General features: G+C 55.1%; 2 protein-coding genes and 1 long non-coding RNA gene across 6 annotated transcripts; 1 reads left to right on the top strand and 2 right to left on the bottom strand.

Annotated features, from left to right (window-relative positions):
* Positions 1 to 5,282: 5,282 nt before the first annotated feature.
* Positions 5,283 to 35,642, bottom strand: SLC43A1 (solute carrier family 43 member 1). Its single transcript, XM_025266021.3, is given in 16 exon segments — positions 5,283 to 5,857; positions 5,859 to 5,960; positions 7,520 to 7,643; positions 10,206 to 10,279; positions 10,516 to 10,657; positions 11,689 to 11,806; positions 12,108 to 12,143; positions 12,234 to 12,380; positions 14,738 to 14,913; positions 16,274 to 16,407; positions 18,438 to 18,530; positions 21,803 to 21,879; positions 22,011 to 22,066; positions 22,178 to 22,355; positions 33,995 to 34,161; positions 35,364 to 35,642. Coding segments are annotated over 15 exon segments (1,656 nt in total). The 5' UTR covers positions 34,149 to 34,161; positions 35,364 to 35,642; the 3' UTR covers positions 5,283 to 5,812.
* Positions 35,643 to 35,689: 47 nt separating this feature from the next.
* Positions 35,690 to 51,284, top strand: LOC112579539. Of its 2 annotated transcripts, XR_003103852.3 has the most exons (4): positions 35,690 to 35,954; positions 47,367 to 47,598; positions 47,771 to 48,216; positions 48,415 to 51,284. It is a non-coding gene; the product is annotated as an uncharacterized LOC112579539 (long non-coding RNA). The 2 variants fall into 2 exon arrangements; XR_003103851.3 differs by lacking the exon at positions 47,367 to 47,598 and having other exon boundaries at positions 35,698 to 35,954.
* Positions 49,881 to 52,836, bottom strand: TIMM10 (translocase of inner mitochondrial membrane 10). Of its 3 annotated transcripts, XM_044929098.2 has the most exons (4): positions 52,700 to 52,836; positions 52,100 to 52,216; positions 50,333 to 50,554; positions 49,881 to 50,138 (listed from the first exon to the last, which is right to left on the bottom strand). In XM_044929098.2, the coding sequence occupies exons 2-3, from the start codon at positions 52,168 to 52,170 to the stop codon at positions 50,353 to 50,355; spliced, it is 273 nt and encodes a 90-aa protein (XP_044785033.1). In that variant the 5' UTR covers positions 52,171 to 52,216; positions 52,700 to 52,836; the 3' UTR covers positions 49,881 to 50,138; positions 50,333 to 50,352. The 3 variants fall into 3 exon arrangements, with proteins under 3 accessions (XP_044785033.1, XP_006080789.1, XP_006080790.1); XM_006080727.4 differs by lacking the exon at positions 49,881 to 50,138 and having other exon boundaries at positions 50,146 to 50,554; XM_006080728.4 differs by lacking the exons at positions 49,881 to 50,138; positions 52,700 to 52,836 and adding an exon at positions 52,341 to 52,693 and having other exon boundaries at positions 50,146 to 50,554.
* Positions 52,837 to 53,693: the final 857 nt, after the last annotated feature.

Raw genomic sequence — 53,693 nt, 5'->3', positions numbered from 1 at the left:
AGTTACCATCTGAGGCCTGAAGCAGGCAGACTTTGGATAAGGGTGTGAGGCTGGGGTGCAGTGGAGAGTGCTGAATCTGGGGTCTCACGGGGGCGCCTGTCATGCTGGCTTTGAGGAGGCTGATGAGTGGGCTTAGGGGGCCAGCCTGCAAGAGCTCTGAAGGAGGAGAGACCCCTGGGGCCTGGGCAGGGAGGGGGAGGAGGGAGGATGCTGGTAAATCAGAAGCAGGCTGTCCAGGTCACAGAATTATCGTCGTGAAATATTCATGGGCTTTTGGTCCAGATGCTATTTCAGAACGGTGAAAGCGAGGGGGGTGTGTGAGCCTCTGGAGAAAGCCGACAGCAAGGCCACTTTCCCCCACCCCCGCCCCCACCCGCCCAGACAGACCCACGGACGCCCATCACGTGCACACCCACGCTCACACGCTCGCTCACACACACTTGCACCAAAGCAGAGCGAGAGAGAGCACGTGCAGGCACGCCAACACCCACGGGCCCCACAAACAGGCAGATGCACCCCAAATACTGATGGGCATGCACAGCCACTCCCGTGAGTCCCCGCACAGAGACCACCCCGAGATCTCACATGCCCAGACACCAGCCTCCAGACAACACAGATGGATAAGCCTGGGCCGCACACCCTGAGACCGGAGGGCCTTGCAAGGCCATCCGGTCCACCCCCCAGGGATGCTCCGAGGAGGGCAGTGGAGGCCCACTCAGAGAGGGGAGGGGATTTGTGCAACACTTCCCGGCCCCGAGTGGAACCTCCTGGACCCCCCTCACCGAGTGCCCACCCCCAGCCCGTGTTCTCTGCTTTCTGTGTTCTCTGGCTGCCCGACACCCGTGGCTGTGAGCTCCTCCGTTTCTTCCTTGAATCTCCCATCAGCTCACCCACCCGGTCCCCCCGCGTCCCCCGCCCAGCTCTTCCTTCCCATTCCCCCCCACAGCCCCAGCTCCCTGCCTGATGCGTCTCCTCATTACCTCATGCCTAGAATGTGGAAGAAAATAGCAGTAACCTCCTCTCCCGATTTCCTGCATTCGATCTCTGCCTGCCTCCCACTCCGCGGGCCCATGTTGGCCAGATCCATCAGACCAGAACTCGCATTATGTCATTGTGTTACTCAGGCACGTACCACGGGCTCCCTGTTCCCCTGCAAGTTAAAGATAAAACGTCTTAGCAAAGCCTCGGAGGCCCTACAGCGTCCGGTCCTCGCTTTCTATCTTTTTCTCTCCTGCCCTCCCCCCGACACCTTCACTCCAGCTGGAAAGATTGCACCATGTGGGCCCTCCATTACCATGAATGTGAACACCACAAATCCACTTTGCACCTCTCCTAAAGTTCCTCAGTCTTCCCCAGACATGGGACCCTCGCTCCCTGCCTCAGATAACAGAGTCCAGAGCCCCTCCTCAAGGCCAAAGCTCCATCTTGCTGACCTTAGCCGTGGGGTTCTGTTCTCCTCCTTCAAAGCTGCTGGGAGAGGCTCAGGCTAGGGCTGGCTCCCAGGAGGGGGCTGCCCCTTACCGGCCACTGTGGGTATCACAGTCAGGCGCAGGGATCCTAACCTGAGCGTGAGCATCTCTCCGCCTGGGGAGAGGCAGAGAAGGACACCAGATGACAAGGTCCATAAGCCCTTAAACCTCTAAGGTTCTTACACTCAGAGTGGGGGGAGGGTTGTCAGCCCTGCTTTTTGAGCTGCTGACTCCTGATGTTAGCTCCCAAATCCATGAGAGAACCCCTCTCCTATGAAAGGCAAAGACTTGCGGGGTGAGGGTGGGAAGGGGCTCCCAGGACCCTGTGGAAGTGACATTTGCCCATCAGGCTCTGAGAGGCCACCAGGTGGGGACAGTCCAGGTGGTAGGCCCAAGGTCCAGCCGGGGTCAGGTTTCTAGATGAATTTTTAATGTTTCCAGCCAGACTTATCAGATGTTCCCCTTTCATCTCTGCACGGTCCCCTCTCCTGTCCCCACGGCCCCCGGGGGTGGGGCAGGCAGGGCAGGCCTGGGGCACCTCCCAGCAGCCTCCTGAGAAAGGCTCTGGGAGACATAGAGGTGTGAATTACCGAGTTATTTTCCCACTTGCAGTGTGACCTTGAGCAAGTCACTTAACCTCTCTGAGCATCCCTCGTTTGGTTTTGCATTTACAACCTGGGGGCCACAGAGCCTGCCTAAAGGGAGTTGTCGTGGGGAGTAAGTGCAAGGCCCTTGAAGGTCACCTATCTGTTTGCTGTTATCTTTCTCCGAGCCCTGCCCGCCTCCTCTGGTTTTTCTTTCAATCCCAGGGGTGCTTTTGCCTCTTTCTTGGGGAGGTGGGGACTCAGGCTCTGCCGTTCCCCCTAAGACCCAAACGGCCCATCCCAGGAGCCTTTGGCCTTCCTAGAAACTTCAGATGAGGTGGGAAAGGGAAGGGAGATAGTGAGGCAAGGCTGGTGGCCAGATTGAGGACGGCTCCCCGCTGCAGCAGAGGGCCGGGCACAGAGAGAGGAAGGCTAAGAAAGGCCCAGCTCAGAGAGGGAGCAGCAGGCACAGACTCGCAGCTTCCTCCTTCCTCCTCCCTCCCTGCTTCCTTCCGTCCTTCCTGGCATCTTCTTGTCCCCTGGAAGCCCAGGTGACTACACCGAGCAGAGGGGAGGGCAGGATCCTGCGAGAGAGGTTGGGAGTGGCCGTGGAGGGAGGCTTATCCAGGCTTCCCAGTCCCTGCCCGGTGTTTCTGAAGTGAAGGTCTTTCCTATCTGATTCGGGTGGGAAACAGCTAAGACGCAGGTTCCCAAGCCCCTCAGACCCACTGGACCAGTTTCTCCCTGAGCCCTGGAATCTGCATTTTAACACGTGGGGTTGGGTTAGGAAGGTCTCTGAAGGCGGAGAAACAGCTCCTCGGAGGTGCGGTGGTCCCGAGGGAGGAGGGCAGACAGGAGAAAGCAAAGAGAGAAAAGTTAGATCCTGGCGGAAGCCACGGACAGAACTCTTGCGTGGACAGGGGTGATGCCGCAGATGGGGGTGGAGAAGGATGCAGGAGACAGACGGGGCGGGGCCGCGGTGAGGGTCGCGAGGTAAGCCGCTGCCTGCCCCCTTCGCAGGGAATCTGAGACCCTGACCTGAGATTGAGAGAGCCTCGTTCTTCTGGGGCGCAGGGTCGAGGGGCGGCCTCCTCTGCAGAGACCCGCGGGCCCCCGCGGCGGTCCCCATCACTGCCCTGGCCGGAGCCCCCAGCCCGCCCCTCGGGTCCCTCGCCCACCGACCCCCGCCCTATGCCCTGCCCAGCCCCCACCCTAGCTCATCTGCGTGATGTTCCAATTGGCACATTTTCCCCCAGAAGTCTCGCCCCGCGTCCCGCCGCCCCCTCGCCCCTCGGAGCGGGGGTGGGGACCCCCATTAACCCTTGCGTCCCGGCGGCCTGGACGCCGCCCGCTCTGGGGGTCCCGGGGATGAGGGGCGCGCCCCCGGGGGGACGGCGGGGTCTGCGGGGAGGGGTTCTCGGGGGGGGGGAGAAAGGGCAGGCGCTTGCCCGCCCCCTCTTTCTGGGAAGAAGTGGGGAGGGGCGCTTCTCCCGGGAGACTCGGGGCGTCGAAATCCCGCGTTCCTCAGCCCCCGGCCCCCGCAGCCTCCTCCTCCCCGCCACGTACCCTCTCCCCCCCTCCCAGCCATCTGTTCCACTCGGCGGCGCCGCGACAAACAGGCTTCAGCTCACGGCCGCCCCCGCCAGCCCCCTCCCCAGGGGACGCGGGGCGAGAAGACACCCCACCCCAAGGAGGCCGAGATCCCCGCCTGCGTCCCCCACCCGGTCCCACGCCCTCTGGGCAGGGGCGGGGGCGCGGTCGAGGCCCCCTTTTTCAGCCTCGAGGGTCGGTGGCGCCGTGGTCGGGGGGCACGGGGCTATCTTAGGGGAGGGGTCTGGAGATGCGACCCAGGAGAGGCAGACGAGCCGGCAGGGGCTGTCGAGGGAGGGTGTGGGGTCTCCCCTGGCTCCCTCAACCCCGTCCCAGCCGCAGCCACGGAGCGCCTCCTGCGGAGCGCAGAGTCCGGGGCGCACAGCCGGGCTCCCTCCGCCCGCCCCTCTCCAGACGGAAGGTCAAGGTCCCCGGGCACAGAGTGGAGCGAGACCCAGGCAAGGCCGATGGGAGCCCGTCCAACCCGTTGGCGGATGCGGTCCAAATCTGGTTTCCTACTTTGCGAAAAGGACACCGTGGGAAGCCAGGAGCCTGGGCTGCGAGCAGCCAGGGCTGAGCCGTGTGGCTTAACCGCGTCTCCAGACCCAGCTGGACATCCATCAGATGGGGGAGTCAGGCTACCGAATCCGCTTCTAAAGAGAACTGCAGACAAAGGGAGGCCTCCTCTGCAATACTGTCCTCCACGGCCATTATTTCAGGGTTCTCCTAGGTTTTTTGAGAGTAGGGTGGTACATAAGGCCTTTGTGGTTCCTCTCTGCCCTGAGAGGGCAGCAGAGAGCTGGACTGACAATCTCAGAACCTCCTTTCTGCTGATTGCATCGGCAGACCTGAGCTTCACACTCAGCAGCCACAACGCCCAGCCCCACCACCTGCCAGCTCTGTGCCTTGGGTCTTGTGCCTTAACGTGTCTGAGCCTTTCTCTCTCTACAAAACGACCCGGAGACACCGACCTCTACGGTGAGGACACAGTGAGGGGCCTGTGTAGCTGGGACAGGCAGAGCATGGACACACAGGCCCCTCCCTGCCGCGTCCCTCCCCTCTGTGAGTTTCAGGTTTATGTCCCAGGACAGAAAGAGAGGCAGGAGTGGGATAAATGAGGTATAGCTTCCTGGAGGGCCCCTTGCCCTCAAAGATGGTGTCTTCCCTTGATGCAGGTAACTTTTAAAGTCTCCCTTTATTCCTGAAAGTAAATATAAATATAGCACAAGATGAAGCTCGAAATTTGCATGAAGTTTTAAGATAAAACACAACACCCGCCCCCCAAAAAATGTTACTTTAAACAGACCTCCAGAGACACATGACAAGAAAGTTCAAGAGGCACGCCTTAGCATTTTTTCCAAAGCCTTGATTGTCAGTAGGGAGAAAGGCCAACCTCCCTGCCAGATGTACCCCAAACCCTGAGAAGTGGGGAGGTGGGTGGGAGCAGACGGCAGGACCTCCACCTGCTCCACCTGGGTGCGGCAAATAACAACGAGCTGAGGCAGGCAGCTGGGGGTGGACGGGCTGGCACCTTAAGTGTCCTAGTTAATGCCCAGCTAAGCCCAGGTGAGGAAGGGGGATGGAGGTATGGGAAGACACCCCCCCCAACCCCAGACACAGGCAGGCACACCGCAGCCAGTCTCTCACTTCCCTTTTTATTTCCTCTGAGATCTGCAGGGAGCAGCGTCAGGGAGAGAACCCACCCTTCAGCCCCCAGGAGGGGCTTCCCTCCCACGCCGAGGCCTCAGGACACGACCAGCACACCTCGGCCCCTTTCCCCGGAGGAGAAGGGAGTTCCACACGCCATCGCATGTACCCTGGGCCCTGCACAGCTGAGGGGTCACCTGTTCGCTGACCCCACAGGCCCCCAGAAGGCACCAGCGGGCAGGCCCCTCAGACGAGGCCCAGAGGAAGTGCAGGGCCGCACCGCCCTCCAACCCCAGGCTCGAGAAGATGCGATCCTGGCACAGGGGCGTCTTTGGTCAATGGAAAATGGCTTTGGGAATTTCTTTTTTTTTTTCTTTCTTTTTCACACGTCCCCACAAAAATAGAACTTCTCCCGTTATTTATAAATCCGTGGTCCCCGGCGCTGTGCGGAGGTCACAGGGAAAGACAGTGCCTCTGTGCAGGCCGTGGCCGCCTGTGGTCCAGGCCCGGGACTCGGGGGGCCTAGGCCGCCACCTTGGGGCTGCTGTGCATCTTCAGGGGCCCCCCCCCAGCAGGCGACATCTGCCCTCTGAAGCCGGGCACGGCAGCAGAAGAGGTAGGATGGTAGCAGGAACCCCAGGAGTGAGAAGAGCAGGAGGCCCAGATTCACCTGTAGGGCGGGGAGAGAGAAAGAGAAAAAAAAAAGAGGCAATCTGTCCACCTTCCTCACCCTCGGGGGCCGCTCAGCCTCCCTCATGGAGGAGAAGGCAGCCATCTGCACCCCGGGCCCTCTTCAGTACAGTGCAGTGCAGTTCAGTTCAGTCACTCAGTCGTGTCCGACTCTTTGCGACACCATGGACCGCAGCACGCCAGGCCTCCCTGTCCATCACCAACTCCCGGAGTTCACTCAAACTCATGTCCATCGAGTCGGTGATGCCATCCAGCCATCTCATCCTCTGTCATCCCCTTCTCCTCCTGCCCTCAGTCTTTCCCAGCATCAGGGTCTTTTCCAGTGAGTCAGCTCTTCACATCAGGTGGCCAAAGTATTGGAGTTTCAGCTTCAGCATCAGTCCTTCCAATGAATACTCAGGACTGATCTCCTTTAGGGGGTACTGGTTCTGGGCCGGAAGATACACAGAGCGAGCCCTTGCTGTGGGCAGCCGCTCTCTGCCAGCATCTCACGGGATGCCCATAAAGCTCCAGAGCTGGGTCTGAACCCCACCTGACACCAGGGCCCAAATGACCTGGTGTGGGTTGGGAGCCTGGGCCTCTGAGGACGTGGGCAGTGGGGTCCTGTGGCAGGGTGGTGGCGGGTGAGTGTGGGTGCCGTGTGCAGCGGGGGCAGGAGCCCGGGAGGCCCCGCTCAGACCCTGCACACAGCCCACCCCATTCCTCACGGGGTGGCTCACGGGCCAGTCACTTCGAGTCTACATCCCCCATCCTCTGGGCCATGGTGGCCATGTTCAGTGTAAATACACTAAGGACTGAGGCTGAAGCTGAAGCTCCAGTATTCTGGCCACCTGATGCGAACAACTGACTCGCTGGAAAAGACCCTGATGCTGGGAAAGACTGAGGGGAGGAGGAGAAGGGGACGACAGAGGATGAGATGGTTGGATGGCACCACCAACTCGACGGACATGAGTATGGGTAAACTCCGGGAGTTGGTGATGGACAGGGAGGCCTGGCGTGCTGCGGTCCATGGGGTCGCAAAGAGTCGGACACGACTGAGCGACTGAACTGCACTGATGTACTTATCAGCGCCTGGTGAGCACTTGGGACACAGTGACTGTCGTGCTCTGGCGGGAGGGTTGAGGGGAGTGCGTGGATCCCCGGGGCAGATGTCAGCTTTAGGGAGGTGGGATCAGTTCAAAGCGAGGAAAAGCCTTTCCAACAAGACCAACAGCTGGTGCCCCAGCATGGGGGGTGTTTGAGCTCAGAGGGTTTGGAGGAGCCCTTTCTAGGACAGAAGGTCCCTGCCTTGGATCAGGACTGGGCCAATCCCCAGGTCACCTGGGAGCTTATTACAGCGTCCTGGGCCCAGGCTGGGGCGTCTATAAGGAGGTCTGACCGACCGCCAGTTGGGAACCCCCAGATGAGAGACCTCCACGGTGCCTCCTGGCTGAGACGAGAATGAAAGATTCCGCCACCTGCGAGAGCCCCCCACCCCCAGCTCCTCAGCTGCACCCAGGCAGGGGGGTCCCATGGCCCCCACGCCCCCCCGCCGCTCACCCAGAAGGGCTCTCCTTTCAGGGGCCCCACCATGGCCATGAAGAGCGGGTGCTGCAGCAGGGCAAACACGGCACTGAGGAGGGACTGCAGGCCCGTCAGCGTCCCAAAGTGTTTGGACGGGTACCTGCCGAAGAGAAGGGGGCCCCGCGTGAGGGGCGTGCGCCCCTCTCCAGCCCAGCTTGTGCCCTCCAGCCCTGGATATCACGCTCTGTCCACTAGGCGAGGCAGAGGTTAAAAGTTCCGGCTCAGGATGGGCCTGACAGTCCAGTGCTAAAGACTGCGCTCCCAGGGCTGGAGGCGAGGGTTCCATCCCAAGTGGCATGGCAGAAACTTTTAAAAAGTCTCAGGCTCTCTGCATATGCCCTGGCCTCGAGGGTATATGCTATGACTTCAAGGCTACAGAACCAATTTCTGACACCTACTAGCTGTGTGATGGGCTTCCGTCGAAGCTCAGTTGGTAAAGACTCTGCCTACAGTGCAGGAGACCAGGGTTTGATCCGGTCGGGAAGATCCCCCGGAGAAGGAAATGGCAACCCGCTCCAGTATTCCTGCCTGGGAAAGCCCATGGACAGAGGAGCCTGGCAGACTGCAGCCCACGAGGTCACAAGAGTCAGACACGACTGAGCGACTAAACCACCACCACCAGCTGTGTGACAACAGCAAGTAACTCAGCCTCTCTGAACTTCACTTCCTTCCCTAAAAACAGGGAGAGTGCTAACCTCACCGGGCTGTTTTTATTCTTCTGACACATCACTTATTGAGCTCCTACCACGCGCCAGGCACTGTCTAGGTGCGTGGAGAGAGAGCAAAGAACCAGAGCTGGAGGTGGCATTCTGGGTGGCTGGGCAGTGGTCACACATCAGGCGAGATGAACACATAGTGTGGACTTGCCTGGTGGTCCAGCAGTTCGGGTTCCCAGCTCCCACTTCAGGGGGACACAGGTTCGGTCCCTGGTCAGGGAATTAAGATCGCGCGTGGTACGGCCGAAAACCAAGAAAGCACCGCATGTCAGAAGGTGGCAGTGCTGAGGAACAGAGGTGAGCAGAGCAGGGGGCGCTTCCAGGGAGGTGGGCAAGGCTCAGAAGAGGCCTCTGGGGAAAGCCCCGAGCAAGGCGCCACAGCTGGCTGGTGGATGTCTGGGGGAAGAACCAGCCAGGAAGAGGGGTGCTGGGAAGGGGCGCACGAGGTTTCTGCAGCAGCGGGAGACGGGGGTGAGCGCAGCGGGGAGGGAAGGGAGAGGTCCCCGGGGGCCAGACCCTGCGGGGCCTCTTCATTTATGTTAATATATTTATCTATTTGGCTACAGCGGGTCTCGGTCGCGGTTCGCGGGATCTTGGCTGCGTGCCTCACTGTGGCACACGGCCCCTCCAGTCGTGACGGGGGCTGAGCTGCTCCACAGCTTCTGGGATCTCAGTTCCCTGCCCCGGGATCGAATGCACATCCCCTGCACTGCAAGGCAGATTCTTAACCACTGGACACCCAGGGACGTCCCCCGGCAGGACGTTTTGAGCCATAACAGAGCCTTTGGCTTTTTCTCTACATGAGACAAGAGAGGCAGCTGTGGAGAGATGGGAAGAGACGCATGGCCTAACGGGACAGCTCCTGCGTTAGAAATACCTACTGGGGGAGGCAAGGGCGGACTGGGGGAGGCTGCTGGGAGGCAGCGGCAGCCACGATCCAGGACGGGCATGCCATTGCCAAGGGATGCCAAGATGGGCCACGCTTGGCGTCTGCGGAGCGTGGAGCATGACCTGGGCTGTGAGCAATGAGCATGTGGAATCCAGGGTGACCCCCGGCCCAGGTGCAGCCGCCCCGAGGTCTGGATAAGGGAGGGGGGTCAGCATCTCACCCTGCACCCACTGCGGAGTAAGCGCTCCACAGCCGTTACAGTGTTGTCAGCCCTCTTTCCCCATCACACGTACAGCAGAGACACTCGGCATGGAAACCAGAAGCCACAGAGGAAGGGGAACGGGGTGCCAGGGGAGGGGGGGTCGCCCCACATGAAGCAAGGACGTTATGAGGCAAAGAGACTGCAGTCTGGAGATTCCAGCAGGGCTGACGGGGGCAGACGGGCCACTCCGGGAAGGGGAGCTGGCGTTGTGGAGGGAGATGCAGGGTCAAACCAAGGATGTCAGCTGCCCCTAAGGGAGGACGCTCTGACGGCGGAGTCGTCCCAAGAGGGCTGCCTTTGAGGCAGGGAGCTCCCCATCACTAGGGAGCTGGGACAGGGCAGTGAGCTGGGCCACCTCCAGATCCTCACCCACCCTGCAGCTGCTGCTGCATCACTCAGTTGTGTCTGACTCTTTGTAACCCTGTGAACCACAGTAGTCCCCAGGCTCCTCTGTCCATGGGATTCTCCAGGCTCGACTACTGGAGGGGGTTGCCATGCCCTCCTCCAGGGGATCTTCCCCATCCAGGGATTGAACCCAGGTCTCCCGCATTGCAGATGGATTCTTTACCAACTGAGAAACCAAGGAAGCCCAAGAATACTGGAGGGGGGTGCCATGCCCGCTTCTGGAGGATCTTCCCCACCCAGGGATGGAACCCGCGTCTCTGACATCTCCAGCATTGGCAGGCAGGATCTTTACCACGGAGCGCCACAGACGCCAGCATTCCAGGGAGGGAGGCTGGGGAGGGGTGCACCAAGGGGAGCCCTTGGGATGGCCATCCGCCCCCGCTGACTCACCAAGCGGCGTAGAGGCCTCCGCAGGCCGAGTGGAAGAAGCCCCGCACCAAGGTGTGCAGGACGAAGGTCATAAACTGAAACGGAAAGGAGAGAGGGCAGAGGTGAAGGGCGGTGGGGGCGGAGCGGGGGTGCGGAGAGGCGGGGAAGGGGACAGAGCCCACGGGGCGGTCTCCTCGCCCATCCGACCTCCCGGAGACACCTCCTGGAGAACCAGGCAAGCAGACCCAGAGGATGGGGACCCCGCCGCCGGAGGCTGGTGCTGGGGAGACCACCGTGAGGCAGGGAGCGTGGGGCACGTGGAAGTTGGTACCTGGAGGTGTAGGTTGTTGATGAGGCAGGTGATGCCGAAACCCACGAGCAGCAGGTTGGTCAGGGTGAAGGCGTTGATGGCGTTGGTGAGCTTCTGGATCTCGCGGTAAGGTGGTCTGACGGACTTGGTGGCCGCCCCGTCCCTGCGCAGGACAGGCCGTCACTGGCCCCAACTTTCTCAGCGGCCCGCCCTCCGATTTCAGGGCACCAGGAAAGGGAGAAAGTCTCTCTTCCAGCCACGTGCTTCTCAAAGCATGGCTCCTCCAGCACCATCTGGTGTGCGTGCGTGCGTGCCTGCGTGCTCAGTCCTGTCTGACTCTCTGGGACCCCTTGGACTGTACCCCGCCAGGCTCCTCTGCCCATGGGATTCTCCAGGCAAGAATACTGGAGTGGGTTGCCATGCCCTCCTCCAGGGGATCTTTCCCACCAGGGATCGAACCCAGGTCTCCGGCTTTGCAGGTGGACTCTTTACCATTTGAGCCACAAATTCTATGGGATGATAATGAGAAATATGCCACCTTGAAGAAGGCCCTCACCACCCATGCTGGCACCCCGCTCTTGCACTTCCAGCCTCCAGAACTATAAGAAATAAATTTCCACCGACCCCAAGCTACTTTGTCTGCTATTTTGTTACACCAGTCTGAACAGACTCAAAAAGACTCTGAGCCAAAACCACCCAGCTAAGTCATTCCCAGACTCTTGTCTCTCAGAAACGATGAGATAATAAATATTGTTTAAAGATGCAAAGTTTGAGAGTACTTTGTTACACAGCAGTGGATATCTAATACACCGGATCTATCTCTTCCTAACCTTAAGAAGGCTCCAGAGTGTGCTCATCATGACAAAGGTTCTGGAACCTCCTACTAAAAGCTGCGCGATCTTGGGTAAGTTCCTGAACCTTTCTGCATCTTGGCTGCTCTGTGAAGCGAGCGTAATAATATGTGTACCTAGCTCAGGGAGCCAGCGCAAGATTAAATAGGACAGTGCAGGTGCCTGGTGCACAGGCAGCGTTTACTGCCAGCTATGCTCATTTCAAGGCAGCCACATCCCCTCCTGGTCTCAGTTTCCTCATCTGTAAAATGCACGGGCCTCTCCTCTCCCAGGGTCCTCGGGAGAATGGAATAAGACACTGGGTGTGAAAGCACAGAGCCGTCCCCACCCCAGGGCAGGTCACCTGGGAGTGGGGGCGTCCACACAGTCCTTGATGCGCCAGTCCATGACGTAGCCGATGAGAGGGCAGGTGAGAAGGCACAACAGCTGCAAGGCCCCAAAGACAGAGGAGTAGAACTCCACTGGGCGGGCGGGAGGGGAGCGGGGTCAGGGGCTGGCAGGGGGGGAGCCGGCAGCCCAGCCTCACAGAGGGCGGATGCCAAGATCTCCCCCTCTGACCCCCAGATTCTCAGATCCCCCACACAGCCAGGCAGCCCAGTGGGTACTGTCACCCACCTCCAGCAGAGGCAGGGGAATGCCAAGATCTCCCCCTCTGACCCCCAGATTCTCAGATCCCCCACACAGCCAGGCCACATGACCCAAGGATGGGTCACCCAGCGACAGGGAGGGTAAGGGTCCAGGCCCAAGCTTTTGTCCTCCTACCTGTCTCTGTGGCCCTCTGCTTCAGGTCGTCCGTCTCTGTTGGGGGGGGGCAGAAGCCAGGGTGAGGGGAGCTCGGCCAGCGTGCCCCCCACACCTCCAGCCCCTGGGGGCTCAACAGCACCTCACCATGCTCCTGGCCGCCCGTCACCACGTACTCCAGCATCTTGTTCATGGCGGCCATGTAGAAGATGATGCGCAGCTGGGTCATGCCCATGGTGAGGAGGCTCCACAGGAAAATGGGGGAGCAGAGGCTCCTGCGCAGGGGCACAGACTCTGGGGGGATAGCGGGGGGCGCCCCTGAGCCCCGGGGCTCCAGTGTGCCGCATCCCAGGGGGTGCCGTTCTGGTGGGCACTGCCGCATTGACCTCGGAGAGGGGTTGCTTCAGCCTCTCTGGCCTCCGAGTCGCCCAGCTCTGTAACTATCTCACTAGGAGACTTTTTTTTTTCCTGTCCACGCTGTGTGGCTTGTGGGATCTCAGCTCTCTGACCATGGTTTGAGCCCAAGACCTAACCACTGGACCACTAGGGAATTCCCTCACCAGAACATTCTCAGGTGACCTCCAGGTGTGTATCCTAGGCTTGCTGCTGCTGCTGCTAAGTCGCTTCAGTCATGTCCGACTCTGTGCGACCCCATAGACGGCAGCCCACTAGGCTCCCCTGTCCCTGGGATTCTCCAGGCAAGAACACTGGAGTGGGTAGCCATTTCCTTCTCCAATGCATGAAAGTGAAAAGTGAAAGTGAAGTCGCTCAGTCGTGTCCGACTCTTAGCGATCCCATGGACTGCAGCCCACCAGGCTCCTTCGTCCATGGGGTTTTCCAGGCAAGAGTACTGGAGTGGGGTGCCATTGCCTTCTCCACCTAACCACTGGACCACCAGGGAATTCCCTCACCAGAACATTCTCAGGTGACCTCCAGGTGTGTACCCTAGCCTTGCTGCTGCTGCTGCTAAGTCGCTTCAGTCATGTCCGACTCTGTGCGACCCCATAGACGGCAGCCAACCAGGCTCCCCCATCCCTGGGATTCTCCAGGCAAGAACACTGGAGTGGGTTGCCATTTCCTTCTCCAATGCATGAAAGTGAAAAGTGAAAGTGAAGTCACTCAGTCGTGTCTGACTCTTTGCGACCCCACGGACCACAGCCTACCAGGCTCCTCCATCCATGGGATTTTCCAGGCAAGAGTACTGGAGTGGGGTGCCATTGCCTTCTCCGCCTGGTAATAACTCTGGCTACTATTTACTAGGCACTTGCCGTGTGCTACACACCTGACATGCATCATCCCATGTTATGAAACTGTGCTGTGCTTAGTCGCTCAGTCGTGTCCAACTCTTTGCAACCCCACAGACTATATCCCACCAGGCTCCTGTCCGTGGGATTCTCCAGGCAAGAATACTGGAGTAGGTTGCCTTGCCCTCCTCCAGGGGATCTTTCCAACCCAGAGAGTGAACCCAGGTCTCCCGCATTGCAGGTGAATTCTTTACTGTCTGAGCCACCAGGGAAGCCCAAGAATATTGGAGTGGGTAGCCTATCCCTTTTCCAGGGGATCATCTAGACCCAGGGATGGAACCCAGGTCTCCCGCACTACAGGCAGCTTCTGTACTACAGCCCAGTGTGCCACACATCCGACAGATGGGGAACTGCAGCTCAGAACAGCCAGTGACCTGCCCAAGGTTCCAGGGCTGGGAGCTGCAGGTCAGATGGACTCAGCTCAAGCCCGTAACAGCTCTGCCTGGGGGACCCATCGTGGGGACCACCTCAGAACCTCACAGCATGCCTCAGTTTACAGAGAGCTCATGTTCCTCCCTTCATTCAATCCTCCCAACTAACTTCCCTGTGAGGTGGGTGTTCTCAGTTCAGTTCAGTCGCTCAGTCGTGTCCGACTTTGCGACCCCGTGGACTACAGCTCGCCAGGCCTTCCTATCCATCACTAACTCCCGTAGTTTACTCAAACTCATGTCCATTGAGTCGGTGATGCCATCCAACCATCTCATGCTCTGCCGTCCCCTTCTCCTCCCGCCTTCAATCATTCCCAGCATCAGGATGTTCTTAGTGCTAGCTTAAGGGACAGGGAAGTGGGGTTAAGCGACCCACCCAAGTCACGTGGCCCGGAACCGAGGAGTGGGACTCAAACCCCCATCTCGGGACTCCCATCCGTCTTCCCCGCACCTCCCGGCTGACGCCCCGCCAAGCGGCCGGGCGGGAGGCAGGCGCAGCTCCCCGACGCGGCCAGCAGGGGCGCCAACCAACCGGGGCGCGCGGACCCAACCTGGTGGAAGGTTCCCCGGGGGACTTCTGACCCAAGAGGCTTGGAGGTTGCAGGGAGCCCAGCGGAAAGAAACCCGCTCTCCCACAGGCCTGGAAGGGACCTGCCCGATTCCGGAAGCGGCCCGGCCGAGGACCCATGAACCCGAGCATCCTAGAGTTCTCTGAGCTTCGACTTTGCCCCCGTTCTAGAAACGGGAGGCGGGCCCACCTGTCCGGCGAGGGAGGCGGAGCGGGGGGCGGAGGGGGGGCGGGGGAAACGGGTGTTGTGAGAACTCAGGACGGAAAATGAGCACCCAGGCAAGGGGGCTCACTCCCCGTGAGGCCCCGGCCTCTCCACCCGCCGAGGCCAGCCCGGGACCGGAGACTCACTCTCAGCAGAGCTCTCTGCGCTGCCGCGCACGTCCTGGGATGAGATAAAGAGGACCCCCTCCTCCAGGCTGGGGGCCTTCTGGCTCAGCCGCTGGCCCACCGTGCTGACGTAGGAGTAGAATCGGTCCCCGGTCACCCTGTGGTCCAGGGCCAGCTCTCTGAGCTTGGTCTTCTCCCTGCCGGGAGCCGGGCAGCAGCTCGTGGGAAGCAGCCCCACGGAGCCCTACCTCCGCATCCTGCCTCTGGCGGCTGCTGTCCTGGGGGTGCAAGTCCCCTGCACCCAGCACTGACGTGCTCTGCAGCGCGGGGCTTCTGTTTGCGCGGCTCAGCACCCGCTAAGTGAAGGGTGGATGAAGCCGCTTTCCACTTAGGCTGTTGCCTTGGAGGCCGCCCTAAGGACCCAGATTCTGGCGAGGGACCGGGCAGAGGGAAGGATAGATTAGGAGTCTGGGATTCACATATACACACTGCTCTACCTCAACATAAAACAGAGAACCAGCAGAGACCCACTGCCTAGTACAGGAAAACAGACCCAACATTTTATAACAACCTAGCAGGGAAGAGCATCAGAAAAAGAATAGATGTGTATCTGAATTACCCTGCTGTACACCTGAAACCAACACAACATTGTAAATCAACTATACTTCAATAAACACATTTTTTTAAAAGAAGAACTCAGGCTCTGAAGTTCTTTCTTCCTTTTGGCTGCACCATGCAGCTTGTGGGATCTTGGTTCTATGACCAAGGATTGAACTCAGGCCCTTGGAAATGAAGGCATGGAATCCAGGGGAGTCCCAGGTTCTGGAGTCCTGATCCCAACCTTAGAGTCACCGTGCGGCCCCCACCCCCGCCCCGCTCCAATGGTGTGACTCCAGGAAAGTGCTGTGTGCCCCTGAGCCTGTTAGGAATGGAGTTAATATCAGAACCCACGTCCTGAGTCTGAGAATGACCACTGGGCGCAGGGCGTGGCACACAGAGGGCGCTCGATCAGTATCAGCTATTTGACTGGCGCCCGAGGTGCTTGGCTGCGGAGCATCACCCAGTGCCCTGGGGAACTGACAGGGGCAGTGTGTGTGTGTGTGTGAACTGACAGGGCGAGGTGTGTGTGTGTGTGTGTGTGTGTGTGTGAACAGATGGGGTGGGGTGTGTGTGTGTGTATAAGTTGACCTTCAGGTTGCCCCACAAGGGGTGGGACATCATTCCTTTGCAGACCCCTTTTCTGGGTCCCCGTGGCATGTGGCACTGTGGCAAGCATCCCTGCCACTCTGACCCCATCCTCCAGCCTGGACAGAAGGATAGCACTCCCCACGTCCGGCTGCCAGCATCATGCCCCAGCCATGCAGAACACCTGCAGGGGGTCAGATTGGCCCAAGGTTCAGGTGAGAAAGCAGAGCTCGGAAAGCTCAGGTAGTCCGCAGAGCTCGGTTTCCCTGACTCCCGAGCTGCTTCTAGCATCACGGCACCACACCCGGCTTCCAGGTCTGCAAGTGGGGTCTCCTCCCATCTCCCCCTCCCCCTACCGCCACAGTTGCTCACTTGTAGTTGACTTCCTCGGGGGAGGGAAAGGCTTCCCTGGGCCAGTTGAAGGCGCAGTTCAGAAAGATGAGGCAGGCCAGGCCCGACCAGGCGAACATAATGGCCATGAAGGACACACCGGCATTGTAGATCAGCTGTGGGGGGAGCAGGGAGGCCCGTGGCAGAAGCTGCCGGGCCCCAGGCCCACCCCCTCCAGCCAGAGCCATAACCCAGGCCCCAGAGGCCTCCAGGAAGGTCTTTTCGAGCCCACCCCATGTGCCCAACTCTCAGATGAAAACACCAAGGGCAGACGCTAAGACCGGATCTAGAAGTCCCACCGCCCTCTCCCTTTTTCATCCCTATCCCTCCCAAGAGTGACGTGATTCCCAGCAGATGCCGAAGAGGCTGGCCACAAGCTCAACGTGTCTTTGGAATCTCAATTTTTATCTTAAGAAGATACACCAGTGTTGCCTTTGACTCCACACACGTGCTCGTTTTCACACACGTTTCATTTTCATGGACAAGAGAATAGGGTGGAAGCTCCCAGTCATGTTTGTCCTGCCCCTTCCTGCCGCCCTCCCTGGGGGAAAGACAAAACCTCCACCGGAGAAGTCTTAGCTCAGCTCTCACAGGTGTGGCGACCCGGGAGGCAGGATGCTGTGCAGCCTCAGGGCCAGCAGGCTCTGTCCTGACCAATTCTGTGCCCATGGGTCAGCCCCGCGGGTGAGGCAGCTGGGTGGGCGGAGCTGTCCTGCCTGCCACCCTCTGCCCGGGAGGACCACTGTCTGAACTGGTCCCAGGTCCCTGCTCTGAGCTCCGGCTCTGCCAGGGAAAACCGCTCCTCCTGGGCTCCAGCTTCAGGGCTCTTTTCTTCCCGGGAGCAGGACAGAGCTTCAAAGGGCCACACCCCAAGGGTCTGGCTCCTCAAATCGCTCTGCCTTAGTGGAGGGAAGGGAGACCTCCCCCCTTCCAGGCCTGGTCCTGCCTGAACAACTGTCAGCCACCCCATCAGTGCGGACTGCACCACCACTGAGACGGAGGCTGAGCAAAAAGTGAAGGTGCTCAGTGGTGTCAGACTCTTTGCGACCCCATGGACTGCAGCACACCAGGCCTCCCTGTCCATCACCAACTCCCAGAGTTTACTCAAACTCAAGTCCATTGAGTCGGTGATGCCATCCAACCATGGTATCTTGCCTGTTCACGTGATGCCAGTCCCTGTGTACCAGCTACTGCCCTGTCCTATGGTGCTTTTCCAGCTACTCCACTATAAGATTAAAAGTGGTGTTCTTTCTTTTTTGTGTTTGCTTGTTTTTTAATGTGTTATTTATGTGAGAAGTATCATAGACCTATTACACACCTGTTACACTACTATACAAATAGTGTCAGTCCTATTTCACATACAGCCAATTGTATTAGTTGGGTATGGAGGCTAACTTTTTTGGCCTTGCAAACAAACAGGACTTACACACATGCTCTTGAAATGGAACTCACTCCTTTGCAGGGGACTTACTATAATAAATTAACTCCCCAGAGCAGACTCTAAAGAGCATGCTTTGGCCCAGCTGAGAAGGTCATTTGACATCAGAGGCAGGAAGGAGGCCCCAGGTTTGCCCAGAGTGAGAACGCAGGCCTTCTGGCTCTAGGTGGACCTGTCTTGCAGCTGGCCTCGCCTGGACTAGCTTGGCGACCTCAGGACCCAAATCGCCCAGCCTCTCCAGGACAGGAAAAGGAGATGTGACATGAAAAGTGGGGTGACGTCCAAGAGCCCAGGGCCTGGAAGGCATGTAAAGGGGTTGTTTTTGATTCCGCAGGTGAGAGAGCAGGTGGGTGAGCTAGTTCTCCATCTAAGATCATTCTGGAAATCATGCAGATGATCGCTCAGAGAAGGAAAACACTGGAGGCAAGGAGACTGGCTGAGAAAGCACTGGCCTGGGAGGCAGCATGAAGGCCTGGACTCAGATGACGGGAAAGAAAAGGATAACAGAGACCCGCTGGTCTGCAGCAGCACCGGGCTCTTCCTACAACGCCCCGGGGCTTGTCCCTGTGGAGGCGTGAGCTGACCTCCGCCTGGCAGGAGATGGGTCACCAGACGTACCAGCCACCAAGCACCCAGTTCTTGTCTCAAGGCAGAAAGAAGACCAAGCAACCTCACGGACCTCCACCCACTCCCTGAGCAGCCTCATACCTTGATTCCTGGGTACGTGATGGCAGAAGAGGCGTAGGAGCCGATCATGAGGGCCATGAACGTGGAGCGCAGGCTCCCAAACATGTTGGGCAGCTGAGAGAGGAGATGGGTGCTCGTGAGCAGGGGAGACCCTGATACCCGCCCAGGGCTCCCCTTGCCCTGCTTGGAAAAGCTTGGAAGCCTCTAATCCCAGCAGTCCTCAAAGCGAGCTCCAGGAACATGTGCCCCAGAGTCACAACAGAAAAGTTCTAAGGCAAAATCAATGAGGGAAACTGCTGTCACCCCCTCCCACACACAGCATGTGTGCTAAGCCACTCAGTCGCGTCTGACTGTTTGCGATCCTATGGACTGCAGCCCAGCAGGCTCCTCTGTTCTTGGGACTCTCCAAGCAAGAATACTGAAGCGAGTTACCATGCCCTCCTCCAGGGAATCTTCCCGACTCAGGGATCAAACCCGTGTCGCCTGTGTCTCCTGCATTGACAGGCAGGTTCTTTACCACTGAGCCACCTGGGAAGCCCTCCTCTGCCACCACCCCCCCCCACACACACACAGAAGTGCCTGCAAAGAGAAATTCTGTTTAACCCCAGGGTTTTCCAAGTTAGGTACTTATGGAGTCCCTTAATCATGACTTGCCTCTTAATAAGCCATGGTTAGGTATTTAAGAAATACCAATCTAGAGCAACTCCTTTGATAGCTGAGCACTGGGACTCAGAAAGGGAAAGAAATGTACTTAAGTTCACAGAGCTCATTAGTGACTTTCTCCCCAGTTCTGGCCATACAAGCTCTATCCCAGACCCCAAGGTTGTGACTACCAGGATGGTGCCTTTTAACCTTCTCAGTAGCCCCAAAGGCCACAGTCCATGGTTTCAACTGAGCCAGGACAGGTAACAGGAGGGCTTGGGAGTGGAGGATGGGAGTAAGGGAGGGGATAGGGCCAGGGCCAGGGCCAGGCCTGTGTCCAGAAGAGGAAGCTCTGACACGCCAAGCAAGCCCAGAATTCCCACCGGTAGAGAACTGGTCATGCTTTTTCTAGTAAGCAGCCTGAGGTGACCTCTAAAAATGGTGCGCTATTCTCTTGACCCAGAAAACCCCACAAAATCATGCAAATCAGGAAGTTCAGATCTGCAATTCACTTTAAGAACACTCATGAAACTGCTCAGGCCATTAAGGGTATGCACATCTGAAAAACCCCCAAGTATCTGAAGGATGTCACTTTAAAGAAGCAATGTGTGCCATTCTGTCGTTACAGTGGTGGAGTTGGTAGATGTCCATGGGACAAACGGTGGGGCTGGACTCGGGGTCGGTGGCCCCACAAGAGTGCTGAATTTTTACTGCACGTGCTCAAAAATACAGAGAGTAATGCTGAACTGCAGGGCTTAGGTGTAGATTTTCTGGTCACTGAGCACATTCAGGTGAACAAAGCCCCAAGGATGTAGCAAAGGACTTACAGAGCTCATGGTGGGATCAACCCATACACGAGCTCTCCTTGCCACACTGAGAAGATCCTTACTGAAAAAGAACAGATGGTTCCTAAAACGAAAGAGGAGGCTGCACAGAAGGAAAAAAATTTCCGAGGAGAAACTGAAGAAAAAAAAGGCCAAAAGCTTATGGCCTGGGGAATAAATGCCACAAAAAATAAATGCAAATAATAGTTAAAAAAAAAAAAGGAGAACGACTGGTCTTCTGTTTACTGGCCTGAGCCAGAGTCCGAGCACCTGGAAGGAGGGGAAAGCAGAGTCGGGTATCCCCCACCCCGACCCCTACTCCTCACTGCCAGTCCACAGAAACCCCCGGCTGGAACAGTCTTAGATGCCACACAGGGCTAAAACCCTCTCCGCAGAGGGGAAAACGTGAGGCTCAGAACGTATCTGAAACAGCTCTGGAGAGGAAGGGAAATAAACACAGAGACATCCACAATCTCCATCAACCTCCACACGGCTGGGAAACAGAGGCGGGGCCGGGATGACCCTACTCGGGCAGGGGTTTCCCCGGCAGCCTGGCTCTGCAAGGCACGCTTGCCAAGGACGCTAGAGAAAGCGCCAGGGCCGGGCGAGTGGCCCGCGCCGCGGCGCTCCGCAGTCGTGCCCTCCCACCCGCCTCCCACCAGAGTCCGAGCTCCATCTCCGCCCAACACGGCCTGGGCCGGCCTAGCTAAGCCGACGCTGCACTGGACTTCCGGCCGGGATCCGCGCCGGCGAGCCAGCTCCGAGGCCGGGGTTGTAACCCGGCCCTGCCATTGGCTGGAGATTACTAAAGGCGGGGCGGGGGCGTGACCGGACCCGGCCCTGCCATTGGCTGGAAAATTACTAACAGCGGAGCGGAGCGGGGGCGGGGCCGAAGTCGGGCCCTACCATTGGCTGGAGATTACTAACGGCGGGACGGGGGCGTGGCGTCCCCTGGGCCCCCGGGAAGGGTTCGAGGTCAGGCCCCAAGGGCAGGGGAGAGGAGGGTTTCGGGGCCCTGAGCCAAGCTGCATGGAGCGGAAGAGGGGCTGCGTAGTGCGGCGGGGAGGAGGGGACCCGCTTCCTCAGGGAGTTGTGAAATGTCCTGGGCTGGAATTAAAGGCAGCTGCTGGGTGCGGTGAAATTCAGCCAGAACACCCAGTCTGGCGGTCAGGCGCTCTCCTCTAAGATAAACAGCCCGGGGCAGCCCAGTCTGCAGCCCCTCCCAGCACCACGGAGGCTACCCATAAGCCTCCATCCCTTCTGCTCACTCATTCACACACACACACACACACACACACACACACACACACACACTCAGAGTGACACACGCCAAGCACCGCGTACGAGGCCGAGCCAGGCAAAAAGGCCCTCTTTGAAAGTCAAGCACCGTCAAGCCTCGGCAGTTTTGTGTGGTTCAGTCTAACACACCGACAACCACATTAACCTGCCACGGACCGCACGGTAGTACACCATGTGGCAAACACACACCCGTGGTCTCAAGCTGCGGGCCACTCTTACTTCCGCATCACCCAGGTTTATTCTTTCCAGCATTCAGGACAGCACACATTAGTTTACTTGTTTTTAGGGTTGTCTGTTCCCCCAACCCCTGAACGTAAAGTTCCAGAAAGCGGAAGTTATCAATTCTGTCTGTGCCATGGCCCCAGTGCCTAGGATGGAGTTCGACAGATGTATGGGCTTGGGAAACACACACACACATACACACACACCCAGAATCCACACTGACAGCCTCATCTACACACACAGCCTCACACCCACCCTTCTCTGATACACACACACACACACACACACACACACACACGTCTTTGATCTGCATCCCTCTCCACCCTCACCCTCGCTCACCCTTACCGCCCACCCCACTCCTGGGTACCTTGCTGCCAAGTCAGGGCCTGTCATACTCACTGTGAGTGAAGAGAAGGTTAGGCAGATGCCACTGAAACTATTCATGGACAGTGCCAGGAATATCAGCGGAGACAGAACTGGGAAGGGGAGAGAGATGGATGAGGGCCTCTGGGGAGCTGGGGGAGGCTAAAAGCAGGAGCTGGGGCACCATCCACCTTCATCCCACCCATTTTCTTCCTGTGGGGGCACAAGATGTCAGACATCTCACCTTTGGTGTTCCAAGAGGCCAGGGCCATGAGGGAGCAGGATGCAGCGAAGCAGGCACTATGGAGAAGCAGGGAAAGGGGAGCGGTTGCCTCCCTCCCCCTGCAGCACCATCCCACCCTCCAGCCCCTCGCAGCCCCTTCCAGCTCCCCCACAGCCCAACCGCCTTACCTGCCCATCAGCCGCATGGGCCGGGGGCCAAAGCGGTCCATGAGGAACCCCAGCGGCAGGGTGGTGGCGCTGAGCAAGAAGGAGCCAATGGTGAAGCCCAGGTTGAGCATCTCTTCCTGCTGGTTGCAGCTGGGCCATCCATGCGGCTCATCCTGGGTGGTGTTGGTGGTGTTCTCAGCTGAGGAGGGGGGAGGAGAGGCAGCATGTGACCGCGGGAACCATCCCAGGAGCACGTGCTGGGATCAGGGGTCCGGCCCCCCAGTGCCCGGGCCTCTGCTTGCCTGCTGACCAGGGGACTTTGGAATCATACCTACTCTGATGGGGAAGGGGCTCCATAAATGGTAGCAACAGGTATTGGGCTTCCCTGGTGGCTCAGTGGTAAAGAATCTGCCTGCCAATGAAGGAGACCTGGGTTTGATCTCTAGGTCAGGAAGATCCCCTGGAGTAGGGACAGGCTACTCGCTTCAATATTCTTGCCTGGAGAATTCAATGGACAGAGGAGCCTGGTGGGCTATAGTCCATGCAGTCGCAAAGAGTCAGACACGACCGAGTAGGCATGCATGCAGTATATGACCCAGGGTGGGTCACACATCCAACCTGAGGCCTCAACTAGCTTGAACAGGATAACACACATCGAAGTATTTACTGCACTGAAATATTCACTCAGTGTCCAAGGTTAAGGGGTGGTAGATCCGCAACAGGAAGCACCCGTGAGTCTGGGACAGCTTCAGTGAGTGACGTTCGAATGATATAACAAGAATTCCCTTAAAACTTAGAGGTTCCTTTCCCCATAAATGCATTCTGATAAAGTAATAGCTCGTATTTTTAGATTAATTAATTTGGCTGCGCTGCGTTCCCTGACCTCGGATTGAACCTGGCCCCCCTGCAGTAGGAGCATAGAGTCTTAGCCACTGGACCTCCGGGGAAGTCCCCCAAGAGCTAATATTTGTTGAGCATTTAACCATGTTCTAGGCATATTCTCAACAGTCACTGTATTAACTCATGACAGTCCCAGCAGTTAGCTAATTAAGTTATCTCCACTCTCCAGATAAGGAAACCAAGATACAGAATTTGGAGCATGGCACTGCCCTACAGGACTCCTCCAGAAGTCATCCCCCAGGTAAGATACCACCTGGGAGCTGTGACAGGTTAGAGAGAAAGGCTGACGGTGGGGGAAGGAGGAGGTTTTCACTTCATTCAAGGCTCAGTGAACTGTGAGGCTGGGACTCCCCTCCATCCTATTTTCACCGAGGCATCGTGGCCAAGGGCAAAGTCAGGGTGCTCCTGGAGGACAGACAGACCAGGGTCTGAATTCCCACCCCCCCCCACTGGCTGTGCAACCTTGGGCAAGTGACTTCCTCTCTTTGAGGCTTGGGCCCCTTGCCTGAAACAGGGAGTGGAGAATGGCTAACCCAGGCTCCTTAGGATATTCAGCTGGAGAAGGGGTGCAAAGAGCTCTGTACTCGGCCTGGCCCCAAGAAGATGCTCCCGGAACAGCTGATGAAGGGGTCAATGGTGGTCCACAATCTGGGAGCCTCTTCTCCATGTGCTGGAGACCCCACAGTGAATAAGACAGCTCTCAGCTCTCACGGGGTTTGTACTAGATAATAATCAAGTGGACACTGACAGACAGAAAGTTCCCAACAAACGGACCTCAGGTTGCAAACGTGCGTTCCGTAAATGTCAGGCGTGAGTGACCTGGCAGCTTGCCCTCTGTCTCCTACTGCTGACGACCCTTCAGCTCCACCGTCTCCCACCTTTTCTCCCTCCTCCAGTCAGTAGCTTTTCTTGCCCGTTCACTCGATGCCAGCCCCTGTGTGCCAGCTGTTGTTCTGTAGCACTGCACTTTTCAAGCGCGGTGCTGTGCTAAGTCACTTCCAGCCGTGTTCAGCTCTTTGCAACCCTATGGACTGTAGCCCGCCAGGATTTTCCAGACAAGACTACTGGAGTGGGTTGCCATGCCCTCCTCCAGGGGATCTTCCCGACCCAGAGATCGAACCCACGTCTCTCATGCCTCCTGCCTTGGCAGGCGGGTTCTTTACCACTGACGCCACCTGTACTGTAAACACTCAAAACATTTTCTATTTTGTGTTTGTTTTTAATGTATTATTTGTGTGAAAAGTATTACAAACCTATCACACACAGTACTACATAGCCGACTGTGTTGGCTGGGTACCTAGGCTAAGTTTTTGGACCTACTAACAAATAGACTTAAGAACATGCTCTTAGAACAGAACTCGGTGGTATGTGGGGGGTTCTTGTAAAGAGTAACAGGTGCTGTGCATGCTAAGTTGCTTCAGTTGTGTCTGACTCTGTGTGACCCCACAGGCAGTAGCCCCCCAGGCTCCTCTGTTCATGGGCTTCTCCCGGCAAGAATACTGGAGTAGGTTGCCATTCCCTTCCCCAGGGGATGCTCCTGGCCCTGGGGCTGAGCCCGCCTCTCTGTGCCTCCTTCACTGGCAGGCAGCTCTTCACCACCAGCACCAGCTGGGAAGCCCCTCTGGGGTTCAGGCTAGCCCCCCAATTTAGTGATCCTCATTGCCACTGTTTACTTCTCCACTGGGTTGCTCTGCACCTGTCCGTTCCACCTCCACACACTTCGGTGACGTCTACTACACAAAAGCACCATGATCTGACAGTAGGTAACAGAGGAAGAAACGCAGTGATGATTCAGACCAGAGGCTGCGAACAGGGGACCAGCAAGGAGCCCTGCAGGTGTTTTGCTTGGCTTGCAAAGTTTAACTGGGGGCCGTTTATTTATTCATCTAGCTGCACCACCGGATCTTAGTGGCGACCTGTGGGACCGAGCTCTCTGACCAGTCACTGAGCCTGACGCCCCTGCATTGGAGGTGTGGCGGCGTCTTAACCACTGGACGGGTGCCAGCTTAAAATCAGGAGTTATCATCTAAAAATCCCAAAGTCTGGCTTTTCTTTACCGTGTCAGAGATCTGGCCACTGCTGGAGGTGAGTGGCGGCCACTCCTTTTCGTCAGGGTCTGCCCTCTCTAAGTCACCTCCCTATTAGCTCTCCACCAGTCATCATCCTGTAGCTGCCCCGATAGGCCTAGTTATTATTATGGTTTTCATTGAAGTATACTTGACACATAATACATCAGTTTCACGTGTACAACACAGTAATTTGACATTTATATATACTGCAAAATGATCATGCCAATGTCTAGTTACCATCCGCCACCATACAAAGTTAATGTACTATTAGTAGCTGTATTCGCCTGCTGGATATTAACGCCCAACTGTTATTAACTGCCAGGGCCTCTGAGTCTGCAGCCACTGAATTAGACATGGGCCCTGCTCCTGAGTCTTTCACAATCGAATGATACTTTCTCTCACTAGCTCTCAGCTAATCAACATTGTGCCAGGCTTTTCCACATAGTATATCATTTAATCTTCATAACCCTAAGAAGTGAGTTCAGTGACCCCCACAGATGGTGAAGCTCTGAGAAACAAAGCAAGCCACACAGCTTCTTACAGGCAGGCCGAGTTCCAGCTCAAGACCTTCTCCAAAGTCACCACTTCCTGGTTGCTCCACCGGGCTGCTCTCTCCCGAACGGAGCAACTTAGTAAGTTTCTGAACCCAACGCTAGCGCTGGGCAGGACGTGCGTTCTTCCATGGGCGGAGAATTCTGGCCCAGAGGACAGCAAATAACTGAACGTCCATTAATGTATTCACTTCTCTGGTTTCAGTCGGTCTGCCTCTTGTGAGTTTGACTCACAGGAGCTAGTTGCTGGATGGATAAAGCCAGACCTTTTTTTTTATAATGTATTTTTTATGGCAGTATAATTGAGTTAGTTTCTGCTGTATAACAAAGTGAATCAGCTATACATATACATATATCCACTCTTTATTTTTAGAGTCTTTTCCCATATAGGTCATTACAGAGTATTGAGTTGAGTTCCCTGTGCTGTACCATAGCTATCTATTTTATTTATAGTATTGTGTATAAATTGATTCCAATCTCCCAATTTACCCCCTGCCAACCCTTTCTCCCTGGTAATGGTGAGTTTGTTTTCTACAGCTATGACTCTATTTCTGTTTTGTAAATGAGTTTGTTTATACCACTGTTTTAGATTAAGCCAGACTTCTGAAGCAAGAGGGGAGCCAGCCCAGGATGCAAAGACCTCTTAGACCTCTGTCTGTGTCAGTTACAACAGGAGAGGTCTTTGAAATCTAATTTCTCCCATTTTATAGACAAGCAAAGCATGAGGTGTGATGAGAGAAACGTATGCAGGAAGTTAATGACCGAGTTGGGCTCTGAAGTCAGAGACAACAGTGTTTCCCAGGCATGGTATGCATGGCATCTGCACACTCAAGTTGGGTTTAGAGGTACAGTTGACCCTTGAGCCACAGGGGGTTGGGGCATTAACCCGTCCTCCTCGCGTTAGAAAATCTGCCTGTAATTGAGTCAGCCCGACCTACTCGGGGTCCCTCCGTATCTGCGTTTCTGCAGCTGCAGATTCAACCCACCAGGAAGTGTGCAACCTTGTACGATTTACTACTGAAAACAATCCTGAGCGGTTCAAACCTGTGCTGTTCAAGGGTTAACTGTACAGGTTTCACAGTTGTTAGTTATTCGAAAGTATATCAAACACAATCATGTACATACGTACACATATGGAAATACACATCCCTTCATGGGTCACAGCCTCGCCCTGGGAAAGGGGCTTGTGTAACTCAGTGAAGCTATGAGCCATGCCATGCAGGGCTACCCAAGACAGACGGGCAACCTGATGCCAAGAGTCGACTCATCAGAAAAGACCCTGATGCTGGGAAAGACTGAGGGCGGGAGGAGAAGAGGGCAACAGAGGATGACATGGTTGGATGGCATCACTGATTCAATGGACATGAGTTTGAACAAGCTCTAGGAGATAGTGAAGGACACAGGACCCTGGCAGTCTACCAGGTCACAAAGAGTCAGACACGACTTGGTAACTGAACAACAGCAAAGAGATATATATGTATGACATGCATCTGTGAGTAACATCAAACCCAAGGTTCCAAGAATATCACACTTTAAACTGAGGCTTTTTTAGGGGGCTTCCCTGGTGGTCCAGTGGTGCCAACTCTGCTTTTCCAATGCAGGGAGTGTGGGTTCAATCCCTGGTTGCAGAACTAGGATCCCACATGCAGCGTGGCCAAAAACAAATAAATAAAATGAGGCTTTTTAGTATTACGTATAGCTGATTCACTTCGCTATACATCGGAAACTAACACAACCTCGTTAAGCAATTATATATACTCCAACAAAAAATAATTTAACAAAGGAAAAGAAAATGAGGCTTTTAAAACTTTTTTGTTTGTTTGTTTTCATGAGGCTTTTTAAGTGGACTGATTTAAAAGGGAATAGGAAGTAAATAATAGTACCTATGGCACACAGAATTGTAAAATCATGCAGGTGAACTGCAGATGAGAGGTCTGGGAAACACTGGACAGCAGGATGATTGTTTCTGGCTCCACTAGCTGAGCGGCCGGAACTCTGAGGCTCTGTTATCCCATCTGTGAAATGGGTTCAGTGGCTGCAACTGTAGAGGAGGGCTGTAGGGACTGCTGCACACACAGTACTCACAGAAAGATCCCATTTTCTTTGTCTCCCGGGTCTGTGAGCCCTTCCTCACCATCACCCCCTCCCCCCAGCCCCAAGATTCCCCACCCTGCAGCTGACAGCCACAGTCCCAAACACCCACAGGTCTGGGCTCTGGCTGGCCGTCTTGTCTGTAACAGGACTCCCACAGGAGGACTCTTGAGCTAAAGGCCATGGGAAAAGGTTCTGGGGTCCGATCTGAGGCTGAACACTCACTCTGCTCCGTATTTATTCGCTGTGTGACCTGGGGCAAATTACTTACCATCTCTGAGCTTCAGCTTTCTCCTCTTTGTTTTTAATATTTATTTTGTGCTTGTGTGCTCAGTCATGTCCAACTGTTTGCGACCCTGTGGACTATATATAGCCCTCCAGGCTCCATTTTATCTGGCTGTGCCAGGTCTTAGCTGTGGCATAAAAGATATTTAGCGGCAGCATTAATTGAAGTATTTGAGATCTAGTTCCCCAACCAGGGGTCAAACCCAGACTCCCTGCATTGGAAGCACGGAGTCTTAGCCACTGGACCACCAGGGAAGTTCCGGCTTGCTCTGCTACAAACGCAGAGCTGTTGTGAGGGTCTCACAACATCGTGCGATCTCTAAAGACCTCACTAGCAGTCAGTGCTCGGTGAGCGCTGGCCGCTGTTTCACTGTTGTGGCATTTATGCGGCATATGCAGTTGTGTATCGTCAACTGAATCGCCTCTGCCTCCCTTCTGAGTAACAGAGTCCTCTTTAGCTGCGATGCCCCTATGGGTGGGTGAGCCATCCACCAAAGCTGAGAAGAAAGAAAGGGGTGGTCAGGAAACCCCAAAGCCAATGCTAATAAGCGCCTCGATAATGAACTCAATGTCTGTTAAATGGCATCACTGGTCCTGAAGCAAGAGGGATAAGGGTTGTCCACTCCATGGCACAGACTTAGACATAGAGATCCAGAGACACTAAGGAACTTGCCTAAGGTCACACAGCAAATGCTGGGAGAGCTGGGCGCAGAACAAAATAAGAATGCACACCTGGAGTCTGAAATTTGTTTGCTGGCTCTCATTTCACTTTCCCAACAGCCTCATGAGGTAGGGATTGTCAGTCCTACTTTATATACAGGGTAATGGAGATATTAGTGGGCTTCCCGGGAGGCTCAGTGGTAAAGAATCTGCCTGCCAAGGCAGGAGATGTGGATTTGATCCCTGGGTTGGGAAGATCCCCTGGAGAAGGAAAGGGCAACCCACTCCAGGATTCTTGCCTGGGAAATCCCATGGACAGACGAGCCTGGTGGGCTACGGTCCATAGGGTCGCAAAAGAGTGGGACATGACATAGCGATTCAAAAACAACAACAACATTAAGAAAGGTGAGTAACTGGCTGCAGTCAGCCAAGCGGCATAGAGCAGATCGGGAAGCCACACTGTCTGCCTCCTCCCACACACAGTGGGGACGCAGAGTCCCGGCCTGAGTCTGTGTTCTTGGGACCCTGTCGAGGGAAGCTTCAAGAAGCAGAAAGCAGGTACACTGGGCAGAGCAGCAGGTACAGCAGCCCCCAGGAGCCAGACGTCTGGAGGCTGAAGTCCTCTGAATGAAAGAGAGCCCTGTTGTTCCCGCTTATCAGAGTGTTCATAAAGTTCTAAAACAAGGAGGGTTCACTCTGGTCACCGCTAGTGATCCCAAGGAACCAGGCTCCAACACACACTCACGTCTGGGCAACCCTAAACACCAGATGGCTACCTGACACCGTCCACAAAAAGTAAGTCCAAATGGATTAAAAATCTAAATGCGACAGCTAAAACTGTAAAACTCCTAGAAGAAAACACAGATGTGGATCTTGGTGATCCTAGATGAGGCGATGGTTTCTTACACATGACACCAAAGCACAAATGTCAAAACAAAAGATAGTTTGGACTTGACCAGTATTAAAACCTTTCATGCTCCAGACCAAATTTAAGGTTACCAAAGGGGAATGTGGGAGCGGGGAGAGGGATAAATTAAGAGTATGGGATTAGCAGCTACAAACTATTATCTACAAAACAGATAAATAACAAGGACCTACTGTATAGCACAGGGAACTATATATTCAATATCCTGTAATAAACCATCACGGAAAATAAAATGAAAAATAATTATATATATGTGTGTTTGTGTATCAACAGATAAAACTGCATCACTTTGCTGTACACCAGAAAGGAACAAAACACTATAAATCAGCTCTACTTCAGTTAAACAAAAAAAAGTTCTGTGCTCGGAAGAACACTATAAAGAATGTGAAAAGAGGGCTTCTCTGGTGAGTCAGGGGTAAAGAATCTGCCTGCCAATGCAGAAGACACGCGTTTGATCCCCGGGGGTGGAAGATTCCACCTGCGAGGAGCAGCTAAGCCCGTGTGCGCGGTGCCTATGGAGACTGTGCTCCAAAGCCCAGGAGCTGCAACTCCTGAGCCCACACACCCCAGAGCCTGTGCTCTGCAACGTCCCTGAAGTGACAAGCTCCTATATCTGGTAAGGGACTTGTACCTATAATACAAGGAACTCTTATAACTCAGGGATAAAATATAACCCACTTCAAAAATGGGGAACGGATCTAAATAGATGTCTCCAAGAAAAGATACATTAGTCGCCTAGAATACATGAGAAAGATGCTCAACCGTCACTAGCCGCCACCGCTGCCGCTGCTGCTGCTAAATCACTTCAGTCGAGTCCGACTCTGTGCGACCCCATAGACGGCAGCCCACCAGGCTCCCCCGTCCCTGGGATTTTCCAGGCAAGAGTACTGGAGTAGGGTGCCATTGCCTTCTCCGTAGCCGCTAGGGAAATGCAAATCAAAACCACAGAAAGAGAGCAATGTCCACAATAAAACAGATGAGAAATATCAAACATTGTCTAGGATATTGAGACGTTGGAACACACGTGCACTCCTGATAGGAATGGAAAATGGCAAACAGCTGGCAGTTCCCCCAATGTTAGAGTTACTCTATGGCCCAGCAGTTCCATATGGAAGGAAAGCACATGTTCACCCAGGACTTCAGCATGAGTGTTCACAGGAGCATCACCATAATAACCCCCAAATGGAAACAACCCAATGTCTAGCAACTGTTGAAGGGAGAAATAAAATGTGGTGGCAAAGGACTTGGAAAGGAACCACGTCTTGATACCCTTGCCAACACGAAAAAACCTTGAAAACATCATGCTAACAGGAACTAAAAAGCCTGTTGATGAAAGTGAAAGAGGAGAGTGAAAAAGTTGGCTTAAAGCTCAACATTCAGAAAACGAAGATCATGGCATCTGGTCCCATCACTTCATGGGAAATAGATGGGGAAACAGTGGAAACGGTGTCAGACTTTATTTTTGGGGAGCTCCAAAATCAGTGCAGATGGTGATTGCAGCCATGAAATTAAAAGACGCTTACTCCTTGGAAGGAAAGTTATGACCAACCTAGATAGCATATTCAAAAGCAGAGATATTACTTTGCCAACAAAGGTTCGTCTAGTCAAGGCTATGGTTTTTCCAGTGGTCAGGTATGGATGTAAGAGTTGGACTATAAAGAAAGCTGAGCACCCAAGAATTGATGCTTTTGAACTGTGGTGTTGGAGAAGACTCTTGAGAGTCCCTTGGACTGCAAGGAGATCCAACCAGTCCATTCTAAAGTAGATCAGTCCCGGGTGTTCATTGGTAGGAATGATGCTAAAGCTGAAACTCCAGTACTTTGGCCACCTCATGCGAAGAGTTGACTTATTGGAAAAGACTCTGATTCTGGGAGGGATTGGGGGCAGGAGGAGAAGGGGACGACAGAGGATGAGATGGCTGGATGGCATCACCAACTCGATGGACGTGAGTTTGCGTGAACTCCGGGAGTTGGTGATGGGCAGGGAGGCCTGGCGTGCTGTGATTCATGGGGTCGCAAAGAATCGGGCACGACTGAGCGACTGAACTGAACTGAACTGAACCCTAACGCAAGATCACCTGTTATAAGATGCAATTTACATGAAACATTCAGAATAAGCAAGTCTGTGTCTGTCATAGCATATCTGTAACAGAAAGTAGACGAGGGGTTGCCTTGTGCTGGGGGGGTGAAAGAAGAGGCAGTGGGGAGTGGGTACTGCTGTTGGATCCAGGGTGAATTTAGGGGGCAAAGAAAATGTTCTAAAAGTGGTTGTGGTGATGGTGGAACAACTCTGAATAAATTAAAAACCATTAACTTGTATCCTTTTTTTTTTCCTGGCCATGCTGGGTCCTCGTGGCTGCACGCAGTCTTCCTCTGGATGTGGTGAACAGCGGTTACTCTAGTGGCTGTGCGGGGCTTCTCTCTGCAGTGGCTTCTCTTTGGGGAGCAGAGGCTCTAGAGGCTCTAGGCCCACCTGCCCCACGGTATGCGGGATCTTCCTGGACCAAGGATGGAACCTGTGTCCTCTGCATTGGCAGAAGGATTCTTAACCACTGGACCACCCGGGAAGCCCCAGCTTGTGTACTTTCAATGGGTGAATTGTAAGCTATGAGACTTCTATCTTAATCAACCTCTATCCATATTTTTGAAAAGCTGGACGATGGGCAGCAAGAGGGAAGGAGTTTTACAGGTGACGGAAATACTCTAAATATTGAATGTGGTGATGGTTCCTAATGTGTGTAAATTTGTCCAACCTCATCAGAATGTGTGATGTAAATTAATCTTCAATAAAGTTGATAAAAACACGTGCAGAGGGCTGGAAGAAGCCACTGGACAGGCAGAGACAGGCATCAAGGCCAGGAGGCAGCAAAGGGCAGGTCTCCCCAGTGTCCAGGGCAAACAGCTCAGCGCAGACCTGGACTCCTGGCCTCCCCTGGCACAGGGATGCCCCGGGCCTCTGCCTGGCTCTCCCAGCCACCCTGGGATGCCCAGCACGCCACCCCAAGCCAGCACCTCCTGACCCAGCCTGCCCTTGCTAGCCAGCTGCCAGCTTGAATCCCCACCTCCTCGGGCGCCCCATCAGGTTGTGCATGCCCACGCATCCTGCACCCCACCTGCTGCTTACAGATTAGTCGGGCGGGGTGCAGAAATCAAGGGCGCCCCAGCTCCACCCCCGCAAAGGCAACGGTTTTCTCCCACAGCCAAGGCAGGCTGCAGGGAGTGAAGTCAGGAGCTGCGAGAAGCCAGGAAGGACACTCACACGGATCACGTACTGTTCCCTCTCACTGCATAGACACTGCTCTTCTTCCCACTTTGCAGACCAGGTGTCTAAAGCTCAATGGTTTAGCTCGTGTTCGTGCTCTCTGCAGTCATGCCCAACTCTCTGCGACCCCATGGCCCGCCAGGCTCCTCTGTCCATGGGATTCTCCAGGCAAGAATACTGGAGTGGGTTGCCACGCCCTCCTCCAGGGGATCTTCCCAACCAGGTATCACCCTTGCCCCTTACTTATGCCTCTTGCATTGGCAGGCGGGCTCTTTACCACTAGTGCCACCCAGGAAGCACTCAGCACTTTGGAGACCTTGCCAGTGTCAGCCAGCTCCTGGGATTCTAACCCAAGCTGGCCCTCCTCCAAAGCCAGTTCCTCAGCCAGGCGTTTGGAGGAAGAGGATAAGCAGGCCAGGGCCAAACTCCACATCCCTCCAGCTCCTTGGGCTGAGCCTGTCAGTTCAGCGCCCTCCTTCCCAGAAAAGAAAGATCCCCGTGTCAGACGGGAGGAGAAACTCAACTCCCAGGCAGCAGGAGGGGCAACTCCTTGTCTCCCGGCACTTGAAGACAGCCAGGGTTCCCCAAGATTGCTAGAATTGTCACTCCAGCCTTCAGGGCCCTTCACACAAAGCCCAGGTGACCAAAATGGGAAACAGACCCCCATGAGCTGGGGCCCTAGAGGAAATGAGGCTACTCACTTTGTATAAGAGGTGACTCGAGGCCTCCAAGAGCCTGGAAAAGGAGGCACACCAACCCCCACCCTCCACCACCTTGACGATCAAATCCAGCTTGAAGACTCTCCTTTGCCTCCTTCAGCCTGACAATAGCCCCAGCAAGAAAACCCTCACTCAGCTAGCAGCTGCAGTGCGTCTTGCTCTAGACCTGAGATTGCCAAAGGCTCCCACCTGGAACCCGGATGCCCGCAGGACGCTTGGGTTTCAGTGCAAATGGAATTTGGTTAGTGGGTTCTTCTCTAGAGAAAGTTTGGAGGAGACGTGGGGGTGCCCAAGCCCCTGCAGGGTGCTGGGTCTCCGGCCTCGGCCGGCGCCCCCTGTCCCCGTCTGCCGCCCCCGCTGGTCCTTTCTTGGGGTACCTGAGCACATGCTGGAGTAGAAGCCCTCCTTCTTGAGCATAATCAGCAGGGAGCTCCAGCCCAGGAGCACTGCGGAGAAAAAGAGGTTCTCCAGCACCGCGGTGCACGCCATCCACCAGCGCCGCCGGTACGCCTGCTCCAGCGTGGGGGCCATCCCGGTGGCCAGCCTGCCGGGGCACAGAGGACTAAGCCAAGCGCCCAGAGGACCCTGAGAAGCAACCTGTATCGTGGGGGCTCTAGAGACCCACCTTGAGCCCGCCCGCTAAGGGGGGACGCCCTTCACGGAGGCCCCCATCGCGTCCTGGGCTTCCCAGCGGGTCTCGACGAGCTGGGTCTGGGCGCACGGGCAGCGCCGGAAGCGCTGGGGTCCCCCACGCCCCCCGGGTCACTATCAGGGACCGGAAGGTCCTGTCTGCGCGCCACGGACTCCTGGCGCGCCTCCAGGCTTCTCCACCGAGGCCCAGGCACGCGGTGCCCGGCTCCCGGCGTCCAAACCCGCGCTTCCCCGAGTCCCTAGAGGTCAGCAAGGGGCAGGGCGCGCTCTGAAGCCGCCGCCGGCCGCCAGCCAGCCTCCAGCTCCAGGAAGGACCCCCCGAGGAGAGCAGGAGGAGGAAGGGGAAAGTCCGATAGCAGCCCCAGGACACCCCCCGCCTCCCTCCGTCTTCCCGTGGCCCCGGGGAGACCACTCCTCTCCCCCGGGGCCGGGCTCCCGCGGGCCCTGCCCCTTCCCGCGCCGGGCGACCCAAGTGTCCGTGGGCTCTCGCTCCCGGCCCGCAGTTGCCACGTGGAAGGCGCCCCAGGCGGGCCCTCCGCGACCCCCGCGCCCCCCGCTCACCCGAGGCGCCCGCCCGTCCTCTCCTGTCCGGGGACCGGGCTCGGGTTCCCGCAGGAAGTCCGGCGGCCGCTGACTGAATAAGGGCCTGGGCGGTGGAGGGGCTGGGGAGCGGGCGTGTTTACCAAAGGGAGACAAGCCGGCCACCGCCGCGGGAGGGGACAGCATGCGGGCGGCGCCGGGGCGGAGAGCGGCCGGGACTAGGGGGAAGGAGAGCCCGAGGAAATCGCAGAGGAGAGGGGCGGGCCGGGCCGCAGAGCTGGGGGAGGCGCGAGTGCCTGCCCCCGGGAGCCTCAGTATTCCCATCTGTGAAATGGGCCTGGGCCTTCGGGCGCGTCCTTAGGTCCTCACGGCCTCAGACGCGAGTGTGGTCCAGAGCGGAGGACGGGCCGCCGGAGAGGGGCAGAGGGGCCAGACCGAAGGGGCGGGAGCCGCGCCCTCAGGTGACTGGGTTTCTTGGGGAGCCTGGAAGAATCGGCAGGAGCCACCCGGGGACCCCCGGTTCTCAGGGACCCCCCAGCCCTGCCGGCCGCTCACCTCTGATCCAGGCAGACGCGCCTCGCGTGGCCGCGGACCCGTCGGCGTCCGGCGTCCGGTGTCCGGTGTCCGGCGGGCCCAGCTCGGGACCGTCCCGGCGCTCGCGGCCTTGGAGATTCCGCCTGGGGCTGTCACCGCCCCTGTTCTATTGGAGGAGGTCGGGGAACACGACGCCTCCGGGCGGCCCCCAGTCCGCGCGGCGAGGGTAGGACGAGGTGAATCGACGGAAGAGCCAACCGCTGTATTGACGCCCCGAGCTGGGGGCGGGGGTTCCCTCCCCAAACCCTGCCCCTAGGTCAAGTTTCACGAGCACGTGACTCCATCCCGGATACCCAGACACCCTCCCCGGCACACGGCCCTGCGCCTAAAATGTCCACCCGTCTCCCTCCCGCTAGCCTTTGCCCCCGGCCCCCAAGAAGAACCAGGCAGCCCTCTCTGTATCCTCGGCCACAGCAAAGAACATCTCGGCTGGAGCGCGCTGACCGCGATGCCGGGGCGGCGGGGCGGGGGGTACGGGTGGGGTTTTGAACTGTGCAGCTGGGGAGCAGAGTTTTCCGAGAGAGGCAGAGTGACACGGATTTCCTTGTAGAGGTAAGTCAGATTGAGCTCTGAGAGTGGACGTGAACTCTGTCCTGCGCTACCTTGAGCGAGTTGCTTGGCCTCTCTGAGCCTCGGTTTCCTTCTCTAAGTTGTACCGACAGCACTTACCTTACAATGGTACCTATGGTAGGACTGCTGGAGAGCTGGGGGCTGCAGTTGGGGGTTCTGAGACAGGCAAAACGCTCACGGCCGCTCTTGGCACAAAGGAAGCATAATCAGAGTTCACTGTGGTTGTTACTGCTGCCATTGCCATTATTGTTACAGAAGATGTGGTCATGGGAGCCCTCCAGACAGTCTCTGGACCTCCTGAGCCTCAGCGTCCTCATCTGTAAAACAGAGGGTGAACTGTGGTGTGGACTCATGGGATGAGGGCGAGGGCCCATCAGTACAGATGTGAGTTTATTGGGGGGTCTGAAGAGTGATGCTGATGATGTTCGCAAAGCTCTTTGGGCTTGTGAGCAACTGCCCAGGATGTTCCAGGCCCCAGACAAGAGGGACTCTTTAAACAGCTGAGCCACTTCACCATGAGAGGAACTCACATTTGCTGAGTGCCTAATGTATGCTGGACACTTTCCAGGCAAAGTGTTTGTCGGTCGCTCAGTCGTGTCCAACTCCTTGCGACCCCACAGACTGTAGACCTCCAGGCTCCTCTGTCCATGGGATTCTTCAGGCAAGGATACTGGAGTGGGTATCCATTCCCTTCTCCAGGGGGTCTTCCTGACCCAGGGATCAAACCAGGGTCTACCACATTGCAGGAAGACTCTTTACTGTCTGAGCCTCCAGGGAAGCCCATATTTTTCCAAGCAAAAGTTATCATTAAATCCTCAAAACATCACAGGCTCATTTAAACCTTGGAGCTTGTCACAGGAGGACAGGCCTGGGGGCCAGCAGCTGGAAAACGGTAGGTCTAAAGGGGATGCAAAGTCAGGCCTGGCTGGCTTTGAAGGGTGGTCCTTCCCATTCCTCCAGGTCGGGAGGAAACAGCAAAAGCGGAATCTTAGCAGCTGAAAAGGGACGAGGACTTCTCTGTGGCAGGGGTGCAGTGGGTGTCAGGCACTGAGGGTTTCGCTTCTCAAAATTCACGACTGGCTCCCAGAACTTCCAGATCAAGGTCAAACTCCTTAGCTTTGCACCAGGGGCCCTAGAATAAGGACCCCATGACCCAAGGCTTCATGGACAGGTCGCTTCAAGAATGTAATAAAATGTTGAGACCGCTCCCTGTGAACAGGCCTGTGTGACCATGCAGACACATATATCTACATTCAAATTCCAGGGGTTTTGTGGACCCGGCTCCACAGACTCTAGGGGTCCAAGGCTCCCCTGTGGCTGTTAATGCTCGCCTTTCTCTCCAACCCACATTTGCATCTTTTCGCCTGGGGACCTGTCAGCTGCATGGGGACAAGGCTCTGGTCTGCTGTGTGCACCGCGGTGTCTCCAGAGCCAGAAACAGCCCCTGGCAGCTGAGAGCACTTGGGAAGCACCTGTGGAATGAAGTGTGAAGTCACTGCTTCCACATCGCCTTCCCTTTGCATCTGCGATTGCATCTTGCGGGAAAGACAGATTCCTTCCTTCATCTCTGATGTACTTGTCCTTCCCAACTCCTCCAGTTTTCCCTTTTGGCTGGAAGCTCTGATCTCCTAGGCTGGGTTAGAGGTGCTCTCCCGCCCGCCGCTGGCCTGCTCAATGCTGTTCTATCCTGAGATGAAGTGCTCACCCTGATCTAGAATCAGCAGTATCTTGCCTGCTCCCTCCCCAGGAGCTAGAAGTCCCTGGAGGGCAGGCACCATAGGAACCACGTTGTGGCTGGTTTGTATTATGCCTGCAACCCATCCCAGGACCTGACCTGTAACCACCACTGGTAAATGTCTGTCCAATAACGGGAAGAGCGGAGTGAGAAAGGGAGCTGGAAAGGATGGTTGGGGTCAGTTTGGAAGGACCTCTGCCAGGCCAAGGATTTCCCACTTTGTGAAATCAGTCAGTTCAGTTCAGTTCAGTCGCTCAGTCGTGTCTGACTCTTTGCAACTCCAAGGACTGCAGCATGCCAGGGTTCCCTGTCCATCACCAACTCCCAGAGTTTACTCAAATTCATGTCCATCCAGTTGGTGATGCCATCCAACCATCTCATCCTCTGTCGTCCCCTTCTCCTCTGGCCTTCAGTCTTTCCCAGCATCAGGGTCTTTTCCAATGAGCCAGTTCTTTGAAGCAGGTGGCCAAAGTATTGGAGTTTCAGCTTCAGCATCAGTCCTTCCAATGAATATTCAGGACTGATTTCCTTTAGGATGGACTGGTTGGATCTCCTTGCAGTCCAAGGGACTCTCAAGAGTCTTCTCCAACACCACAGCTCAAAAGTGTCAATTCTTTGCCACTCAACTTTCTTTATAGTCCAACTCTCACATCTCTACATGACTACTGGAAAAACCATAGCTTTGACTAGATGGACCTTTGTTGGTAAAGTAATGTCTCTGCTTTTTAATATGCTGTCTAGGTGGTCATAACTTTCCTTCCAAGGAGCAAGCATCTTAACTTCATGGCTGCAGTCACCATCTGTAGTGATTTTGATGCCCCCCAAAATAAAGTCTGCCACTGTTTCCCCATCTATTTGCCATGAAGTGATGCGACAGGATTCCATGATCTTCATTTTCTGAATGTTGAGTTTTAAGACAACTTTTTCACTCTCCACTTTCATTTTCATCAAGAGGCTCTTTAGTTCTTCTTCACCATAAGGGTGCCATAAGGCTGGTGTCATCTGCATATCTGAGGTTATTGATATTTCTCCCAGCAATCTTGATTCCAGCTTGTGCTTCTTCCAGTCCAGCGTTTCTCATGATGTACTCTGCATAGAAGTTAAATAAGCAGGGTGACAATATACAGCCTTGACATACTCATTTTCCTATTTGGAACCAGTCTGTTGTTCCATGTCCAGTTCTAACTTTTGCCTCTTGACCTGCATACAGATTTCTCAAGAGGCAGGTCAGGTGGTCTGGTATTCCCATCTCTTTAAGAATTCTCCACAGTTCGTTGTGATCCACACATAGGCTTTGGCATAGTCAATAAAGCAGAAGTAGATGTTTTTCTGGAACTGTCTTGCTTTTTTGATGATCCAGTGGATGTTGGCAATTTGATTTCTGGTTCCTCTGCCTTTTCTAAATCCAGCTTGAACATCTGAAATTTCATGGTTCACATACTGTTGAAGCCTGGCTTGGAGAATTTTGAGCATTACTTTGCTAGCGTGTGAGATGAGTGCAATTGTGCGGTAGTTTGAACATTCTTTGGCATTGCCTTTCTTTGGGATTGGAATGAAAACTGACCTTTTACAGTTCTATGGCCACTGCTGAGTTTTCCAAATTTGCTGGCATATTGAGTGCAGCACTTTCACAGCATCATCTTTCAGGATTTGAAGTAGCTCAACTGGAATTCCATCACCTCCATTAGCTTTGTTCATAGTGATGCTTCCTAAGGCCCACTTGACTTCACATTCCAGGATGTCTGGCTCTAGGTGAGCGATCATACCATCGTGATTATCTGGGTCATGAAGATCTTTTTTGTATAGTTCTTCTGTGCATTCTTGCCACCTCTTCTTAATATCTTCTGCTTCATACCATTTCTGTCCTTTTTTGTGCTCATCTTTGCATGGAATGTTCCCTTAGTATCCCTAATTTTTTGAAGAGATGTTTCCCATTCTATTGTTTTCCTCTATTTCTTTTCACTGATCACTGAGGAAGGCTTTCTTATCTCTCCTTGCTATTCTTTGGAACTCTGCATTCAATTTGGTATATCTTTCCTTTTCTCCTTTGCCTTTCTCATCTGTTCTTTTCACAGCTATTTGTAAGGCCTCCTCAGACAACCATTTTGCCTTTTTGCATTTCTTTTTCTTGGGGATGGTCTTGCTCCCTGTCGTCCATAGTTCTTCAGGCACTCTATCAGATTTAATCCCCTGAATCTATTTCTCACTTCCACTGTATAATCATAAGGGATTTGATTTAGGTCATATCTAAATGGTCTAGTGGTTTTCTCCACTTTCTTCAATTTCAGTCTGAATTTGGCAATAAGGAGTTCATGATCTGAGCCACAGTCAGCTCCTGGTCTTGTTTTTCCTGACTGTATAGTGCTTCTCTATCTTTGGCTGCAAAGAATATAATCAGTCTGATTTTGACCATCTGGTGATGTCCATGTGTAGAGTCTTCTCTTGTGAGAAGTCTTACTCTGTGAGATAGGTGATTGGAACTCCCAGATTTTGTTTTCTTTTGGTTTAGTTTGTCTGTTTTTTAAGGAAGGAGATAGATATGGTCGGGTTTCTGTGTTTAAGGAATGGAAAGAAGAGGGACTTGAGAGCAGTTAAGAAGCCAGTGTAATGGTTCAGATAATAATAATAATAAAAAAAATAGGACTTCTCTGGCGGTCCAGGGGTCGAGAGCCTGCCTGTGCACACGGGAGACACAGGTTCGATCCCTGGTCTGGGAAGATCCCACTTGCCAAGGAGGAACTAGGTCCCTGGGCCACAGCTGCTGAAGCCCGCATGCCCAGAGCCGCTGCTCTGAGACAAGAGGAGCCGCTGCGATGAGAAGCCCTCACTCAACCAGGGAGTAGCCGCTGCCTCAGCCCGAGAAGACCGCTCACAGCACTGGAGACCCAGCGCAGCCAAAAATCAGTAACTACGTTTTGAAAAGAGAGAGACTTTAAGGCAATGACACCCCACTCCAGTACTCTTGCCTGGAAAACCCATGGACAGAGGAGCCTGGTGGGCTGCAGTTCATGGGGTCGATAGGAGTCGGACACGACTGAGTGACTTCACTTTCACTTTTCACTTTCATGCATTGGAGAAGGAAATGGCAACCCACTCCAGTGTTCTTACCTGGAGAATCCCAGGGACGGGGGAGCCTGGTGGGCTGCCGTCTGTGGGGTCACACAGAGTCGGACACGACTGAAGCGACTTAGCAGCAGCAGCAGCAGCAGGGGGCCCACGAGAATGGCATGTAGGGTCCTAGTTCCCAGACCAGGAATTAGCCCTTGTCCCCTGCAGTGGAAGCCTGGAGTCTTAACCACAGGGACCCCCTGGGAAAGTCTCAGAGAAGAGACCAGAGACCCACCCCTGTATCAGAGTCATAGGATCCACCTGCCCCCACAGTAACCCCTCTCTAGACTCTGTCCCAGAGCGGAGGACAACAAGGCTGTTGCCTTGCGTGTCCTGTCAGCTGCTGGCCCGCCCGCCTCCTGCTGGGGTGTCAGGACTGCGTTCCCAGGTCACAGCCGGAGTCCCCTTCCCGCCCTGCTTCCGGTCATGTGTGCAGGTCTGCCTGAGGCACTCACAGTGCTGAGCCTCCCTCTTCCAGGAGGTAACAGTATCCAGCTCACAGGGGAGACATGATTTATTCAGCCCCACAAATAGTCACAGTCAACCTTTGCATGAGGAATGTAAATAAAATGGTGCAGCGACTTCGGAAAAATGGTTTGGCCGAGCCTCAAATAGTTCCAGAGTTAGCACTGAAACCCAGCAGTTCCTCTCCTAGGTATAGACTGCAGAGAACTGAGAACATTCAGTTCAGTTCAGTCGCTCAGTCATGCTGTTTGCGACCCCGTGGAGTGCAGCACACCAGGCCTCCCTGTCCATCACCAATTCCTGGAGTTTACTCAGACTCATGTCCATCCAGTTGGTGATGCTATCCAACCATCTTATCCTCTGTCGTCCCCTTCTCCTCCTGCCCTCAATCTTTCCCAGCATCAGGGTCTTTCCCAGTGAGTCAGCTCTTCACATCAGGTGGCCAAAGTATTGGAGTTTCAGCTTCAACATCAGTCCTTCCAGTGAACACCCAGGACTGATCTCCTTTAGGATGGACTGGTTGGATCTCCTTGCAGTCCAAGGGACTCTCAAGAGTCTTCTCCAACACCACAGTTCAAGCATCAATTCTTCAGCACTCAGCTTTCTTTATAATCCAACTCTCACATCCATACATGACCACTGGAAAAACCATAGCTTTGACTAGACGGACCTTTGTTGACAAAGTAATGTCTCTGCTTTTTAATATGCTGTCTAGGTTGGTCATAGCTTTTCTTCCAAGGAGTAACCATCTTTTAATTTCATGACAGCAATCACCATCTGCAGTGATTTTAGAACCCAAAACCATCATGTGGACACAAAAACTTAGACACGAATGTTCATGACCCTGTTACCCATAAAAGCCAAGAAGTGCAAACTACTCAATTGTCCTGGAATAAATGGACAAATAAAAATGTGTGTCGCGGGAGTCCCTGGGGGTTCAGTGGTTAGGACATGCCTTGCTGAGGGCCTGGGTTTGATCCTTGGTTGGGGAACTAAGATCCCACACGCCCTGCATGGTGACCAAAACTAAACCAAAATAAAAAATGCATAATATTGAACGTATTATTATTTGGTCATAAAAAGGTCCTGATATATGTTACAACATGGACGAAAGCTGAAAACATGCTGAAGAAGCCAGACGCAAAACATCGCATATTATAGGACTGCATGCATACGAAATGCCGAAAACGGACAGATACCTTGAGACTGAAGGTTAGTCGTCAAAAACCAACAAGGACCAAAAGTAACAACAGGGGAGGGAGAAATGGGGGGGGGGGGCGGTGCGAAGAAAATGAGCAATTAAATAGTGGCGATGATTGTACAGCTTTGTGCATGGACTAGCATCCACTGAAGTGAACGCTTCAAAAGAGTGGATTTTCTCATCATGTGAATTATATCTCAGTTTTAAAGAAATTTTTAAATACTTTCACAAGCATCAGGCACTAGGGAATTGGAGGATGAATAAGACACAGAGTCTATCTTCAGAGAACATGAAGTCCGGTGGAGGAGAGGCGGCGAGGAATCCAATTATCGCGTAGCAAGTGCAATTGCGTCTAAAGGAAGTGCCGTGCTGGACAGAGATTCTGCGCTGTCACGCATCACCCAGGAGGGCGGTGGTCTAGACTAGAGGGCAGGACGGAGTCCCTGCAGAGGCTGCGGTGCGGAGATCTCACTATGGAAGGCTTCCCGCGTCTGATTTATCCACGCTGAAAAGGAGGACGGGCCTCCCAGGCGGCTCAGCGGCAAAGAACCCACGTGTCAATGCGGGAGACGCGGGTTGGACCCCTGGGTTGGGAAGATTCCCCTGAAGAAGGAAGTGGCAACCCACTCCGGTATGCTTGCCTGGAGAACCCCAAGGACAGAGGAGCCCGGGGCGGGCCACAGTCCGTGGGGTCGCAAAGAGTCAGACGCGACTGAGCGACTAGACACAGTGCCGAGGAGGACGCTGAACCACTGTGGGAGCTGACGGTGCGCCCGGACCGAAGCGCGCGTAGACGGAGGGGGGCTGTGGTAAGAGGTTGCAGCCGGAAAGTAAAGACAGGCCAGCTGTACGGGATCCTCTAAGACGATGAGTGCTCAGTGACGACGGAAAATTACCCTCCTCCCCCCTCCCTCGCTCTTCCTCCCTTGCTGCCTGGGTCTGTAAAAGCGCCACCTTGCACGCAGTCGTTTAAAGCCCAAACTGGAGTTATCCGGTCTCTGCTCCAGCCCCGCCTTCCACATCCAACCTACTGATGAGCCTGCGGTTCCAACCTCTGATGCTTGACTTCCTGGTGGTCCAGTGGCTAAGACCCCGCACTTCCACTGCAGGGGCTTGGGTTCGATCCCTGGACATGAGTGACATGGACAAACTTTTCTTGTTTTTTAAGAGAGAGAGATCTCTTCTCCATCGACTGCTATCCCACAAGCCCCGGGCCTCAGCAGATCCAACCTGGGCTCCTGCAGCGTTTTCACCCTGACCTTCCGGATTCCCCTCATACATCCAAGTCCACCTTCCAGGGAGAATTACAGGCCACTCCCCTTGGTGGTTTCCCATGCCTGTTGAGCAAGCGTCCAGGCTCTCAGCAGCGCCTCCGGGCCCATGTGGGCCCTCCTGCCGCCCCATTCCCCCTCTGGCATCTCCCCTCTCTGTGTTTTCACCGGGGTGACCTGGCCTCATCCGTCAATACCCCGTGTTCTCCCACCTGGACCTGGAACATTCTTCTGTCCTGGTCTATCTACTGGTCCTCCAGATTTTGACTTAACTGTCACTTCCTACAGGAAGGCTCTTTGACTCCAACAATAAGTCCCTCTGCTATATGACTCCTGCGATATCTGAGCCGCCCTTTGGCACATCTCATCAAGATGTGTGTCTCCTCTGATGGTCTGTGTGGGCTGACGGGCAGGGACCAGCGCCCACCACCCCCACCACTAACACTAACCTGTGACTTAGCACAGAAGCCACCCCCCTCCCCCACCCCTGTCCCCTGGCAAAGTCCTACCCAACCTTCAGGTGTCTCTCACCCGTATCGCTTTCAGGGTGACCGTCTTCTCTGAGCACTCAGACCTGGGGTGGGGGTGTCATCCCTTTACATAGCACTCATCACAATTATAAGAGGGACAGATTTTATGGAACTGCCCTGATGATGGTCCAATGGCTAAGACTCCACGCTTCCAACACAAGGGGCCCAGTGTTCAATCCTGGTCAGGGAACTAGAGCCCACATGACGCCAGCAGGAGTCCACACGCCGCACGGGAAAAATCCTGCGTGTTGCAGCTAAGACCTGGTGCAGCTTAATTACTTTTTAAAAGTGGCTGATTTTAGTATCTGTCTCTCCCCAGGTACTTTAATTTCTGTCTTGCTTCTTTTTGCCCCAGCTTTCAAACTGATGCTTGTCACAAGATTTCCCTCAGGTCAGCCCACAAGAATTTTTATGAAACTTCCTGAAATCGCATACTAAACTCTATGTGCGCGTACAGTTTTCCAAAGAACCAGTCTGTGGCTTTTGTTGGGAGTTTGAGTGGTCCAAGAGCTGAAAGGTTAAGAACTTTCTCCCTTCTTTCCTTCTAAATAGCATGCTGCTGCTGCTGCTAAGTCACTTCAGTCGTGTCCGACTCTGTGCGACCCCAGCATGAGGTTTATGTAAAACCATTGCCCTAGGATGTAAACTCCAGGTTGGCAAGGATCTTCACCTGTCCTGTTCCATGGTGAACCTCAGGTGCCTGGAATGGTGCCTCGATCCTTCCAGGCGCAGGTGTAGAATGACTGAGCATATTCTCTGATGACCATTAACGGTTGTGAGAACTATTAGTGGTTGTTAACTCTTTCTGTGTAACAAATGACCCCAGAAAATAATGGCTTAAAGCAACCTTTATTATCTCAGCTGCTCCAGGCTGGCAGTCAGGCTGCAGGTCCATTCTGTCCTCTGCTTCAGGGGCTCTGACAGGGCAAAGTGCCAGCCAGGGCTGCCGTCATCTGACAGCTCGACTGGGGAAGGACCTGCATCCCAGCTCACTCGGGCAGGTGCTGGTGGGATTCAGTTCCGTGCTGACTGTGCGCCGGAGGTTGCCCGAGGTCCTCACCATGCGGGTGTCTTCCTAGGACAGCTGACAACATGGAAGCCCACCTCCTGAGGGTTTGCAAGTGAGAGGAGGGGGAGGGCGGGGGCGAGAGGAACGCTACAGGGACGGCCATGACGCTCTTCTGTGCCTGGACCTTGGACGCAGTGTTCATCACCTTTGCTGTGTTCTGTTTGTTAGATGTGAGCCTCTACGAGGAGGAGTGAACACTGTATTTAAGATGGATAACCAATAAGGACCTACTGTATAGCACATGGAACTCCGCTCCGTGTTATGTGGCAGCCTGGACGCGAGGGGTATTTAGGGGAGAATGGATACGTGTATATGTAGGGCTAAGTCCCTTTGCTGTTCACCTGAAATTATCATATTGTTAACCAGCTATGTTTTGTTTAGTTGCTAAATCACATCCAGTTCTTTTGCAACCCCATGGACTACAGCCCACCAGGCTCCTCTGTCCATGGGATTTCCCGGGCAAGAAGACTGGAGTGGGTTACCATGTCCTTCTCCAGGGGATCTTCCCAATCCAGGGATCAAACTTACATCTCCTGCATAGGCAGGCAGATTCTTTACCCCTGAGCCACCAGGGAAGCCCATCAATCAGCTATACTCCAATGCAAAATAAAAAGTTTAAAAAAGGAAAAAAAAAATTCCAACAACCAAAAGCCTCTCTCGAGGTCAGGTGCACAGTGGAAGGAGATCATACAGGGGATGAACAGCAGTGAGTAGAGTGGGTGGGTCGTTAGGAGCCACCTTGGAGACCGCTCGCTCTGGGGACAGGATGACACGTTTTCTCATTCAGCTTCCAGCTAGGCTTGGCTGAAAACCCAGGGAACGCATGGTGCAGCGCAAAGGCCTCCAGGGCAAGGAGCTGAGGAGGAGGGGAGACACGGGGGAGGGAAGGCTAGCTGGACGGGGGAGCCTCTGCCCGTCCTCCAGCAGACCCCCGCCACGCAGGAAAGGAGGCGGACGTGTCAGATCTTCTAACTTTTCAAAAGAAGCCGAAGTCCTGGTTTTTCATGAGACACTCCTCGATTTGTAAATCTGACAGTCTAGCGAGAGTACACGAGGATTGAGTTTTTGACCCTTCTCTTCGGCCTCGCCTATTCCACCACCCTTCACAGGTCTGTTCACCTCTCCACGCCTCCCCTCCCGCCCCCTATACTGTTCACTGAAGGCAGTGCACATGCCAACTCACTCTTTGCGACCCCATGTCCCACTCTTTGCGACCCCATGGACTGTAGCCTGCCAGGCTTCTCTGTCCATGGGATTCTCCAGGCAGGAATACTGAAGAGGGTTGCCATTCCCTCCTCCAGGAGATTGAACCCACATCTCTTACTGGGATTCCTTACCTCTAGCGTCACCTGGGAAGCCCTCACTGAAGGCAGCTGCTGCTGCTGCTAAGTCACTTCAGTTGTGTCTGACTCTGTGCGACCCCATAGACGGCAGCCCACCAGGCTCCCCCGTCCCTGGGATTCTCCAGGCAAGAACACTGGAGTGGGTTGCCATTTCCTTCTCCGATGCGTGAAAGTGAAAAGTGAAAGTGAAGTCACTCAGTCGTGTCTGACCCTCAGTGACCCCATGGACTGCAGCCTTCCAGGCTCCTCCGTCCATGGGATTTTCCAGGCAAGAGTACTGGAGTGGGGTGCCATTGCCACTGAAGGCATGGACCTAGCTAGTTCACGTTGTACACCTTCTATAGCTCTCTGTGCGTGGCAAGGCAACAGTAGATATTGTTGAATGAAATATGACTTTACTGACATATACTGCATTAAGGAAGACTCCCCAAGTCCACCCTCACCTCCACCCAGAGGACTGGGTAAAAGTGGGCTCTGAATTAGCTGCAATCCTGCCACTTGCTTGATCTAGGACCCTTCGCAAGTTACTTGCTTTTGGGAGCCTCAGCTTCCTCATCTATGAGAACCACAGTACCCGCCTCAGAGCTGTTATCAGATCTTAATGAAATAATATACTCACTAGCACAATGTGGCAACAATAAGTTGTTTTTTTTAATTTCTTGTTCTTTTCAGCCGCGCTGGCTCTTCGCGGCCTCGTGCAGGCTTTCTCCAGCTGCGGCCAGCAGCGGCTCCTCTCTGCTTGCAGCACGTGGGCTTCTCATCGCAGTGGCACCTTTTGTTGTGGCGTGAGGGCTCTAGGTGCCCCATGGCACGTGGGCTCTTACTGGACCAGGGATCAAACTAGCGTCCCCTGCATTCCAAGGTGGACGCTAAACCTCTGGACCCCCAGGGAAGCCCTCAACAGGTACTTGTACTGAAATCCACACACACAGACACACACACACACACACACACCCATTTCCTCACTGGATCCTTGGCATGTCTCCCCCGAATCCATGTCATCCATCTACTGCCATCCCCACGGCTGGCAGCTAGAGGGAGCCTTTAAAATGCAGATTTGTCATTTTCACCGCCAGGGTTCACCTCCTTCCAGTTTGCTGATGCCCTTCGGAGAACACCCAGCCTTTTAACACAGCTCTTCAGGCTCTGTGGAGCTGAGCCGGCCGGCCTCGGACAGGTCTCTTCTCCACCACCCACCTCCCATCCCATCCCACTCCAATACGAGCTTTTCTGCAGCTCTCTGTCTGTAGCTGAAACCTCTTCTCTTCACCCCGACCGCCCTTGCTTCTAATATACGTTTCAGCGATGCACCCTGGAAACTCCTGACACTTCTGCTAAACCTGAGGGCAGGCACAGTCTGCTTTCCTCACCATTGACCCTTCCCAGCACAACCCCCGCTGAGGACCTGAGGAACGCCCGCGGACCGGCGCCAGCGGGCGGACTCCCGTGGGCGGACGGCGCCACCTGCTGGCCCACACCGGCACTGCAGCACCTGGACGCGGGCTCTCAGCCCACCCTGGAGGTGATTTTTAACGATTTTTTAACTTTTCTGGGGGTATTATCTCACGTCTCCTTACATCCAAGTTAACAATTTTTTTTAAAAAGGTAACATTATGAGTACTTAACATGGGAAAGGGAGGCACTTTCCTAAGTGCCTTAGTTGTTATTAACACATTTAATCTTCACGACGACTCGATGAACTGGTTTTATCCCTTGATAGACAGGGTAACTGAGCTGGTGCCGGCCATAAAGATTCTGCCTGCCAGTGCACGAGATGGAAGAGACGAAGGTTCGATCCCTGGGTTGGATGATCCCTTGACAAAGGGCATGGCACCCACTCGTCTCCTTGCCTGGAGAAGCCCGTGGACAGAGGAGCCTGGTGAGCTGCAGTCCATGGGGTCGCCAAGAGTCGGACATGAGAGCACGCACTCAGCTGAGGCACAGAGCAGTCAGATGCCTCCCCAGGAGCACACAGACTGAAACTTTCACCCCAGGCGGTCTGACCTGAACCTGGACTGTTTTTTCCCGGATGCTCCGTGCAGTCTGTGGGACGCTAGTTATCCAACAGGAAATGAACCTGGGCCCTTGGCAGTGAAGGTGACACGACCCAAGCACCGGGCGGCCAGGGAGCTCCCTGAGCCTGTCCTCTGTAAGCCTGTCATGCGCTGCCTCTACTTGTCCTGCACGCCCAGGGGCCCGGTGAGGTTACGTGCCGGACGCCAGCCTCTGCTACCACAGTGGCATTGGGGTCACCGAAGCTCCCAGTGCAGCGAGCCGCCCTGAGCCGCAGTTCTCCAAGGGCTCCGTCAGGACAGGAGTCACTGCGGCCTCTCCTGTGCGTGTAGAGGTCCATCCTGGCCTCCAGGCTACTGCTCCTCTCCTGTGACCCAGAAACCACCACCTCTCAGAGCCCCCGTTTCCTAAGAGGGCCTCTAGCCTGCTGGGTGGATCGGACCACAGATCCCACCAACGGTGAGGAGTGCGGGTCCCAGTGCGGACTCAGGTGGACCCCAGATGGCTAATGGCGGTTATCACTCAGGCCCTCCCCTGGATCACACACACCGTGCGTGACGCTGGGTCCCTTCACATGTTCCGCTGTGGCTGTTTAGAACCAAGACACGTCGTGGCTACTTAAGTCCCATCTCCTTTCCACCCGCTCCTCTAAATCATTTCTTTTCCATCATTTGGGAAAATGATGTGCCGGCCTGCACTTCAGTTGTTAAACATAAAAAGCTGGGCTTCCCTGGTGGTACAGTGGTGAAGAAGCCACCCACCAATGCAGGAGACACAGGTTTGATCCCTGGTCCAGGAAGATTCCACCTGCCGCGGAGCAACTGGGACCGCGAGCTGCAGCCGCTGAAGCCCCCGTGCCTACAGCCTGTGCTCCGCAACGAGCCCCGCACACCGCAACCAGAGAGAGCCCGCTCCCAGCAACGAGAGCCCTGCACACCGCAACCAGAGAGAGCCCGCTCCCAGCAACGAGAGCCCCGCACACCGCAACCAGAGAGAGCCCACTCCCGGCAACGAGAGCCCTGCACACCGCAACCAGAGAGAGCCCACTCCCAGCAACGAGAGCCCCGCACACCGCAACCAGAGAGAGCCCGCTCCCAGCAACGAAGACCCAGCGCATCCAAACCAAACAAAGCATACGCTTGTTACAAAAAAAGAAGTATCTTGGGAACCTTCTGTGGCCCAGCCATTACTGTAAGTGGTTTATTCACGTTAACTCACTTTACCTTCACCCAGCCCTATGACTGTCCCCCAACTTTACAGATAAGGAAGCCAAGCATGGTGAGGTCAGGGTCACACAGCGAGCGGCTGACGGGGACTGCCCACTTAAGCCACAGGACCGGTCTCTGCTTTTAAACACGTCAGACTCCCTCTGCTGGTAGAGGCTGTGTCTGCCGCCTTCACTCCCAAGTGCCAGGCACACTGCTTTGCACACTGTGGGTGTCAACAAATTTGTTTTAATATATAATATATATATATACACACAGTCACGGGCCCGCCTGGGAAAGGGCTCCATCATACTCCAGCTCCTGGAGACTCTCCAGAAGGAGTCCAGGCCTGGCAGTCTTCACAGATGACGCCCAGCGAGGGGCATGTTTAGTAGACAGGTGGGGAGGGAGGGGGAGCACCTTAGGTGTGCTGCTGCGCCTCATGCAGGCCCAGAACTCTGCTGCGCCCTCTTCATCAGCTCCTCATCCTGCATAGACAGCTCTGTCAACTTCTTGCCCATCCGCTCATGGATGTCCAGGTACTTGGAGACACAGCGGTCCAGGCACACGGACTCGCCCTTGGACAGCTCTGCTTCCTTGTAGTGGGGAGGCACGCACTTCCGGTGGCAGGCGCTGGTCATTCTAGAAAGAAGGGCAAGGTCGGATCAGCAGCCTGCTGTGGCAAACCTGGAACTCGCGACGACTCCTGCCCTGCTACCCTGATCTCACCCGCCAGGAAGGCAGTGTGAACCCCCAATCTGCGCCTCCGCCGTCTTGGGAGGCCCTTGTCTGAGCCCATGGTCACCCTGTGTTTCTGACTCATCAGACAGGAACCGTTAGCTGAGTATTGGCTACGTTCCGGACATCACACTAAGCGCGTGACGTGGATTCTGCCACGCAGTCCTTAGGATGACTCTATGCAGTCAGCACGATCGTTACCCTCTTTTTACAGATGAGGGAGTGAAGGAACAGGGAGCCTCAGGATCACATAAAGCTGGGCTACGACCCCAGGGAGCCTGACTGGGGGCTTCCTGGGGGCGCAGTGGTAAAGAACCCGCCTGCCAATGCAGGAGACGTAAGAGACGTGGGTTCAATCCCTGGGCGGGGAACAGCACCTGGAACAGGGCATGGCAACCCACTCCAGTGTTCTTGCCTCGAGAATCCCACAGACAGAGGAGCCTGATGGGCTACAGTCCATGAGGTCGCAGACTTGGACAAGGCCAAAGCAGCTTACACGCATGCATGAAGCCTGACTTCACAGCTTACTTTAGAAAATTATTCTCACATATAGCCTTCGAGACAAACCCAACTAATCAAAGGAGGATACCAGAGAGTTTTAGCCAATAAAAATAGCAAATAATTGTTGACTGCCTACGTGTGTTGGGCTTGATAAGTCTGTCTTATATTTTAACATTTAATATTTATAATGTCTCTATGAGAAAGGTACTATTATGAACTCCACTTTATAGCTGGGATAACCACCAGTCTACAAGTCCAAGTAACTTGCCCAAGGCCACAGTAGTGGTGGCTGATGTGGCTGTGATTTGTTCCCAAATCTGCCCGATGACTCGTTAGGAGTCAGACTGAAGTCCTGGTCCTGGCACTGCTACTGACGAGCTGTGGACCCTGAGAAAGCTGCTGAACCTCTACAAGCCTCAATGTCCTCACCTTAAAAATGGGACAAGGGAACTCTGGAGATTATAAAAAGATAACGCCTATCAAGTGCTCAGCATTGCTAAACGGGTTACGCGGATCTGTCAAAAGGCAACTGCCCTACTGTCCCCAGAGCCCAACCAGAGCCTCGTTTCTCTTCCTGCTCGGCTCCTCCATCATCAATTCCATCCCAATCCCAATGTCAAAGTCCTTCTAGTGAGTCCACACTGCGTCTGCATTAACTCTTAACCATGGGGGTGGGTGGAGAAGGAAACGCAACCCAGTCTAGTCTTCTTACCTGGGAAATCCCATGGACAGAGGAGCCTGGCCAGCTACAGTCCAAGGGATGGAAAAGAGTCAGACACGACTCAGCCACTGGGCATGCTTGCGTGGGGGTGGGTGCTGGGAAGGTAAGTATGGACCTCAGTTTATCCTAGATTGAGAGGAAGATTTTTCGGAAGTCGTCCACCTCTGCCCTTGGAGAGAATGACTTGGGAGCATTCTCTAAGATGTGAGGGGCAGGACCGGCCTTACCTGTTGTACATGTCGGCCATCATCTCTACCTCCAGCTCTGCGGCCAGCTGCTGGGCCCTAAGTGGGTCCATCTCAGCCCTGCGCCCTGGAAGAGATCTCCTGCGGGCCTCCTAGTTCCTGGGTTTGGGCGGGCGGGGGGGAACATCACGGTCAGCACCCAGCCCTCCCAGCCGCTTTCCCGTCCAGGGGCTGCAGGACGTGGAGGAATCCCAAGGGCATCCGACCAGGAGGGGCCGCTGACCTCGGCAAGCTCAAGCACCCAGCGTCGGACCTGGGAACCGAGGCCCCGCCCAAGGTCGCAGAGCCGGCGACGGCAGGCCTGCAGAGCGGGTCCCAGCACCCTGACGCCCAGCCCCTCAAGGTGGCGTCTCTCCAGGAGAAGAGGGGGGATCGGGGACCGGGCCCCAAACGGCCGGCACGAACGCGCGGGGCCCTGCGGATCCGATGCGACGCGGCCCTGCGGGGCCGGGCCCGGGGCCACGGCCCTGGAGCGGCGGCGCCGTCTTCGGGGTCGCCGCGCGCTCCAAGCCTCTCTCCGAGGCCCGGGCCTCTCCCCGCGCCCCCGGGGCCCCCGGCGTCAGGCACACGCCACAAACTCACCGAGCGGGCGGCTAGTGCAGGGCGGAAGCACGTGGGGCACGGCCGGCGAGAAGTCCCGCCTCCCTTCCACTCAGGCCGCGCTTCCGGAGTGAAGACCCCGCCGCGGGCGGCGCCGGGAAATCCGCCACCATAGAGAGGGAGCGGCTGGCTCCCGCCGGAGGCGAGGGAGTCCTCCAGATGCTAGAGAGGACTGCAGGGTACCATAGAGGCTGCGGCGGGCCGTAGAGCGCCCGCAGCAGCTAGAGTTAGGGTCCCTAAGGGCGATGGCGGAGCGGTTTGAGTTTATCGGATCTGTCAGAGCGGCCAGGGGTACCGAGCTCGGTGAACCTTACCCTCCGCACCCCCGGGGGCGCTGAGGTCGGAGTGCAGGTCTGGTGCAGAGAAGGAAGCACGTTCTCAAACTGCAGCTCTCAGATGCATGTAACCCTACCTGGGCCGCCTAAAATCACCCGTGTCCAGGGCCCACTTCGCACCAAATAAATCAGAATCCCCGCGGCTAGGACCCAGGCATCGGTATGTCGTGGGAGTGTGTAATTTCCTCGGTTCTGTCTCGTCACAGCAAGAATTTGAAGCGATGGAGGTTAAAACCCTTGGATAGCTCCGTGTTACAGTTCTGTTTTATTTAGAAAATAAAGGAAAATACATCTTCCAGGCGTGAGGGAATGCCGACCCAAACGGCGCGAAGAGGGGGTAGAGAGAGCGCCCCAGCCCTTAGGCTCCTCTTTTTATATGTTTTTTTCCCTCCCCTGGGCCTGCCTTATGTAAATTGGGCTTGCCAGGAGTGCTGTTTGTTCTACCTGAGGTCCTCACTCTGGTCCGCAGACCTTCCTTTGTTCTATTTTCTTGGGCTTTTCCTTCCTTGTCTTTTAGCCACTGCCATTCTGGGCTCCTTTTTCCTATTCTAACTACCTAACAGGTCCACTGTAGAATTCCCCTGCGATTCCCCTGTGCAGGCAGGTTTGAGAGCCAGAGTTCAAGAGGGCTTTCGGGTGAA

Source organism: Bubalus bubalis, chromosome 16, assembly GCF_019923935.1.
Source record: "Bubalus bubalis isolate 160015118507 breed Murrah chromosome 16, NDDB_SH_1, whole genome shotgun sequence".
In the NCBI taxonomy this organism is placed as follows: domain Eukaryota; kingdom Metazoa; phylum Chordata; class Mammalia; order Artiodactyla; family Bovidae; genus Bubalus; species Bubalus bubalis.
This window is presented reverse-complemented; position numbering and strand designations above follow the sequence as displayed.

Coding starts and splice junctions, on each gene's coding strand:
- TIMM10 (XM_044929098.2), bottom strand. CDS start 52,170: ATGGACCCACTTAGGGCCCAGCAGCTGGCCGCAGAGCTGGAGGTAGAG. Junction 50,555..52,099: donor ATGGCCGACATGTACAACAG/GTAAGGCCGGTC, acceptor CCTTCTTTCTAG/AATGACCAGCGCCTGCCACC.